The sequence below is a fragment of the Halichoerus grypus genome, chromosome 10 (genome assembly GCF_964656455.1).
Source record: "Halichoerus grypus chromosome 10, mHalGry1.hap1.1, whole genome shotgun sequence".
NCBI classification, from domain to species: domain Eukaryota; kingdom Metazoa; phylum Chordata; class Mammalia; order Carnivora; family Phocidae; genus Halichoerus; species Halichoerus grypus.
In genome coordinates this window covers 90,190,835-90,256,137 of record NC_135721.1, presented here as the reverse complement: position 1 = coordinate 90,256,137, position 65,303 = coordinate 90,190,835, and the positions used below count along the sequence as shown (strand labels likewise).

Genomic DNA, 65,303 nt, shown 5'->3' with positions numbered 1-65,303 from the left:
AACTAACCAGTTATTAAATTTGTCCATAACATTCTCCCTCTGTATCTCAGCTTCCTCATCTATAAAATAAGACAGACTTTTACTATTCTTTTGACAGCCAACATAGCAATTACACACTGCACACCTGTCCAGGGAGGAGCACAATTCCAGACTTTTCCCCGTGGTTCCATAACTGAGAGCCAGTTGAAAGACCAAAAAGCACATTTTTTTCACCTTGGGAAAAATAAGGGTAACAGGAATGAGACTTTGTTTTTCTTTAAGCCCCAAAGAGTTTGAGTTATCATCTAATGACCTCAGGTTGCTTCTAATATCCCCCACAATATTTGTGCCCAGAGAATCAGTCAGAAACCTGAGATTGGATCCTCCCCTCCCTTCATCTGCATCCCATTCCTGTGAGTCACAAACACCTGTCATTTCTACTTGCCAAATATGTGTCCTCCCACCTCACTTCCTCCCTGCTGCCACCCCTGCCTAATGTCTGCCTTTCTCATTTATCAGATCCTAATTCCTCACATCCCTGCTTCCTGTCCCTCTACCCTCTCTATATGCCAGATTGCATTATCACAGCACCAAGTAAACCTTCTAAAAAAGCCCTCACCACTACAAGCCTACCTCTTAAATATCCCTTTTAAACTCCAGGATCCTTGGCTTCTCATCCAAGACCTTTGTGATTAGTTGCTTCCCCACCCACAGGCTCACTGCATCCCCTTCTCTTCACTCAGTCATTTCACCATACATAAATGGACGGAGCTTCCTACAGTCTCCTGGAGAGAGTGGGCCCTGACCAACCTCTCTGTCTCAGCAGCTCTCCCACCATTGCACTCACTCAACAGAATTTTAACACAAGTGTGAAACTTCCCTCACATATTTTTAAGGTCCCATCTAACTTTTTCACACAAATATATAATTTCTTATATACTATAAATACTGGTGCTTCAAAATAAAACTCTTAAGTCTTTCTTTAGAATTTATGCAATAGAACAACAACAAAAACCTACTAGGGCAAGTTAAAACCCACCATTATCCATTTTTTAAAATACATGAACAATAACAAAAATAACATGAGTAATATCCACTTTAGCAGTCAGAAATCTTACTACTTCTTTTTTTCTTCTTGAGCATAGTTTCACTCCACTTCCCTCATAGAATTTTATTCTAATGTCATAAAATTTTATGCTTGAAAGTGCTTTATTATCATCCTCATAAAATTCTGCAACAAAAACATGTATATGAATTGAAATTATTTTATTTCTTATGAACTAAAGGCTCTAGGTGTTTAAAACTTTTTTTCTAGACTGAATTATCATTACAATTATTCTTGACACATAATTGATCGAGCTAATAGAATAGAGATGTTAGTAAATTATTATATGTAAAAAGTGAAATCATATTGGGAGTGCTTCTCTTAAGGAGATGATTTTGGAGTTGTTCTGTATCCTGAGGATCTGTCCCCTGTATCTCTCCCCTAGATCAGGAAAGAAAAGGGAAGGACAGCATGAGTTGTCCCACCTATCCAGAGGTCATTGGAGCCCCTCTTCCTATGTTTCATACAAAAACAAATTCACCTTGCTGGGGTCCTATAATTTGTCTTTTCAATGGGGACCTGGTCATGGATGAACTTTGCCTATTTCTAGAACTCAGCAAGACAGATTTAGCATCAATTATATTGTCTCCTCTTGTTTTTTGTGTTTTTGTTTTATACCTGTAAACACAGAGAAAATTTGTTCACATCTGAGAGAAGGTGAGGATTTTGTTACACCAAGTGTTACTCGGTTCATAGGACTCCTTCTAAGTTATAGCAAGTAGATCTCCTTTTGATCTTGTTGAAAGCCAATAATTAGAAACCACCTGCCTTCAAAAGGTTTCTGTTACCAAGTTGTGCAGATCATCACTACTCAGTGTCTGGGACATCCACACAAAGGCCCCCATTACACGACTTGCAGAGGACCATCAGACAGGCCTGTCTGCTTTCATTCAGAGGCACTGGGTTCAACCTATGAAGAGAAAGAATTAGATTTTATTTTATCATATGCTTTAAATATATTTTCATCAAGACCTTGAGGCTGAGGCTTAGCCAGCTGAAATGATGGAGAGCCACTGATGGTGCGCTTAGAAAGCTCAGCATGGAAGCTTTGACTGGCTCAAGTCAACTGCCAGATGGGACTTCCTGCGAGTTTGAAGGCATATGCCATTTCTCAGCTCAAACAAATTGTGGCTGTGTGTTTCAAGAAACAGTATCAAAATCACTGACAAATAAATTGTGATATGTATCTTGTAAGAAATATTACTAAAAGCAATCAAGATTAAAATTATGACACTCTTAATCTAATAAAGGATATAATCCCTTAATCTAATAAAAGATCAATATCCAAAATATAAAGAGAACTAAAACTCAGCAATAACAACCACAAAGATAGCCCAATTCAAAAATGGTAAATAGACATTGAATAGACATTTCTCCAAAGAAGACATACAAATAGCCAATAAGCACATGAAAAGATGCTCAACATCCCTGATCATCAGGGAAATTCAAATCAAAACTACAATCAGAAGTACTACCATACACCCATTAGAATGGCTACTTTCAAAAAAAAACCCCAAAAACCAAAAAACAGAAAACAAGTGTTGGCCAGGATGTGGAGAAATGGGAATTAACGCTGCTGGTCAGAATGCCCAATGGACAGCCACTGTCAAAAACCAGTTTAGAGAGTCCTCAAAAAATTGAAAATAGAATTACCATATGATCCAGAAACTCCCCTTCTAGATATATCCCCCCCAAACTAAAAGCAGACTCTCTAAGAGATATCTGTATGCCCCTGTTCCTATCCACATTATTCACAATAGCTGAAATGTGGAAGCAACCCAAGAGTCCACCAATGGATGAATAGGTAAGCCCACTGTGGCGTATCCACACAATGGACGAATGGGTAAGCCCACTGTGGCGTATCCACACAATGGACGAATGGGTAAGCCCACTGTGGCGTATCCACACAATGGACGAATGGGTAAGCCCACTGTGGCATATTCATACAATAGAATACGATTCAGCCTTCAAAAGGAAGCAAACTCTGTGATATGCTACAACATTAATAAGGACATACCAGGGAGTGAAATAAATCCATTACAAAAAGATTGATACTGTGAGATTCTTCTATGAGGTACTTGGAGTAGTCAAATTCACAGGGACAGAAAGTAAAAGGATGGTTTCCAGAGGCTGGGAGGAGGGGGAATAGGGAGTTATTGTTTGCCAGAGTTTCAGTTTTATAAGATGAAAAGAGTTAGGGGATGGACAGTGATGGTAGCTGCACAATAGTGTAAATGGATTTAATACCACTGAACTGTACACTTTAAAAATGTTTAAGATGGGGGCACCTGGGTGGCTCAGTTGGTTAAGTGTCTGCCTTCGGCTCAGGTCATGATCTCAGGGTCCTGGGATTGAGCCCCATGTTGGGCTCCCTGCTCAGTGGGGAGTCAGCTTCTCCCTCTCCCTCTGCCCCTCCCCCTACTCATGCTCTCTCTCTCTCTCTCTCGCTCTCTCTGAAAATAAATAAAATCTTTTAAAAAAATGTTTAAGATGGTACATTTTGTGTTATGTGTACCTTACCACAATAAAAAATTCATGCATATTTTTAAAGTATAATGTATAATACTTTAAAGTACATTAAAAAACAAAGAATGGTGATGGGTATTAAGGAGGGCACATACTGCATGGAGCACTGGGTGTTATACGCAAATAATGAATCATGGAACACTACATCGAAAACTAATGATGTAATGTATGGTGATTAACATAACATAATAATAAAAAAAAAAAGAAAAAAACAAAGAATGCTTAAAATTGATATAGTTAATTCCATTTTTATGCTATAACATTGTAAAAATAAGTCTAAATGCTGTTTCTCATTATTGAACTTGTTATAATAGCATATGTAGGAAAGATCATTTATAAAATAAAATATATGATAAAGGCTTTCAGAAGAATTAAGAATTTACTATTAAAATCCTAAATGGCCTCATCAGCTTTATGAGACATAATGACCAAATTTTGTCTTATATTTAAGAAAAAAGAAGGTAAGGGGCGCCTGGGTGGCTCAGTCATTAAGCGTCTGCCTTCGGCTCAGGTCATGATCCCAGGGTCCTGGGTAGAGCCCTGCATAGGTCTCCCTGCTCAGTGGGAAGCCTGATTCTCCCTCTCCCACTCCCCCTGCTTGTGTTCCCTCTCTCACTGTGTCTCTCTCTGTCAAATAAATAAATAAAATCTTTTAAAAAAAGAAGGTAAAAGTGCTAAAAACCTAAGGGTATGGTGGTTGCATATAATTTTTTATTAATGAAAATAAGAAAGTAGTAAATATTTATTTGATAAAGATAAGGATTTACCGTAATTTGAATGAAGATTTCACTCTCCGATTTGATGAAATGGGTTTTAACTTCCTTTGGAATAAGGCACAAAAAATTCTAATCAACAAATTTTAGCTTGTATATCTTGAAAACAAAAATTGGTGAGAAAAAAAAAGAAAAAAATTGGTGATTCCTCCTAAAATTCAAATTACATTTAAAACGGATCTGGCTGTTCAAATGTACTTTTCTTTCTGGTAAAATGACATACCCAGATGATAAGCATGGCCAAGATTAGGGAGGAAGCTGTTACTTTTAAATTCATGAAAAGAAATTTGATTTCAATGTTTCTTATTGATGTTCTCTCTGCTTTGTTTCCACAGGACTCCCTATCAAGAGCATTGTAGTCTTTGGCTACAGTCCAGGCATGGAAAGGGCATAGCCATTAAATCAACGTTAAATGAAAAGTTTACCAATCTTTCTGCTGCATCTATGACATTTCTGGATTCAGAGCATTCCAACACTTCACCTTAAGAGTGAAGGTTTGATGTGGGAAAAGGCTCTGCTGGGCTTGGATCCCACATTCACCTGCAGTCTTCCAATGGTCCTGCTTTCCAAGAATAGGAGACATGAGGGATCTGTGGGCATCGTTACTGGGCAATGGCAGAGGGAATCTGCATGTGTCCTGATCTAACTTAGGGAAGAGAGCACATGGACTCTGGGGATCTGGAACTCTCCTGCTGCCAAGAACCGAGAAGTTTGTGCTCCCCAGGGCTCAAGTGCCCAGGTGAAAAATCACATCACCTGCATATTTTCAAATTAACGTGGAGTCCACATTTCTCTCTAGGACATGACCATCCAAATATCATACCCACGACCTAGCCAACATTCAAGACCTGCGTTGGGTTGATATGTGTTAAACAGGTTGCCACTTGCTAAGAAGCCAAAGCAGCCCCACCCAGACATGGGCAGAGATTTGGGCTGGGGGCTGGAAGTCACTTCAGCTCTAAGGAAGAAAGGTAGACATACCCTCCCTGGCAGAACAAGCTCTGAGCCCACAAACAGAATCTGGTCTCCGGGGAGGCGGGGCACCATCCCTGGCTCCTTCCTGAAAGCCACTCGGCACCCTGGAAGTCCTCTTTCTTACCATCAAGCAGCAGGTGCCAGGCTTGTTAAACTGGACTTTTCTGGTAAATCATTCACAAGCTTGCATCTCCACTGGTATTTGCTCTTCCTTAATTGAATAATTAGGCATGATTAATAACCTCATGCATTAGCATAATCCTAACATTATAGGTGTCAGGAGGATATAAGTTAATTAGAGGTTAACATTTTTGGCTCTGAATCAGATGCTTAAATTGTACATTATGCTCCCATCAGCTGGGGAAGCATGAACTGTGCCCCTCCGACTAATTTTATTATGTCTCTAGGGTCTGGAAAAGCAGATAAGGAAATGCACTGATGTCTTGGGATTTGGTGATTTAAGAGCAATTCCCAAATAATCACATTGATGTTTGTGTGTCAGCATTTACTGAAGACCTACCTTCTGTGGGACTACATGCTAGCCACTGTGGGGGACATGAGAATGGGTCAGATGCAGACCCCAACTTTATGTCTACAGCCAGGACAGTAAAATAAGGCATATACACAATTTCCCATGACAGTCACTCCTGCCTGCTCCTGGCCTGCCTGTGCATACCCAGGGAGAGAGAAAGCAGTTTCAGGCAGACAGGCCAGAGGCCATTGGCTTTTAAAACAACAATGTGCGGGTCACTTCCTGAGGGCACTGGGGGGACACTAGCAAGGTGTCACCAGCATTCGGATCCATGGGAAAAGACTGAAAAGTAGGGCGGGTACACGGAGGGTTAGCCAGCCGTCCTAGCGGTGCTGTCGGGGTAAAGTCTGCTCCTGGTCGCTAGGGGTGCTGACATCATTCATGCTGGGCCATCGGGTCCACCTTCAGATAGAGCCTCGAGGTACAGAGAGACAGCAAAGCTTGTTCACATTACCTGCTGTTCTTGCGGGAGGGAGGCCTCAGGCACTTGCCCTGGAACCTCTCCCTGCCCAGTTCATAGTCAGGCTCAAGTGTGCATGTGAAAGAACCTGTGTGCCAAGTAGAACATGTCACTGGGCATGAAGTCCTGTTTGTTCATATGATACCCTTGAGGAGACTTGAGGCTGCTCAGAAATCATTTCTGCTGTGATGTTTTAAAGAACTTTATGCAGTCTCAACTTCGGAACATCCACCTATGCCAAGCTGAGAGGCACTATTTCTACGCTGTGGTTCAGGGTGGCCAGGGGACATGGGGGTTGACTGCCCTCTCCCCGAGGCTTCCAAGGAGTTCTGTTTATGCTGCTAGTGAGGTTTGGGCCCTGTGGCTGGAGCCAGAGCACCCAGGGGGCCAATAAAGACACCCATGGATACCCTCTCCCCAGGATGCTTCCTGGGCCTGCGCTGGGCTGCAGGGAATACCAAGCACAGCTAGTGGCCGAGCATCCAGAAGCGTCTGAGAAACAGAATTCTAGCAGCAGGCAGACACGCCAGGTGGCTCTGACCATAAAAGCTGGCCTCAAAGCTCTTTCAAGGACCAGCCAGAGCCAAGGCTCTGCCTGTCCTGTGGGGCTAGAATTACAGGCCTGCTGGCTGGAGCTATACCAACCCCATTAAATCATGTTTCTGTCAGTCAGGAAGATTCAGCTGACAGCACCTTATCTGGAACAACAAGAAAAGAGTGAAAATAGAATATGAAGAAAGAGAGAAAAAACAACATGGCGAAAATCTCATCAGTAACTTGGCCAGTTGCCCTGCTTCTGCAGGAGAATTGAAACATCCCTCGTTGCCCTGACTCCGTGATGCTGTCGGACACAGCGGCCTGGGGGACCTCATCCACAGGAGCTTCAGGTGGCTGGAGACATTCTGCATCTTGACCTAAATGCTTCTTACAAGGTGAGTTCAGCTTGTAAAAATTTTCCGAGCTGTTCATTTATGATTTGGATTTCATAAAACTTCAGTTTAAAGTTTTTAAGTTCAATTTTTGGTTTTGTTTCTGTTTTTAAAGCAGAGCAGGACACATGATACATATTATCTCCAGAGGCGAACATTTAACAATGGATAGGAAGAAAGGGGAGAAGTATGCCCAATGAAAACCATCATTGCTTCTTTTGTGTCAAGATTTTTGGTGTCTTGTCTCCTACTTTTGATGCTTTCTAAATGCTCTATGGTGTTTACCATAACTTGGTAATTTAAAAAATAATTTAAGTACATTAGAAACCAGATAAAGGCCTCTAGTGGCTGAGCCCCATCAGCTGGCCTAGAAGACCCTTGTCCTCGTAGGGCCTATGCTGTTGTGTGGAAGACCAGCTACTCAAATGTCATTAAAATCTCAGCAGCTGGGGCCCCTGGGTGGCTCAGTCGTTAAGCGTCTGCCTTAGGCTCAGGTCATGATCCCAGGGTCCTGGGATCGAGCCCCACATCGGGCTCCCTGTTCGGCAGGAAGCTTGCTTCTCCCTCTCCCACTCCCCCTGCTTGTGTTCCCTCTCTCGCTGTGTCTCTCTCTGTCAAATAAATAAAATATTTAAAAAAAAAAAAATCTCAGCAGCCATCTCCAGAAGGTGAGAAGACCAAGAACAAAGATAGAGAAACTGGAGGGAAAATTACATCTAATCTAGAATCCCACCTCATGGAAACCACTAAAAATTATCAAAGAAGAGTAAAAATGCATGTGACATGCAAAGGCTCAAAACACCAGCTTCCTAGATTATGTTTCTAAGGAAGTTACTAGAACATAGCCTCCAGGAAAATGAGTGTGTGAACCAAGACAGAGGAAGTATTGAGAGGCAGGAAACAAGCCATGGAAACAGAGGGTGAAGAGGAAGCCAAGGGTATGTCCTGGGTCCTGAGCTCTCCTAACTATGGAAGTAAAAGAAGAGGAGAACAAGCAGAGATGATTTACTCAGAATTCGCTATGTAGCACTGACGATGTTGCCCTTTACCTGATCCCAGTGCTCCTGGAAAACAGGGCAGGTAAGAAATCCCCCACCCTTTGTGGAAAGGGCTTACTACAGAGGACTACTTCCCTACACAACTTAGATAAGACTCAAAATGTCTGTTTACCTGGGGCCACCAGACCCCCATTGAATTGTGTTGTACCTACTAACCAATCTGAACAAAATCTTCCTCAGTCAAACTCAGGTTAGCAGGCCCTGAACTTTGCCCACTCCCAGCCTGAGCCAGCACACAGCCCTCCGTGCAGCCCCTCCTGAGAACAGGCGGATGTTGGGATGATACACCACGCCACCTCCACCCGTTCACCCCACTGCACCGCTGGTTCTTCCCAGCCTTGTCCAATCCTCCCTATGAAAGGAAGATCCTTAGTGTCTAACCCTGAACACGCTGCAGACCTCAGGTCACAGCACTCTCCCTATGGCAATCCTCCTTTGCCCCCTATTACCATGGTCCTTCTCCTCCTATGACAATAGTTCCCTTGAAATAATCACTTCAAATAAGATCTCTCCTTTCTAATGTCAGGAGTTTGGCATTACTTGCATTTGGCAGAGACTCAAGGGCAGGCAGCGGGGCTGGGGGGAGGGTGGTAGTGGGCAAGAAAGCTTTATGGTGGGAAAAAGGGGAAGATTTCAGGCATCAGGGAGGGCTGGATGCTGGCCAATTAGAAATGGGGTATCTTTGTGGTTTATTTGGGTATCATGTTTGGCTTTCTCTGGTTGGTCATGAGTCAGAAGCAGAGACAAGATGCAGGGAAGCTAGCATTTGTTTACTAAGTTCAGAACACTCAGGCTGATTGCTGCCCCAGGTTGTGTCCTGGCTTCCCAGATGGTTGCTGCAGAGCATGAGTCAGGTTCCATTGTCATGTATGGTCCGGCAATTGTCCATTTGTATAATTGGTTCCTCAGTCCCCTCCTTGGGCAATTTGCTCACTTGCAAGTGGTTGACCAATTCTGGGAGGCTGGAGATCCAGAGCTGTGTTGCTCAGACATGTCCAACCATCTCCATAGTAAATCATATTTCAAGACCTTCTCGACCTTTTGGTTGCTGTATTATAATGGCCATCATCTAATAAGAACCGGACTGTGCAGAAGCACTTAATACTCTGAGTAGAACACAGTGAGTCAGCACTGTGACCACTAAAACAAAACCAAGGACAATTAATAGTCCCTGTAAAATGCTTAAGAACCAGGTGTTTTAAAATACTCTATTTTAGGTATGGCAAGGCCATAGACCAGGATATGACTGCTATTGAAAAGGTAGTTCATTATACTTAGTTCCCAATACAGGAAGTACACATCACACCACAAGGGGCCACATATGGAATCACCAAGCATCAGGCCACAGAGCCAGAAGGCCAGAGAGAGAGGATGTGTGGGCCCAAGCCTTTACTATGGTTTCTGCAGGTAGCATAGGAAAGGAGAAATGACCTTTATTAGTTGTTGGGGCAGGGGGGGAGTTGTAGACTCTGGGTTGATTGGTTTGTATTTGAAAAGTGCATCCCTGAGAGGAGAATGCTCAGGGAGTGGGGGTGGGGAGCAACCAGGAGGCCAAGACAAGGTGACCAAGGTATATCATGTGGTTGTTCAGAGCAAGGAGTATCCGGTATATGTAAGCAGGGAAGATGTTAAAGCATCAAGTTTACAGGTGCTGAAAATCTGGTCAATACACCAGGAACCCCAACTGCCCAACTCAGGCCAAGAGAACAAATCCCATAGGCCATGACGTTCAACCTTACAGAGCCAGGTGGTTTTTTTTTTTTTTTTTTTTAAGCAATATAGCTTGTTCCATCATGCTTGTTTATTGATTCAAGAACAGAAAGAAGTATTAGCAGTAGTAATAACCACATTACAGCCAACAAGAATCTAGAACAAAGTGATTGTGATTGCTACCACTGTGCATGCCTACACGTTGAGACTGTCTGTATTCCATGTAGGGCAGAGGTGGCACCATTTATAACTCCCAGAGTTAGTTATTTCGTCTTTTCTATTTGTATAATCCCCACTGTTGGGAACTTTGCTCTGATTTTTTGCATAAACAATGAGTAGAGTGCCTGAATAATCAAGAAGACCTGATTTTGCAGCTTTCCTCTGAGTTAGAATTTTCAGGCTTGGGGATTTACAGAATGAAAGTCTCTGTGTATAGACAAGTATCAGGATGCTGTTCCTAAAATACATGAGGTGTTAGTCTGAGACAAACAGGACCAGGCATCCTGGCCAAAAAAGGAAACAGTATCTTTTAGTTCCAAAGAGGGGTCCACTGACATGACAGCTGGTTGCATATCTGGATTTCTAGAAGTCTTTTCCAAGTGACAAATATTTATTTGCCCATCACCCTGTGAAGGTTATTGAATTCAGCCTTAAGATTATCTAGGGTATGATCCATATATTGTAAGGGAGAGAGAGATCCCAGCAAAGTCACAGTTTATTTGGTTAAAGTCATTTGTCCAGACAGGTGCAAGTTGAAACACCATTGGTTGTAATTCCCTATAGTCTTATTTAATGAGGTCAGAATTGTCAAAGGTTTTCATCATGGGGTCTGTGATGGATGGAATATCCAACAACAGGTAGGATTGAGGGCTGGGCTACTGTTTGGGATAACCTAAGAATGGCATTAAAATGAGTATGTCCTGACCTAACATTCTAACAAGAAGGGAAGAAAACAGAAATAGGTCACTATGGATGGATGACAGCCAGGAATCTATAGAAAATGAGAATGATTATAAGCAAGAAAATTTTTAAAAAGCAGGAATTAGACAGAGGCCCTGGTCTGATGACTTGGGCAGAAGCCATCCATTATCTGAGGTCATCAGCTGGTTCTAAAGGTCTTGTGTCAGCTGCCTGCTTCCAAAAATCAATTGCTTCTGGGAAATCTCTAAGAATCTTTGGTTTGAGGTTCCATATCGGAGTAGTTTTCCAATTGTGTAGAATTTTTTATTACTTCTTTAGTTGTGAAACGTAAACCCAAGGATGGACTCCCTGGAATTTCTGGCCGTGTTTGTTGTCAACAGTACCTGAGAAGGTCTCTTCCAATGAGATTCAAGAATGGTTTTTCTCTGGTGTCTCTTCTGGTAGACAGAACCTCGTGGTTGAAGATCATGAAACCTGGTATACCCCCATAGAGCAACAGCTCCCAGCAGTATACACAGTGTTCCTCCAGGTAGAAACTCTCATGGAGGAAGAGTGTATAATGGTAAGAACTTCCCTTCTATCAGGGGGTTGGTGAGAATATTAAGCCACCTTTGGCATGGCTCAAACTCTCATTTTGATTAAATAGCATGCCTATTTGCAGCAGAAGAGCACCCTGTCCACCAGCCCACTGTCTCTAGAAATGCAGGCGCTACTAGACCCTATAGAGCATGTAGATCCTCCAAATACTTCTACCCCTGTTCCTATGGTGACCCCTATGGTCTGTAGGGAGGGAGAAGGGGGAAATTCTCACTGATGCCTGGTATACAGATGCCTAGAAACAGGAAGGAACCACAGCCACTAGTAGACTGAATTTGGGGAGGTTTGGTTGGTGACCGCTCATGAGCCCTGGCCGTCAAACCTTTGTTCTGACAGTTGGGATATCCTAAAGGGATTACCCCTATGGTTTAGACAATAAGAAGCTGAGGGAAAGATAATCATAAATAAATCCTCATGGGGTCAGGATACGTGGAAAGACATTTGGGTTCATCTGCAAAAACCTGTTTTCCACATAATTGTTCATAATGTGCTGACATCCCTTGGCAAACAGAAGCTGATGTCCAGTTCAGGTATAAGCCCTTATAACTGATCCATCAGTGGAAACAGCAGATTGATTGCCCAGGTGGGTGGCCTACTGATCCACCAGTGGAAACAGCAGATTGATTGCCCACGTGGGATGGCCTACTGACAAGGATGCTGGATTGCCCTAGAAATACAGTGAATCAGTGAACGCAGTAACAGCATGTCCTGTGTGTTTTAAACAATGCTCAAGGACTCTGCCAAAAAAATCTGGGGACATCCACTGGAGTTCCCAACCAGAAGGGATTGATAAATTGCTCATATTGGCCCCCTCTCTCCAAGTAAGGATTCTAAGTATGTCTTGGTTTGTGTGGACACAGCATTTGTCCTAAACCAAGCTTTTCCCTGTTCTCAAGCAAACCAGGCTCCACCATTAGGAGATTAGAGAAGCTGAGTACTGTGTACAGATAACCTCGTCAAATAGACAGTGAGTGGAGGTCACATATCAGAGGTCATGATGTGTGAGACTAGGCAAAAGAACATGACATTGAATGGAGGTCCCATCCCCCCTCTAATCCACAATCAGCAGGATTAGTAGAAAGGAAAAATGGAAGACTAAAGCAGCTGGTTAAATTACTAACAGGTAAAAGCACCTGGGCTGGGTGGACTACAGTACTGTCCCAGGATTTAACACATTTCAATGATCAACCAGTAGGGCCTGTTACCCCATATGCCAGATTGGGGACCCCTGCCGAAACACCCAATGCCACAAGGTATGGAAGTCATGAGAAACAGCCATTGCCCCAACTCTCATCGTGGGTCAACGTGCTAGGCTGCTGAGAACACCAAGCCCCATCACACCTGGGAAAAGAATTATCTACTAGAATTTTCAGTGGGACATCCCACCCAGACAGTAAGTTACTTTGCACCCTGATGGGGAACTACTCAATTTCCATGGAGATCCCATCAACCTGCTGCAAACCAGACCTGTTGAAATGCACTATTTTTGGAATGGAACTTGCATCACTGAAAGAGGCGAGACGGTGGGGGTCCTGGTCTGGCATATCCTGCTCCTACTCCATCTCCTCAGACTGACAGTGCTGCCTCCCCCAGCCAACATGCATGGTATTACAACCAGGTTAAATTGCTAAAAGCCACAACCTCACTCTCCTCGAAGCCAAATGGATACATTCTGTTTTCCACTGGTACAGTCATCTGACCACCATGTTTGTCTCCTCCATTGGCCTGAAGGACAGTATAAAACAAAGAGAAGCTCTTACTAAAGTCAGCCAGCAAGTCTTAAAGCCAATAAGCTGATAAAGCCTGTCTTAACCAAACACTAAAATGTCTCTAATGACATAAGCCATACTCCAGAATAGAATGGACTTGAAGATTATTACTGACTCTCAGAGAGGCACCTGTGCCATTATCAACCAAATGTGTGTTCATACCTGATGAATCTGATAATGGGTCATCTTTATGATATAATATGAGGACACATTTGAATACCCTGAGTGATCTGACAGCTAGGCTAGGGGACTTAAGAAATCACCAAGAGCCCTATGGTTCAGATTACGGGGCTCTTGGTGGAAAAAAAATTGCTACTTATTTTGGGATCATTACCTAAATCTTGGTTTCCTTTTACATGTACCTGTACTATTGCTGGGGTATATGGTACAGCCGGATAGCTGCCAAAGGAGCCACTTCCATCACATAAAATCCTTTGCTGACCACTCCAGGCCCAGTGTGGAAGAGGGGGTCATATAAAATTGTAAGGCCACAAGGGGTGGAATATTGAAGGGAGTCATCAAGAGGCCATGACTGCCAGTTTACCTGAGAGTTGACGCCAGCACCCCTTCCTCTGTCCTTGGAATGTATGTTCTGCCATCCGTTCCCTTCACATATTTCACACATCCCCCTACCCACCTACCCTTTGATAACAATCAGTTTGTTCTCTATAGTTAAGAGTCTGTTTTTGGTTTGTTTTGTTTCTTAAATTCTACATATAAATGAAATCATGTGGTATTTGTCTTTGATTGACTTATTTCTAGCATTATACCTTCTAGATGATCCATCCATGTTGTTGCAAATGGCAAGATTTCATTCTTTTTATGATTAATATTCCATTATGCATATATATATGTGTATATATATATATATATATATATATATATATATATATATATATCCATTCACATATCAGTGGACACGGGCTGCTTCCATATCTTGGCTATTATAAATAATACTGCAGTAAACATAGGAGTGCATGTATACTTTTGAATTAGTGTTTTTTAATTATTTGGGTAAATACCCAGTAGCGAAATTACTGGATCATAGGGTAATTCTATTTTTAATTTGTTGAAGAACTTCCATACTGTTTTCCAGAGTGGCTGCACCAGTTTGCATTCCACAATGGGAGCTGTTTAAAGGATACAGCCTTGAGATAGTGATGTGGTGTTGAGACCATCTGGAGAGTATATATAACTAAACCCAGTTAAGTTTTTAATATAAACTTTCAAGATTATGGCAGGCAGGTGCAGAGATCTAATCTTGCTACCACCCAAGACAAGCCTCTTATGTAAGTTACCTTGCTTATTAGACCAGCCGCCTACCAACACGGAGTGCCTGCCTCTTCCGTCCACCTCTCCCTGCCCTCTGTGTAAGGGGGGCCAGTTTCAGATTCCATTTAGGAAGCTCACAAGGTTGCCAGCCCACAAGGGGGTTGTCCATATCGCTCATGCACAAAGAGATGAAATGGCTTTTGGTAGTTAAGAATACCTGGGGAAGGAGGCTGTTGAGAAGCCCCCTTGAGGTTCCAGAGCCTGTTCATGTTTAGGGTCCCTGAGCAGAGGGTCTCTCATGGGAGACTTAGTCAATTGATAAAGAGGTGTCACAATCTCAGAAAAATTTGTCTCGCATTGTCTACAATGTCCAGTTAAACTAGAAATCCTCCCAACTGCCATTTCGTGACAGGCCTAAGATAAGCTTGGCTAGCCTTTTGTCTATCACAGAGTGTTTTTCCCTCTTGATATAGGTCATGCCCTAAATAATGGACTGCGTTCTGGCAAAATTGTAGTTTATCTTTTGGAACTTTATGTCCCTTTTCTGTCATGGCTAGAGCAAGTAAATGGAATCTTTTATAGGCTTCTCTTCTTTTCCTTTCTCTGAACAAAACAGGATATCATCCACATATTGTATCAGAACTAAATTACAAAGAAAATTTAGATCTTTTAATGTCTTGATTGAGGACCTGAAAGAAGTAGGGAGGGGCTTCAGTGAGTCTCTGGGGCATGGCTGTCAGGGGCACTGCTGTCCTCCCCAGCTCCCAGCTCTGAAGCAACTAAAAGAGGCAGAGCAAAGATCCACTTCAGTGAAACAAGTGGCTTCTGGAGGAATTGATGGCAAGATGGCATTTGGGTTAGGTACCACAGGGAAGCTCTGTTGATGGGCCTGAGATCTTAAACAAACTGATATCTTCATCCATTTGGTTTATTTACTGGAGGACAGGAGCGTTAAGGGCTAGTGCAGGGTATGAGAATACTTTCTATATAAGGCTTTCAACCATAGGTTTGAGCCTTTCCTTTGTTTATTGCTTCATGTGACATCGGGTAAATTTGGATAACCATTCTATAAAATATATCTGAATTTTGATAGGTTCTACTCAAATTAATTTATCTCTGTCAGTGGAACTTATAGCCCATGGAGTATCATGAACAGTGACAAGATCTTTATCAGGATCATGCATCAAACATGATAGAGGAGGCAAAGGTGTATCCAGAGAATACACTTGACTATGAATAAAGGGGGACCTCAAGAAATAGTCCTCAAGAAATAGTCCCTCTGGTGTGGATTTAATATTACAATTCCACAGCAGAGCAAGTCTCTCCCTGTTAAGTTGCTAGGAATCGCAGAGCAGGAAGAAACATTTGTTAGTCAGATGCCCAAGGGTTACAGTTAAAGACTGGGAAATGGGGAAGATCTGTGACCACCAGAGATAGTGACCAAAGCACATTAGCCCAGACACAGACCCCAAGTATGAATGGATATAAAGCTCACTGTGGGGCCACACACACTGGCCCTGCAGCTTCAATCATGGTGCCCCCATGTTCTCTAAGCCTAGCCTGTCCCATCACACAAGGACCCATTAAGCACACTTCCTCATAATCCTTGTCCTGGTACCATTCCTCAATCCCGTCCCTCCACTCCCACCCTCTCATCCCCCCAAAGAAGGATTTTCTTTCTTCACTGAACTCTCAAAATGTTATTGGGCTATAGATCATTCACACACATGTCTATCTTCCCCAGACAGTGATAGGCCTTGAGAACTGTGTATGTCTCTAAATTATTCTTCTATCAACAACAGTCTCAATCCCTGAGCCTTAATATAGTAGGCATTCGATGAACTGTCTGCTCACATCTGTAGCAGATAAATGGACACCCCCCTAAAACCTGGCCACCCTGCTCCTAAGTGTGTGCCCATAAGAAATGAGGGTCTTTGCCAAAAGCCATGGACATGAATTTCCATAGAAGTTGTAGTTGTAAGCACTACAAACTGGAACCAACTCAAATGTCCAACTACAGGGGAATGGGCAAATACATTATGGGATATTTATAGAATGGAATACTATCCAGCAATAAAAAAGAAGAAACCACTCTACACACTGCAACATGATGAATCTCACCGATACTTGTAGAGCAAACTAGTTGTACAATAAAGAGAACATATTGTATTATTCTATTTACATGAAGATCAAAGCCAGAAAACCTACACTATGGTGAGAAACGTCAGAACAGCATTTACCTTGTAGGTGGTGTATGCTGGGAAGGGGCATGAGGGATCCTCTTGGGACCTGCAAACATTCTACATCTTGAGCTGGGTGGTGGTCACATGGGGGTACACAGTTCTGCACACTTCATGTTTGTCATGCCCTGTGGAGTGCTGGCAAATGTTTAATAACCAGCTGTCTGGGCAGAAAAGCTTTGCTCTGCAGTATTTGCCAAATTCTGTGGTATAAAATATTCCCAACTAAGGTCACTTTCAAGCTTCTGATGGGTTGTTCACAAACACAGAGTTAGGAGGAGTGGTAGATACAACAGATGTAAATACCCTCAAGAGCACAGATATCATGAAAAGTAGTAAAACAAATAGGAAGTGACAAGTTTTGATTGTTTATTACCATTGTTTTTAATATAAAATTTAATTGTAAATTTTATATAATTTCCCCCTTAGGACCACCTTTGCAGTATCCCATAGGTTTTGGACCGATGTGTTTTCGTTCTCATTGGTTTCCATGAATTGTTTAAGTTCTTCTTTGATTTCCTGGTGACCCAAACATTCTTGAGCAAAGTGGTCTTTAGCTTCCAAGTGTTTGAATTTCTGCCAAATTTTTTCTTGTGATTGAGTTCTAGTTCTAAAACACTGTGGTCTGAGAATATGCAGGGAATAATCTCAATCTTTTGGTATCAATTGAGACCTGATTTGTGACCCAGTATGTGGTCTATTCTGGAGGAAGTTCCATGTGCGCTCGAGAAGAATGGGTATTCTGTTGTTTTAGGGTGGAATGTTCTGTATATATCTATGAGGTCCATCTGGTCCAGTGTGTCATTCAAAGCTCTTGTTTCTTTGTTGATTTTCTGCTTAGATGATCTGTCTATCGCTGAGAGTGGAGTATTGAGGTCTCCTACAATTAACGTATTGTTATCAATATGACTCTTTATTTTGGTTAACAGTTGGCTTATGTAGATGGCTGCTCCCATGTTGGAGGCATAGATATTTATAAGCCCAGATATGGACCCTCAACTCTATGGTCAAATAATCTTTGACAAAGCAGGAAAAAAATATGCAATGGAATAAAGACAGTCTCTTCAATAAATGGTGCGGAAAATTGGACAGCCACATGCAGAAGAATGAAACTCGACCATTCTCTAACACCATACACAAAGATAAACTCAAAATGGATGAAAGATCTCGATGTGAGACAGGAATCCATCAAAATCCTAGAGGAGAACATAGGCAGTAACCTCTTTGACATCGGCCACAGCAACTTCTTTCAAGATACATCTCCAAAAGCTAGTGAAACAAAAGCAAAAATGAACTTTTGGGACTTCATCAAGATAAAAAGCTTCTGCACAGCAAAGGAAACAGTCAACAAAACAAAGAAGCAACCCACAGAATGGGAGAAGATATTTGCAAATGACACTACAGACAAAGGGCTAATATCCAAGATCTATAAAGAATTTCTCAAACTCAACACCCAAAAAACAAATAATCAAGTCAAAAAATGGGCAGAAGACATGAAAAGACAAACTTCTCTGAAGAAGACATACAAATGGCTAACAGACACATGAAAAAATGTTCATCATCATTAGCTATCAGGGAAATTCAAATCAAAACCACATTGAGATACCACCTTACACCAGTTAGAATGGCAAAAAATGGACAGGGAAAGAAACAACAAATGTTGGAGAGGTTGTGGAGAAAGGGGAACCCTCTTACACCGTTGGTGGGAATGCAAGTTGGTACAGCCACTTTGGAAAACAGTGTGGAGGTTCCTCAAAAAATTAAAAATAGAGCTACTCTATGACCCAGCAATTGCACTACTGGGTATTTACACCGAAGACACAGATGTAGTGAAAAGAAGGGCCATATGCACCCCAATGTTCATAGCAGCAATGTCTGCGATAGCCAAACTGCGGAAAGAGCCGAGATGCCCTTCAAGAGATGAATGGATAAAGAAGATGTGGTCCATATATACAATGGAATATTACTCAGCCATCAGAAAGGATGAATACCCACCATTTGCATCAACATGGATGGGACTGGAGGAGATTATGCTAAGAGAAATAAGTCAAGCAGAGAAAGTCAATTATCATATGGTTTCACTTATTTGTGGAACATAAGGAATAGCATGGAGGACATTAGGAGAAGGAAGGGAAAAATGAAGGGGGGGGAAATCGGAGGGGGAGATGAACCATGAGAGACTATGGACTTTGAGAAAGAAACAGGGTTTTACAGGGGAGGGGGATGGGGGGATCGGTTAGCCTGATGATGGGTATTAAGGAGGGCACGTACTGCATGGAGCACTGGGTGTTATACAAAAACAATGACTCGTGGATCACCACATCAAAAACTAATGATGTATTGTATGGTGACTAGCATAACATAATAAAAAAATTTTATATAATTTTATTTTTAATAATGGCTATGTTAACAACCAGTCCCAAGATTCCTGAAAATTTAACAATCAAGCCTCAGGAGCTGATACAAACTGGCTCTGGCATCCAGTGGTTATTTTTCAACTAAATTATTTACAAAAGCAAAACAAAACAAAGCTCTGTTTGTTCTAGAACTGAAAGAACAAAGGGAAAACCAGAGATAAAGAAGTTAGTAGGCGGTTAGCTCTTGCAAGGGAAGGGGAGGCATACAATGAAGTGAATAAGAGTCAGGAATAAGAGCCAGAGACTTGCTTTAAATTTTTTTTAAGTAGGCTCCACACCCAGTATGGGACTTGAACTCACGAACCTGAGATCAAGAGTTGTGTGCTCCACCAACTGAGCCAGCTGGGCGCCCCCAGAAACCTGGTTTAAATTCCAGGTTGTCCTCTTCCATCTGGTCAAACTTGAATGGTGGCTTGACATCTCTGAGCCTCGGCCTCACCATCCATGCAGAGGGAGTAACATGCCTACCTCACAGAGCTGCCTGGTGAAGTCAGATAAGGTCACCTCAGCCAGTTATGTGACCCAAGATGGCCCATGTGTGCCTCATAAGGGTTGGCTATTCACTTGACCAATTATTTGTAGCAACTAAGATGACAGGGATCGTGCATCTAGAGCAGCAATCAGCTCAGACTTTTAAAAACATGCAGCATGTCAAATATTCCCTTCTGCTGTCCCAGAAATTTTAACCCAATATTTTGAGATCCAAATATTATCTTTCAGACAGGCCTGTGAACTGTCTTGAAACAACATAAAAGCCCTCTGTAAGACATGTGCCAATGTTTGCATGAGGAGCACAGAAGGTGGTGGAAGGTGGAACCTTGCATTCCTCAAGGTGGTTGGTGCTGCAAAGTGACTGTTGCTAATGGCAGTGGCCACAGTCCTACAATGGCCAGAGCAGGCCTGGCTGTGCGCTGAGCAGGTGAGGACATAGCACAGCCAGCATGGATGACCCTGACAATGAGGGTGCTGAAACCCAAGTCATTGACGCTGCAAGGCAAGCCACGGGCCTGGGCCTGAGTGTCTTTGTCCTTTAATGAAGCACGCTGACTTCCCTGAGTTGCTGCGCAGCTGTTCCCTCTTGCCTGCACCTGCCCACGCTGCCCCATCATCCCTCATCTCGCAAATGTAGTGAGGATAATGCTGCCTTTCTGCTGCTAATCTTCCTGAAAGAGACTGTCCTCACTGCAAAATGGCAATTTAACGACTGTATCTAAAGTAGAGAAGTAGCCGTCACAGCTGGGAGAGGACAGGTCACTGGGAGAGTTCTGGGCATTTCAGGCAGAATTCTATCCAGCTCTGCTGCCAGATCATGTCACAATGACATTCAGGCTGGAGGGGCTGGGGTGCAATGAAACACAGGGATTTTCCTGTCCCGGAAAGGAAAGATGCCTGATAAAATAGCTTTGGCTGTACATGGAAGCAAGTGCCCTTTTATTCATATTAACATACTAAAAATTAAAGACTCGTGACAGCAAAATAAAGCCCTCATGTACTCTGTACTGGCCATCCTCATACAGTGAACCTCCAAAGGCAGGCAGCCTGCTACTCAGAAAGGCAGCAGATAAGCAGGCAAACAGCACGTTTAGGCATCATCAAGAAAGATAATTGGACATTTGCTTAATGGCTTCAATTTCTATTTCTGGCTCCTGGATGCTTTTCTATTTTTTTTTTTTTTTCTCAGCAGAGAAACCAACAAGGGCTCCCCCTGAGTGACAGTAGGGCAGGCACATGATGACATTCCCACACCAACACCAGGCAACTGGAAGCAGCTGCCTGGAGCACCGTTGGGAAAGATTCTGAGGCAGGCTGTGTGGCAAGAGGAAATAGAGTGATAAAGTAGCAATCCTCAGGCTGCGAGTTGGGTGAGGTGCCTGCATGAGGGTGTCTGCTAGCCTGGGTCCAAAGGGCAAGATCAGTGCTTTTATCCTAGAATTCAAAGGCCTCCACAACTGCGGCCTCATTCAACCCTCAGACTTCCTTTCCCAGTGCGGCCCCACTGGCTGCCCCTCTCAGACTGTTTGAGGAACACTTGAGGTTACTGCAAAGATGAAGATGGTGGGACATGTCCAAGACAAGCTCAGTCAGAATGTCTGGGCAGTGTGGCCCAGACACCTACATGGGAACAAACCCTGGATAGATCTGAAGTTGACCACCACTGGGCACCCACTACAATGCAAGCATCATGACAAGAGGGACTTTGCTTTGTTCAATGCTGTCTCTTTAGCACTCAATAGATGTCTGTTGAATATTTCTGAAAGGAAGAAAGGCATCTCTCCAGGTGAGAATTCCCTAATTTTTACTATGAAGTGTTTGTGATCAGGTTAGAGCTACCAATTATGTTACACCCATCTTTTCATCCCCACCCACCTCCTGCTCAGGGCAGACATCACTAATCAGTCACAACACTCATTGCACCAACCGCCCAAACAACACAACCTAGCATTCCAGGCCACCACAGAAAACCTGAGAGATATTTTCCAACGAGGATGCAGTGATTTTCCAGGTCCCTTCCTGTTCCAAAACCACTGGAAGTTTGAATGATGCTCTGAAATGAACCCAGCCATAAGGAGACATCACCAAGTGAGAACCTTCACACAATTCATGCATGAAGTACTTGGGGCTTCAATGTGAAAATGATGCTTCTTGGTTGTTACAACAGAACGCAGACAGTGAGGTACATGGTTTCAGAGAAAAGTATTTGACCCCAGAGAGCCACTCCACCTGGCTTGGGTCGTGTCCCCCAGTATAGATAAGTTTACATCATGGAGAATCTTTGGCCAAGAGTTCAAGGCAAGTGAGCACAAATGCTGATCACAGACATTTGCTCAACATCACTTGATAGCCCTGGACTGTAATGTGCTGGGGATACTGTGGTGAGCATGACAGAAAGCTCGTGGCCTACAGAGGAATAAACAGGAGTGCTAACTGATTCCCTGAGATGCAACAACCTAAGTGGGAAGCCTGCAAAGAGGTGATCAGTCAGCACACTGGCCATCAAACCTTTATGGGTCATTTACCATTTGCTTCCTTAGACTGTTAACTTTATTCTTTTTTTTTTTTTAAAGATTTTATTTATTTATTTGAGAGAGAGAGAATGAGAGAGAGCAAATACATGAGACGGGGGAGGGTCAGAGGGAGAAGCAGACTCTCTGCTGAGCAGGGAGCCCGATGCGGGACTCGATCCAGGGACTCCAGGATCATGACCTGAGCCGAAGGCAGTCGCTTAACCAACTGAGCCACCCAGACGCCCTGTTAACTTTATTCTTAATAGCAACTTACATGAGGAGGAAAGGACTCTACTTTTGGGTAAGACTGGTTCTCCCTTCAACCTTCCCTGTGAGAACTGGCCTCTTTTCTCACCTGTTTTCTCTCCAGAGAATAAGAATGAGAATATCTGCCTCCTGGGGAACTGAGGAAATCCATGCACATAACTAGTAGAAAACATTATATCCTTCACTATCCTTCCCAAAAGACTGAGGTCGCTTAAAACTAATGTGGTATCAATGAGATAGTCAGTAAAGCAGAGCTAAAATATAGAAAATCAAGATTTGGGGAAGAAAGGCAGAAACACAAATGGACATTAAGAGGTCAAGCAGGAAACCTGCTGAGGTAGCAGTGCCCTGGTCTTAATCCTCTCGTGTCCCTGACATTGGGGAGAGGGCATGATATGACCAAAGTGTACATCAAATGAAAGGCATCCAAATATGAAGAAGAGAGAGATTTTGACAACATGTCCAGACCAGGGAAGGTCTTCTCCTTCCAAGAGAAAGTGATTTCATAGAGCTCATGGAGGGTACCTTTGCCTCCACAGGTGTCTGCATTTGCACAGCACCCCACAGTGGCAAATGGGAATGCGAATATCTAGAACTCTGCAGATTGCTGCAGAAGGCTCAGCGTTTTACAGTCTGAACCAGGAACAGTGGTGGAAAGGGGATTCTTGGTTTGTCAGAACTGACCCAGTGCAGCGACCAGTCCCAAGTAAGCAGCCGTGATGCTACAGGGGAACAGATTGTCACGACAACCATTGGAGCAAATTCTGTTTAAGAATTGCTTAGAAGAAGAGGAATGGAGTCTGAGTCAAGAAGAATGTGAAGGGATGGACTTTGTGCAGGGCCAGAAGCCAGGAGGCAGAGACAATCAACAGGGCTCCTGTGTCCTAGCTGTGCTTTCTCCACAGTCCCACCTCCCACTGGATACAACCTTCCAGATATTGACTGTGGTTCTAGAACTGTGAGGGTGAGCAATTAGTAAACAATCCCTAACTCTTACATGCATAGCCTGTTAGCATAGAGTCTCCTGGTGGGCTCTGCACCCATCGGGCTGTCCCTCCTGATTTGCTGGGCTTCCAGGGTGTCCCTGACTTGCATGTGATCTAAACATATGGAACATTGTTCAAATAACTGTCCTGTTCTCCCCAGAAATGTCAAGGTGATGAAAGACAAAGACTTGAGAAACAGCTCTAGAGGAAAGGAGATAGCAATATGACAAGTGAACACAACACGCCCCTCATGCTTGGATCTAGATGGAGAAGAAAGGCTGACAGTGAGCATTGTCTGAGACATTGACACTTACTAGATAACAGTATTAAATTTTCTAATTTTTCCATTGATCTATGTGTCTATTTTGTGCTGGTAAACCCATGCATATATGGCCAATTAATCTATGGCAAAGGAGGCAAGAATATACAAGGGGGAAAAAAGTATCCTCAACAGATATTGCTGGAAAAACTGGACAGTTACATATAAAAGAATGAAACTGGACTACTTTCTTACACCAGACACAAAAATAAACCCAAAATTGATTAAAAACCTAAATGTGAGACAGGAAACCATAAAATTCCTACAAGAAAACATAGGCAGTAATTTCTTTGACATTGGCAGGAGAAACATTTTTCTAGATATGTCTCCTCAGGCAAGGGAAACAAAAGCAAAATTAAACTATGGGGACTACACCAAAATAAAAAGCTTTTGCACAGAGAAGGGAACCATCAATAAAACAAGAAAAGGCAACCTACTGAATGGGAGAAGATATTTGCAAATGATACATTCAATATAAGAGGTTAATATCCAAAAATTATTTAAAAACTTATACAACTCACACCAAAAAACCCCACAAATAATCCTATTAAAAATGGGCAGAAGAAAAAAAAATGGACAGAGGATTTGAATAGACATTTTTCCAAAGAAGACCTAGAGATGGTCAGCAGACACATGAAAAGATGCTCAACATCACTCAACATCAGGGAAATGCAAATGAAAACAATAATGAGACATCACCTCACACCTGTCAGAATGGCTATTATCAAAAAGACAAAAAATATCAAGTGTTGGCAAGGATGTGGAGAAAAGGGAATCCTCTTACACTGTTGGTGGGAGTGCAAACTTGTGTGGCCACTGCAGAAAACAGTATGAAGGTTCCTCAAAAAATTATAAGTTAAAATTAGAATTACCGTACTACTGGTTATTTTCTCAGAGAAAACAAAAATACTAATTCCAAAAGATATATGCACCGCTATGTTTATTGTAGCATCGTTACAATAGCCAAGATATGTAAGCGACTCATGTGTCCACTGACAAATGAATGGATAAAGAAGATGTGGTATATATAAATACTACGGAATATTATTCAGCCATAAAAAGGAAGAGCTTTTGTCATTTGCAACAACATGGAGGAACCTACAGGCTACAATGCTAAGTGAAATAAGTCAGTCAGAGAAAGACAAATAGCACATGATTTCACTCGTATGTGGAATTTAAGAAACAAAACAAACAAACAAAAAAAGAGATGAATAATAAAACAGACTCTTAAATACAGAGAACAAATTGGTAGCTGCCAAAAGGGAGGTGGGTGGGAGGATGGGTAAAATACAGGGAATTTTTTTCTTCATTTTTATTTTTATTTTTATTTTTCTTCCAGCTACAATGCCTCAGTGTTTTCTCTTTGTTCTTCCTCACTTTGTTCACTGAAATCCTGGCTGGCATTTCTATCAACAGAACTTCCAGCGATTGCCACATTCATCGCATAAGACAAAGGTAGTCATGGGCTCATCAGCCCTCCATGACTGCCCCTGGTTATAGGTACAGTTTTCTTGCATTTGTTGCACTGGAAGAAGTCAGTGGTGGTGCTATCTGGTGCTCACAGGTAACCTCCTGGGTCATGGCATTCCTCAATTCCCTCAGCTCATCACTGGCCATTTCTTCTGCCATCATCTTGCCAATGAGCCCAGCAGAGATGGCCCCACTGAGCACATTCCTCCTCAGGCTGGGGTTCTTATGTCCTTGAGGTTGCTGATTCAGCTGTGTACCCAGTTCCAGTACTTCATGTCCATGCCCTTGAGCTCCTGGTAGATATGATCTTCTATTTCTGAAGCCATCTTGTCACAGTTGAATCTATAGTAATCATCATCGGCCTTCGAGGCTGCTAAGAGCATCTCCACACACTTGTCCCACACAGAGTCCCCTGTAAGATAGCAGGGCACCAGGAGGAACACGGAGGGGCCAAAAGTGGGGGTTGAGGGGCTGCTGGGTGTTTTGGGAGTCTCTGCTTTTGATTTTCTGCTGTTTGATCTTTCTATCAATGGCCTTTGTGGAAAGAAGGTGGCTGAAGACTTGGAGTCCACAGAGTCTCTCCTGTCTTTGGACTCTTCCCCTTAATTTTTCCTTGGTGGAGTAAGGCCTATCTCTGGCTTTCAGTCAGAACATTCAAGCTCTTTTTCCTTTTCTTTCCTCTCCTTTTTCTCCTTTGGGGGGGTCCAGGTGAGTTCAGCAGCTACTTCCAGTTTTTGATAAGGACTTTAGCCAAGGACACCACCTTTCTGTCTGAGCAGCACTTGCAGACCCCACTAATGGTGACTCCAATCCTGGTTGTCTGGAGTAGCTGCATGGACATCTGACAGCTGTTCAGCTTCTTCAGAAGGTCAAGGGTCCCTTCCATGTTCTCCCTGGCCACCATCTTCTCCAGCTTTCCGGCAAGCCTCAGCAGCTCCTCTTCCTGGCCCATGTTAGTGCACAAAACCCGGCGAGGTGAGCTAAAATAAAGGGAATTAAGAATACACTTATCTTGATGAGCACTGAGTAATGTATAGAATTGTTGAATCACTATATTGTATACCTGAGACTAATAAAACACTGTATATTAATTATACTTCAATAAAATTTTTTTAATTACTGATTTTTGGTAATTATACTGTGAGTAAAAATGTGTATGCTCTTGCTCTTGGAACATATACAGAAATATTTAGGGGTAGAGGGCACAATGATTCCAACTCTCTCTCAAGTGGGTCAGAAAAAAATAACATTAATATGCACACAGAAAATGCTGTGGTAAATATCAAGAATTGGTGAATGAGGGTAAAGGGTTTTATACGAGTTCATTATCCTAAACCTGCAACTTTTCTGCAAACTTGAAATTATGTCAAGATTAAAATCTACAAAAGAAAAAAGAATTGGTCTGTCCAGATCTGGCAAGACCTTATTACGAATGGAGAATCACCTGCAGCTTATGTGCCCTCTGGGGATGCCAGGTCCAAGGAAAGTTACATGGAGACACATGGCACTGCACCCTCTAGCCCACGGCTGCCTTACCTCTGATGAAATGTTGTTCTTTGGCTAATTAAATAAGGAATTCAACCTAACACTCCTGTGTGAGTGTGTATGAGTGTGTGTGAGTGTAAGTGAGAATGTGGGAGTGTATGTGCATGTGTAGATTGTGTGTTCTCGTTCCCAGAACTCATCACTCATCTCAAATGCAGTGGAAATAGACCCTGTGAGGTGTTGCAGCCCATGGACTTCCTGGAAACAGCCATGAAAGGACCACATTGAACACTTCAAATATATACAATTATATTTTTCAATTATTATTTAATAAGTTGGGGGAAAACGAAAAAAATAAAAATAAAAGGGCCACAGTGAAGACACTTCCCTTACCTGCCCCACACTCACAGTTCTGGTATCTCCATGTTCAGGGATTGGTCAAGTTCACACTAGAACCATATTAACTAGATCTGCATGATGCTTTTTTTGCCATGTCCATTAATGATTGATTTTTAGTAGTTTATTCCATTGTGTGGGTTGAGTACTTCCCAACTAGTCTTCAGTGTTGTCTTTACAAAGCCTTGTGTCAAAACAACACTGAGCCAGACCATCCCCCTCCAGACCCAGTCTCAGGAACTGGCCCCAGCCTGTGGAACCCCTGGGTCTAGAGCTGGGTCCCTGCTGCCATAGCTGCTGCAGGCTGCAGCAATGGCCACTGTCCCTTCCTTGCCTGGGAACACAAAAGGGCAGCATCCCACCTCCACCCACACCTTGCCCTTCCACACTCACCCCAGGATATCCCAGCTGTTGATGAAGCATTAGGCCATCTGATTCATACATGGCTCTTTGAAAATTTGGAATGACAATGCATAGGAGGGTCAGGGCTGGGCACGGGGACTTTGACCCATGGATGATGGGAGGTACAGGTACATTCCTGTCCTGTCCCTCTCCAGAGTCAACAGTGCAGAGGCACAGAGACTTCTTAAGGCCTCTCTGAACATGCCAGTTGCACCCAGAAATCAGCTGGCATACCTCCTATTCACTCCCCCACCTTTCCTGCCTCACCACCCACCAATTCCCTCACTTCCTTAGGATCGCACTCACAATAAAAGGTGAGCACGTACTCTGTATATCTCAGCTCTGTTTTCTGGGGAGCCCAGGCTAGGCTAAATTCCATCGAGAGCTGAGCAGAAGCAATATCAGAAGCGGGAGGATGAATTCACACTGAAGGTCACCATCATGGGACAGAGGAAATGAGCAATAGGATACCTAACTAAGCATTTCTCCCTGGGTAGTGCATTTCCCTTAAAGCATACAGCAGAGGCTTGACTGCCCAGCAAACACGTCCCTGGCCTCCTGCTTTCTTTGATGTTATAAAAATGACAGGTGCTGTACAGATGCAAGTGCCATTATGAGGATAACCCATGAGCCTCCAGTCTTCCAAAACGTGTGGCTTCCCACCATGAATTCTGGCCCATGCAAATTCAGGGCTTAGCAAAGAAGCCATCCAAAACCCCTGGTTAAAGGGGACAGGTTTAAATTGGATTTTATGAAAAGGAATTTAGATCAGTCATTTGAATGTTAAATCATAAAATTAGAGAGAACTCAGGTTATTTTTATCATACCTTGGGAGCTGAATATTTTGACATATTAATCAGTTCTCCAAAATGACATTTACATCAAAATTTTGGTTGCTTTTGATGAAACTCTGTCCCTGTTGTTACAGTATAATCTCAGGTGAGCTGGGTGAGGCAAGGATGCCACTGGTGACTTAGGTCTCGTGCACCATCTACCAGCTTGCTGGGGGCCGCTCCATCCACCTTGAATGGGAAAAATCATCCATTCGGTAAGGCCCTTCTCTCCCTGCAGGCCTGTGGAACAGAGGTTCCTGCGGCTGCTGGAGGGGCAGAGCCTGGTCTTCGGATCGTGGTCCCAGGAGCCTTGGCCTTGGCAGAGCTGGACATACTGCTGCTAGTTTCTGTCTCCGTGCACATTGCCAGTGGAAACAAAGGTCGCAGCTGCTGGACTGGCATCATCTGCTCTGCTCTGTTCTCCAGTCACAGGCTGGCCTGTCTCAGAAGCCAGCCAAGCCAGTACCACATGCCATTAGCCACAACAAAAGCTGGACAAGAAGCCATAGCTCTCATGGGTTGTTTTGAGGGGGATCTGTAGATCATGTCCCTCTGTTTCATACTCAAGTTCAGAACCCAATAGAGACATGCGAATTACAATTTCAAAGCCAATTGAGATCTATCAAATGCCAATTGAGACATACCAGCCTATCCAAGTCATCAGAAACCAAATGTCTGCTTTATAAGTGATGCAGCTGATCGTAAACAGTGTAGCCAAGGTGCATGGAAACAGGGGCTTCCCAATTCTGTGCCCTAGCAGAGGTAGACTTCAGGGTCCAGAGGTGGCCCCTACCTAACGGTGCATTAACAGTCAGGCTGTGAGCACTGCGGTGGTCAGGGGAGGGGTTCTGGGTGGCAACCTGCATATCTGCAGCAGTCACCTTATGCTTCTTTGCACCCATTCTACTGGGAAAGCTAGACACTGTCACAATTACCTCCCGGGCAAAGCTGCTACTTTCTACCACCCACATAGTGGCCAAGGGCAGGACCTTCATCCATCCTATCTTTCTCTTTCATCCTCCTTTTACCAGCCTCCCAGAACCCCTCCTTCTATAGAAAGCCACTGTCTTCTTCCCTAAAAACTCAGCTGCTTATCTTCTCATACCCACGACCATTATGATAATGTGGGACAGAGCCATTAATTAACACTTGAAGCCATGTAGGTATCTATCTGCATTTTTTGTTGCTTTGCCTGGAATGCTTTTCCTCTAGATGACTTCACTGTTCCCTCCTCCAACTCTCCCTCCTCCATCATCACTTCCTACCCCCTTCCTTATTTATTCTCAACACCTAATATCCTGTACATTTTACTGATTTGTCTTGTCTACAGACTTCCCCTTTTTCACTGGAATGAAACCCTTCATGACAGGGATTATTGTCCATTTATCTCCCACTTTGTCCCCAAGTTCCTAGCACATAGGAGCTAGCCAATATATATTTATTAAATAAAAGGATAAATTATATATAAATTAAAAAGGCAGCTTAATGTACACATTATCAAAGGCCAACTCTTTAGCCCAAAGGAGATTTTAGGTACTGTCTCAATGCCAGTCCCAGCCCAGTGAGCGGTGTGTCAAGCATGAGTCCAACATTACCTAGCCAGGGGACTCTCAGGTGTGCTGGAAGAACAATCACTTCACCATCTGAGCCCCAGCTTCCACTTTCATCAACTGGGAAGTTAGGCAGAGCCATGGTTCTACAAACCGTTTTCCAAGTGCCCTGGGGTTTTATGGTGCTTCCACTGCAGGCAGGTGGAGGGGGCAAACAGAGTCTGCACTCAAGCCCTCACATGTTAAAAAGAAAACAAAGGAGGAGGAATGTGACTGGCATCTATTAAATATCCTGTGAACATTAAAGTATTTTATATATATCTCATTAGTCCCCACAACAACCCTGTGGCTCAGGGACAATTATTACCTCCATTTGTTCATGAGAACTGAGGCCTCAAGAGTCTTGTTTACCAAATGCAGGGAGACCTGGCTTTGTACACACTCTTCTTGATCACCAGGGATGATGACTATGACCATCAGAAACCTGCATGTCTTACAGGGCATGTGGGGCCAGCCCTACCAGGGACTCTGCTCTGGGGTCAGTTCCTACCCTGCCTCAGACAGATTGCAGCATCTGGGACCCCTGCCTAGGGAAATGAATGGGTATCTCCCTTCACCTCTGCTTATGTGAGGAGAGCAGTGTGCACCCATCCAGCTCTAAGCAAGACACCTGTAGGGCATCCCAGCCATGCAGGTTGGCCAGGCACATACCATAAGATTATTGTTTCTCCAGTCAACTACTGCTGGACAAAATCCTTGCTTTAAGACACCAGAGAGGCCATCAGAATCAGATGCATAACTTCCATTTCAATAAAGGGAAAGATGTGAGAAAAAGTAATTTGTGTGTCACTTTTGGTTTTGAACCCAAGGAATTATATTGCTTCAGGGGTTACACCAAACCACAGGGTCCTTGGATACAGCTGTTTATGTTAGCATTCTTGTAATAAATAATGTAGCTCAGCCACACAGGCTAGCTTGGTGCTGCAACTCCCATCCGTCATTGCAAAAAAATATCTGGAAAGGTCTAGATTCTTTGGGGTGACTGCTGAGCCCTAGCCCAGCCTGGTTGTAGGCTGTGTTTTCTACTGTGACACTTCTTACCCAGGGACCTTTGCTCTGTCCCCATGTTTCCCTGGTCTTGCTACCCTGTGACTGCTCATTCCAGGCCCTCCACCAGGGCTGTTCTGCTTGATCCCGGGTCTCACCTCACATGTTCCAGTTACTAGTGCAGCACAGTAAACCATCCCAGAATTAATGGTGTGAAGCACCATTTCATTATGCTCACAGACTCCGTGGGTCAGGACTTCAGAAAAGGCATAACAAGGACAGTTGCGTCTGGGGCTCCAAGTTCAGGAGTCAGAGGAGTGCAGGTGTTGGCATGTATGAGTCTGGCTGGCATGCACTAAAGAGGTAAGGGCAGGCCACTGGCATTGTATGTCATGATGTGGTCCTCAAAACTACATTATAGGCAATGTGCATTACATTAACAAGATATGAAAAGTCTGGGAAAGAATGTCATAGCCACAAATCCTAAGGCAGTTGTCTGTGGTAAAGTTTTATCAGTTGGAAGGTTGTGGTTATAAGCAAGAGAAATCCATTTTGCCTTAAGAGAATTCACTGGGGGGTGGTTCAAAATGGTGGGTAGAAATATCTTGAAATTACCTCCTCTCATGAACACAACAAATTTGCAACCATATATGGAATAATTTCCTCTGAAAACTGGATGTTCCACAACAAAGGATAAAAGAACAACTTGAAACAAATAGGAGAGGCAGAGACACAATGCTTGTTTAAAAAAACACCCACCTCAGGGGCACCTGGGTGGCTCAGTCGGTTAAGCAGCTGACTCTTGGTTTCAGCTCAGGTCATGATCTCAGGGTTGTGAGATCGAGCCCCACGTTGGGCTCTGTGCTCAGTGGGGGGTCTGCTGGAGATTCTCTCTCTCTTTCCATCTCCCTCTACCCCTCCCCACCCCACTCTCTCTATCTCTCAAACAAATAAATAAATCTTTAAAAAAAAAAACAAACCCACCCCAGATGCAGTAATCCACAATCAGGGACATCTCCAAAATATAGAACTCTTCCCTGAGAAGCAAGGAGTCTGTGCTCCACATCAGTCACGCCAACCCCTAGATCCTGCATAGGAGAGACAAGACCCCAGAATGCCTGGCTTTGGAAACCAACAGGGATTACATCCAGGATAACCATAGAACTATAGGGAATGGAGAGCCTGTCTTTAAAGGGTTCATGCACAGACTTATCTGCTCCAGGACCCAGCACAAAAACACCTAGACCATATGTGAAGGCGACTTACTAATCTTATGGCATCTGCCAGGAAGGCAGGAACTTGTAGTGACCCTCTCCAGAGACACAGATACTGGCTGGCACCATTTTTGTGACCTCATTCTAACTTGCTAACACAGGTGCTGGTGAGTGCCATTTTGAAACTCTCCCTCAAACCTGTTAGCACTAGAGGGCGCACCCCACTGAGACCCTAACTCACACCCATTCCACAGCCATGCAGCACAACCAGGCTGGGTGAGACTCCTACCCACCCTGTGCTGCTGCCACAGCCCCACCACAGCAGGCAGGCTTGTGCAGTCACACCAGGGATGCCCCTTGAGTGCCTGGCTCTGGTCTCCAGGGACAATAGTGCTCCTGAACCCCGTGGGACATCTCCTACACAAAGCAACTCCTTCAAGACTGGAAAAGGTAACTGATTTCCTAAATACATAGGAACAAACACAGAGTCAGGCAAAATGAAGAGACAGAGGAATATGTTCCAAACAAAAGAATAAGACAAAACCTCAGGAAAAGACCTTACACAGAGATAAGTAATGGTCATAAAAATACTCGCAAGACTCAGGAAAAGAATGAATGAACACAATGAGAACTTCAATAAAAAAATAGAAAATATAAGAAAGTACCAAACAGAAGTTAGCTAACGAATACAATAACTGAACTGAAAAAAAAATACACTGAAGGTATTCAACAGTAGAATAGATAAAACAAAAGAATGGACCAGAGGACTGGAAAACAAAAAAAATAGAACTCACCCAGATAGAGCAGCAAAACCAAAAAAACAATTTTAAAAAGTGAAGATACCTAAGGGACAACATCAAGCAGAATAATATTCACATTATTGGGGTCCCAGAAGGAGAAGAGAGAGAATGAACCAGAAAACATATTAGGAGAAATAATGGCTGAAAACTTCCCTAATCTGGAGAAGCAAACAGACATCAAGGTCCAGGAAGCCCAAGAGTTCCAAATAAGATGAACCCACATCTATTCAACATGGTACTGGAAGTTCTAGTCAAGAAATAAGGCAAGAAAAAGAAATAAAGTCATCCAAATCAGAAAAAAAGAGGTAAAACTGTCACTATTTGCAGATGACATGATACTACTATAGAAAATCCTATAGTCTCCACCAAAAACTCTGTTATAACTAATAAATTCAGTAAACTTGCAGAATAGAAAATCAATATACATAAATCTGTGGTGTTTCTATTATGCTAATAACTAACTATAAGAAAGAGAAAGCAAGAAAGCAATTTATAATTTCATCAAAAAGAATAAAAGACCTAGGAATAAATCTAACCAAGGAGGTGAAAGACTTAAAACTATAAGATATTAAGTGGCACCAGATGGCTCAGTTAGTTGAACGTCTGCCTTTGGCTCAGGTCTTGATTCTGGGGTCCTGGGATCAAGCCTGGTGTCAGGCTCCCTGCTCAGGAGGGAGCCTGCTTCTCCCTCTGCCTCTGACCCTCCCCCACACTTGTGCTCTCTCTTTTGCTCGCTCTCTCTCTCTCAAATAAATAAATAAAATCTTTTTAAAAATTAAAAATTAGGGTGCCTGGGTGGCTCAGTCAGTTAAAAGTCTGCCTTCAGCTCAGGTCATGATCCCTGGGGTCCTGGGATTGAGCCTTGCATCGGTCTCCCTGCTCAGTGGGGAGCCTGCTTCTCCCTCTCCCTCTGATGCTCCCCCCTGCTTGTGCGCGCGCTCTCTCTCTCTCTGTCAAATAAATAAATAAAATCTTTAAAAAAAAAAGAAAAAATCTTTTAATCAACACTTGTGAAACCACATACTTGCTGGTTGAGGCCAAAGGTCCACTTGACTACACTGTTCTGGGGGGAGGGGAGCTCAGTGCAGCTCTGTCAGTCAGTCCCAGGGATTGTAACAAGCCCCTCACATGCATTAAGTTCTTACATGCACAAAGATGAAGGCTTTGGTACTGAAATCAGAGACCTCATGTACTCAAGAATCTTCACAGCTTATATTGGACAGATTTTCTTTGTAGGAATGAAGGAAAATTCTCCCATTTTTTGAGCCATTCTTTTATGTCAATTCTACAAAATTGCATATAACTTTATAAATATTTTTAAAAGATATAGTTTTGTAAATATCTAATATTCTGCTAATTTGATTTTGAATTATAAATGTTAAGTATTGTTTTTGAAGTTTTTATGTTTTATTATACTTTGTTAAAAAGGAAAAATTGTACATTTTTGAATATTTTTATGAGTAAATTTACTGTACTGAAAATGAAAATTTTTTAAAGCTGTAAAAAATTAAAAATTATAAAAATAAAATTAAAAAAACTATAAGACATTGATGAAAGAAACTGAAGAAGACACAAATAAATAGAGAGATAGTCTATGATCATGGATTGGAAGAACTAATATTATTAAAATGTCCATACTACCTGAAACAATTTACAGATTCAATGCAATCCTTATCAAAATTCTAATGGCATTTTTCATAGAACTAGAACAAATAATTCTAAAATTTGTATGAAACCACAAAAGATCTTGAATTGCCAAAGCAATCTGAGGAAAGAAGAACAAAGCTGGAGGTATCATGCTCCCAGATCTCAAACTACACTACACAGCTATAGTTATCAAAACACTATGGTGTTGGCATAAAAACAGACATACAGATCAATAGAACAGAATAGAGTCCAGAAATAAACCCACACATATATGGGCAATTAATTTCTGACAAAGGAGCCAAGAACACACAATGGAGAAAGGACAGTCTCTTCAATAAGTGGTGTTGGGAAAACTGGACAGCAACACGCAAAAGAATGAAACTGGACCATTACACCACACACAAAAATTAACCCAATATGGACTAAAGACTTGAATGCAAGATCAGAAACCATAACAGTCCTAGAAGATAACATAGGTGGCAAATTCCTTGACACTGCTCTTAGTGATCTGTTTGTGGATCTAACACCAAAAGCAAAGGAAACAAAAGCAAAAATAAACAAATGGGAATACATCAAACTAAAAAGCTCTGTGCAAGGAAGAAAACCATCATCAAAATGAAAAGGCAACCCATTAAATGGGAGAAGATATTTGTAAATCATATATCTGACAAGGTGTTAATAACCAAAATATATAAAGAACTCATACAACTCAACCATTAAAAAAACAAAAACAACCCATTTGAAAAATAGGAAGGGGATCTGAATAGACAGTTTTCTGAGGAAAACTTACAGATGGCCAGCCGGCACATGAAAAGATGTCCAACATCATTAGTTCTTAGGAAAATGCAAATCAAAACCACCATGAGATATCATCTCACGCCTGTTAAAATGGCAATTATCAAAAAGAAAAGAAATAAGTGTTAGAGAGGATGTGGAGAAAAAGGAACCCTCCTGCAAACTGATGAGAATATAAGTTGCTGCAGCCACTGTGAAAAACACTATGGGGATTCCTCAAACACTTAAGAACAGGGGCGCCTGGGTGGCTCAGTTGGTTAGGCATCTAACTCTCGATTTCGGCTCAGATCATGATCTCAGGGTCGTGAGATCAGGTCCCATGATCAGCTCTGCACCCAGCAAGGAGTCTGCTTGAGATTCTCTCTCCCTTGCCCTGTGCCCCTCCCCCCACTTGCGCTCGCTCTCTAAATAAATAAATACATACATACATAAGTAAATAAATTCCGGGGGGCGGGAAATAGATCTACCATATGACCCTACTATTGCACTTCTGGGTATTTATCCAAAGAATATGAAAACACTAGTTCTAAAAGATATATACACCCCCATGCTCTCTGCAACATTACTTACAATAGCCAAGATAGGGAAAAAAACCTATGTGTCTGCTGGTGCATGAATGAATGAATGAAGAAGATGTGGTATACATACACAATAGAATACTACTCAGCCATAAAGAAGAATGAAATCTTGCCTTTTGAGACAACTTGGATGGACCTTGAGGGCATTATGATAAATGAAATAAGTCAGACCTAGAAAGACAAATATTGCATGATTTCACTCATATTTGGAATCTAAAAAACAAAACAAATGAAAAAGCAAAACAATACAAAAACAAACTCAGAGATATGGAGAACAGATTGATGATTACCAGAGGGGAAGGGAGTCAGAGGTGGGCAGTGGATGAAGTAGGTCAATCGAAGGGTGACGCATGATAACTAGACTTCTGATGGTGATCACTTTGTAGTGTATACAGATGCCAAACGATAATCTTATACACCTGAAACTTATGTAATGTTATATACCAATTTTCCCTCAACAAAAAAAAGTTGGAAAAAAATGAAAACGAGAATTCAAAGGAAGGATATCAGAAGCCCGTACATTCAAATGGCATGGCTGGACTCAACAGACTGGAAGCAGGCCCCCCCATAGACCACCAAAAAGAACTTGAAAAGAGAGAATCATAATAAACAGTCTCTCCAGGCTACCATCCCTGGGCTGAACGAATCCAACCACTGTTGACTCGGTCACTTTCCTTGAGATGCAGACACACAGATGCATTGGCCTGAGTCAGCCCCATGCCTGCCCCTTGGTATGGAGACAGCCTGGTCCCATCAAACCAAACCCAAAGGAGAAAGTATCATTCCCTAAAAGGAAATCCAGGTGTGGGCAGGACCGGAAGATAGTTGCTGGCTAACAATAGCAAATGCACAGAATGGTGAGAGGGGGAAGAATTATCTTTGATTGCAAATCCTCTTATTTTCTACCAGGTACACGGCCACCTCACACATGCCAGCCCCAGAACTGCCTCCCAGTGTGGAGATTGGGTTCATCTCCCCAGTGATGCAATGCCACTGTATATAAAATCTTGTCACCAAACAGTGCCGAGTGTGGGGTGTTCTCTCCTCTGACATGAATAAAGAAGTCCCTGCAATTTTTGTGCTTAAAAAGTGCAACGCAGTCTTTGTTTACCAAGGTCTTTAAAGATTGCTAATTTTCTCCCAGCTCCTAATAGCACCAATTCTTTTATTGCTTTAAATACAGAGTTTATAATGTATTATTTTAGATTTTCAGCAACCACATGTATTTAGCAATTAAAGATAATAGTGCTGCCAAGTGACTTTGCAAGATGCTGGCCTGTGCTGGTTCTGTTAAACAGAAATCCAGATCACAGGGGCTGTATGCCTTCCTCTCTAGTCCCCAAGCCATCCAATTAGCTGGAAGCACAGATAATACAGTTTTGTTCTCATTTAAATAGATTCTGCTCCACATTAATTCTGAAAGGTTTTATATTAGCTACCATATTCCCAAATATTTCAATAAAAAATGGTGGGCAGAGTCAATACGTGGGTGACCTGTCCATAAAACCCCAGTTCATGGTTCCCTACCCGCCAATACCTCCCTGCAGGCCCTGAAGACTCTGCCCAAGGGCTTTCCCTGGCATGGTGGGGTCAGGCCACAAGGGACAGAGAGTTAATGCCCCAGAAGCAGCCCTTAGCTGATTAGAAATGGGGGCCGGAGAGAGAGAGCCTAGCTTCACAGCGTCTTGGTCAGAACAACTCTGGGGTCACTACACACCGTCACCCAGAGGGCCCCAGTGGGCTGAGCCCTAGGCCCACAGCTTTGCACAAGCTAGTTCTTCCCCCATCTCACTCCTCTTCCCCTCCCGGAGCCCCTAAGTGCGCTTCCCAGATAAACTACCACATTCAAACCCATATCCCTCCTTGTCTGCTTCTGGGGGAACTCACCCAAGCCAACCACCAATTCCCCACCAAAACTGCCTGTTCTTCATGCAGGCAGTAGGAGAAGTGGCCACTTGTGAAGGAGGCTTCTGGAGGGGATGGGGGGCTGCGGGCAAGGGGAGAGCACAACTGTTTTAACCCTTCATGTGTAGAAGCAAATCCTTCCAGCCAAGAAAGGAGGCAGCTACTGCTATGCACAGAGGATGGGGACTCCCTCAGATGCCCCTGGTTATAGGAGAGCCCTGCCCCTTGTGCAGGAGTTACCTGCCAAATCAGAAGCCCTGAAATCGAATCCCCTTCTTATCTGCCCTTCTTTGCAGACATTCAGTAGATAGGAACAGGGCCAAAGGGCAGCTCTCTCTGAGCACTTGTCTCTGGCCTTGCACAAAGGCCCCGTGGCCTGAGGGGTAATTAGCTACAGGCCCAATCTGCTTGCTGCACCACCACCAGCAGCAGGTGCCTGTCACCCAGATGGCCGGCTCAGAAGCCCCTGTGCAACCCCCGGTCTGCACTGAGTCTCTGGGTATCACTGTCAAGCTAAGAAGGCCAGAAAGAAGATGGTCACCTGGCAACTGGGGTAAGGGCCTATCCTCAGAAGCAGGCCCTGACACAGGGATCTGGTTTATTTGGAAGGCAATTCTGGGAGGCAGCAAGAAGGGGTGGGGAAGTGGGACGAGCAGGATAGAGCATCGGTAACGTGGAGGCCAACGGGGGCTCTGATCCCCTGGGAACTCTGGGGACTTCAAGGCATGTACCTGGAGGATGCTCCCCCAAAAAGCTAGGAGGATGGGCTGGTACCCACCCTCCTTGGCTTTCCAGCACTTGGGAGAGACCCTGAGGTGGAGCATGCAGTGGAAGCCATGGGCACGCCCCAGAACAGTGGTGCCAGGGGGTGTGGGTGGAGCCCAGGGCTTGGGTTGGGGTGTCTGTGGCATTACATGGCCTCCCGGGCCCCAGGAATAGGACCCTCCATGAAACCCTCCTCCTGCCAGCACATACAAACTTCTGTCACAACTTTCCACTGCTCAGGATCTGTGGGATAATCTAATTCATTCATCCGTCAGTGAAACTGAGTATCAATTCTGTGCCAAGAAACCTGCTCTGGAGCAATTCAGAAAAAGGCCCAGCTTTCTGACTCAGGCAACTGACTCGGGCAGTGGCTCTCAAAGTGGGGCCCAGGACCAGCAGCACCAGCGTCTCCTGGAAACTTCTTGGAGATGACACTCTTGGCCTACCTCCAGATCTCCCAAGTCAGAAACTCTGAGGAGGGGCCACAATGTCGGCACACAGGCCCTCCAGGGGTCGGAGGTGGGGGGTTGGAGTTGGAGAAGCACTGAACAGGGGAATCGGGGGAGCATCTGTTCACTGTGGAAGGAGGAAAGCTCCAACTTGAGAGCTCAGCCAACTTGGGAAAAACAGGCTGGACCCAACAGTTAACAGGGCAAAAAGCAGAAGGGATGTCAGACTGCGCACCACCCAGCCCTGGATTGAAGCCTTGTTCACACCTGGCGATGAGGAAGGAAGAAAATTCAAAGGCAAAAGTAAGACATAAAGAAAATGTAAAAGAACTGAAAGTTCCCAAAAGGCTTAATTATTTATGTGTTATTCTATTTTTATACCCTTTTTACTATTCCCTCAATAGTATGTCTTGGAAATATTCCCCTATTAGCATAAACAGAGTCACTTCATTCTGTTGCTTCACCTTTTACTGAGGTGCACACGTAAAGGAAAGTGTTTTTCATTATACTATTACAATCTGTACAGCTGTCAGAATCTCATTAGTTGATTTCTTTTTTTATATAATTTTTTTATTATGTTATGTTAGTCACAATACATCATTAGTTTTTGATGTAGTGTTTCATGATTCATTGTTTGCATGTAACACCCAGTGCTCCATGCAGTACGCGCCCTCCTCAATACCCATCACCGGGCTAACCCATCCCCCCCCAAAACCCTCAGTTTGTTTCTCAGAGTCCATAGTCTCTCATGGTTCATCTCCCCCTCCGATTTCACCCCCTTCATTCTTCCCTTCCTTCTCCTAATGTCCTCCATGCTATTCCTTATGTTCCACAAATAAGTGAAACCAGGGCGCCTGGGTGGCTCAGTTGGTTAAGCGACTGCCTTCGGCTCAGGTCATGATCCTGGAGTCCCTGGATCGAGTCCCGCATCGGGCTCCCTGCTCGGCAGGGAGTCTGCTTCTCCCTCTGACCCTCCCCCCTCTCATGTACTCGCTCTCTCTCATTCTCTCTCTCTCAAATAAATAAATAAAATCTTTAATAAAAAAAATAAGTGAAACCATATGATAGTTGACTTTCTCTGCTTGACTTATTTCACTTAGCATAATCTCCTCCAGTCCCATCCATGTTGATGTAAAAGTTGGGTATTCATCCTTTCTGATGGCTGAGTCATATTCCATTGTATATATGGCAATGGGAGACAGGAATCCATCAAAATCCTAGAGGAGAACATAGGCAGTAACCTCTTCATTAACTGATTTCTTAATGATACACAGCTTAATTTTTTTTCTGGTTTTCATTATCACGATATTTCCACCCGTTCCCTGGCTGACTTGTGCGGGTCCAGGCACCAGGTCAGTTCCTGGCGGGGGCACCGTCAAAGGTGAGCGGCGCTACTTACTGCGATGGACAGCGCCAAGAGTCCCCAGAGAAGCCTTGCCCAGTGTGTGGACAGCAGTTCAGAAGCCTGCTCTTTCTGCTGCACCCACACCATCAACGAGTATCACCCCACCTCTAGCTTTCGCTACTTTGCGGAGAAGTTACAGCTCTTTGTTCTTTTTATTTGTATTTCTTTAATTCTGAGTGAAATTGAGCAAGCCTCTCCTTTATATGCTTATTGACCCATTTCATTTGTATTTCTGTGAGCCTCCCATTTTTCAGTTGAGTTTGTAAACATTTTTCTTATTGATTGATGAGAACGCTTTGTAAAATGCGTTGCTCAAAGAAGCGTGTAAGCCCTATGCCATTTGGGCTGCAAATGTTTTCTTCGGTTTGTTTACTTTTCCATCATTGGTGATTTTTTTAAATATTTCTAGTCAAGTAGTCAACATTACCCATCAAAGCTTCCAGATACATATCCTGCTTAGAAAAACATTTCCCATTCACAATTAAAAACAAATTCATCTTTTTTCCTTCAGAATGTTTTAGTTTTAGTTTTAGTTTATTGGCAATTCCTTTTGGAGCAGTACAGCACCGGATCAGAATTCAGCTTTTTTTTTTTTTTTTTTTTTACAAATGTCCAATTGTTTCTAAACCATCTACTGAATAATCTCTTTTATCTCTGATTTGAAAGGCTGTCTACCACATGGACTAAATTTGAATATTTGTTTGTATATAGTTTGGAACCCTCTGTTAATCCATAAAAACCTTCAGTATGAACCTGGCTTCGTTACTGAACCATTGTGATTCATTTTATACTGAACAGGGCTCTTCCCTCCTCATTATTCTTCTTTTCCCTCAGTTTCCCTGTTCCTTTCCCCATGTCAACTTTCCCCCCTTGTATCATGTCAGTATCTGCACTGGAATTTGACTGATTTTATGAGTAATTCAGGGTTAGTGGTCAACTTTACAATATTGAGCCATTCTAGTGGGTAGCGATTTCCCTCTTCCCATCTGCTTAGACCTAGATTTCATCTCTTAAGCAGAATTGTAAAGTTTTCCTTCTGTAGGCCTTATGGTTTCCCTTTTAAAGTTATATGTTAGGAAACCTGGGTGGCCCAGTCAGTTAAGTGGCTGCCTTTGGCTCAGGTCATGATCCCAAGGTCCTGGGATCGAGCCCCGCATTGGGCTCCCTGCTCAGCAGGGAGCCTGCTTCTCCCTCTGCCTGCCGCTCCCCCTGCTTGTGTTCTCTCTCTCTCTCTCTCTGACAAATAAATAAATAAAATCTTTTTCAAAAAATGTATATCTTGTTAATGTCTCACCTAATTGCTATCTTTTTTAAAAGATTTTATTTACTTATCTGAAGGAGAGAGAAAGAGACAGAGACAGAGAGAGAGAATGAGCAGGGGGGAGGAGGCAGAGGGAGAGGGAGAAGCAGACTCCCTGCTGAGCCTGATGGGAGGCTCGATCCCAGGACCCTGGGATCATGACCTGAGCCGAAGGCAGATGCTTAACTGACTGAGCCACCCCAGGTGCCCCTCACCTAATTACTATCTTAAGTGAAATATTATTTCATAATATTTTAACTAGTTATTTATACATGGAAAAGTTATTGAAGGAGTATAATAATTTTCCTACCCGAGTTTTTACCTTCAGTGGGTGCTCAGCCAATTCTCCCGACTTTCCTAAGCATACAATCATACGATCCCTGAACGGTGACAATTTTGCCTTGATTTCCCAATATCTTACTCTTACTTCTGACTCTTGCCTGACTGTAATGTCTAGTCTTCCAGAACCAGGCTACAGTAGACAGGGTGCATGTCCTTGTTTGTTCCTGCCTCCAATGATAAAGCTTCTCATTTTCCATAATGTAAGCATAATGCGAAGGGAAGTTTTTTTTATAAACGTCATAACAAGTTAATTTTATTTTTCATGACGACAACTGGCCACACTATGAAAGGTGGATACAAGGGGGTGAAATGAAAAGAGAAACCTACCAGGGGCCGTGGAGCTGGTGTGTGTGAGCATGAGGACATGCAGTCTCCCTACATGGGGCTCTCGGAGGCCCGTCCTGGGAGCTGCAGGATGGCCACATGGATGCCTTCCTGCAACAGAATGATGAGCCCTGGGACTGCACAGTGGGCCTGGGCACCATGGGCAGACTCCAGAGTCATTCTGAAAGCAGAAGTCATGGTATTTGCAGTCCAGATGAGAAGAGAAGGGATAAAAAGGAAGCTGGGGACCAGGCTGGGGAGTCTGCTATAGAGGCAGGATGTGAGTGAGAAGGGCCAGATGTGGCCAAGAGTAATGTAAGGTGTAGGTGAGGTCCCCGTGGGAGATTGCAGAGGAAAGTCCAACAGGGTCTGAGGGCAAGGTGAAAGAAGTCAGCAAAGGGATTTGCAACAGCAGTCAGAGTGGAGGCCCTAATCATTGTGTAAGAGTGGGTGACTCTTACTATGGTGGCCAGCATGGTGCTCAGGATTCACTTGGTGGCCTCATGTTACCCCTGTTAGGACGGCCCACGACCTACTTGTCCTGGGGATCCTGGGCACCTGGAAATGACAACACCAGTTCATGGTGACCAGGGAAATTTCCTTGGCCCTAGAAGGCTAGAATATCTGTAGGGAGCCATGCACCATCTCTAGCTCCTCTACCTGCTGAAGCTGGGGTGGTCCATTCTCCAAGCTCCTCTGTCCAGCATAAAGCAAGGGAAGGCTTTACAGCCATGATGGCACCAGGGCTATGTCTGATCATCTCTGGGAAGTCCTGGCAGTGGTCCAACACTGTGCTCCCCCCATTCCCAACCACCAACTCCTGCACTCCATGTGCTATCACACTTTCCCTCTGACTCACTCACTCCAGCCTCACTTGCCTCCTTGCTGCTCCTCAATGTGCCTTTGACCTCAGGGCCTTTGCATAGACTGTGCCCTTTCCTTGGAAGGCTCTTCCCTTAGATACCACATGACTACCTCCTTTACCTCCTTCAAATCTTTGTTCCAATGTCACCTTCCTAATGTGTTAGGAGTTAGTTGGACAGTTAGGTAGTCAGGGCCAGGGTTCCCAACAGGAAGATATGGAGTCGGGACAGCTAAGACAAAACAGCACTAACATCCTGTTTTGAAGCTTAGACAGGACTGCACTAGCATTCTGTTTTGCAGCTTTTGCAGAAATGACTTCCATAAAACATCCTAAAATAAGATGATTAACCACAAAACATTTGTCAACATCACTGGCAAGGTGCAGTTAAGACCTAAGCCCCGAGATGTCAGACAAAAAAGACCATCAGCACATAGACATTAACCTAATAAGTAGACAGATATGTGACCAAAGCCCCAATTGGCGTGACTCAGCACACCCTGATTGCTTATGATAGTTCCTCAAAAGAGCTCATAAAAACCCCTAAACTTAGAAACTCTAGTGGCAACCCTCTCAGGTCCCTTCCTCTCTGGGAGCTTTGTACTATTGCTCAATAAACTCTGCTTTGCTGCCCACCATTCTTCGTCTGGTCCACCTCTTCATTCTTTGAAGCAGCATGACCAAGAACTGCAGACACTAAAGGCTGAGAAATCCTGCAACACTACCACAACCACCTCATTCAAAATGGTGACCTCGGGTACCCTGGCTGCTCAGCCAGTGGAGCGTGTGACTCTTGATCTCGGGGCTTGTGAGTTCGAGCCCCACATTGGGTGTAGAGATTGCTTTAAAAAAATAAAATCTTTTAAAAAATGGCAACCTAGCCCATACTCGCACCCATCCTGGCCCTGAGTTCCTGCTCCTTTTTATCTGTCTCCATCTTCCTTTTTACCTACAGCACTGACCCCCTCTAACTGACTCTGTCATGCCATAGTGTTTACTACTCACTGCTGTGAACAAATGCACTTCCTGACGGCAGGGTCACCAGCCACTCTGCTCACTGTTGTACCCCAAGTGCCCCGGACAGGGCCTGGCCCACCAGGTGCTCTCAGCATTTGCCAAGTGGAGGGACTTGAGACATCGGGAGGCCGGAATTGACATCTTCCACAGAATATCCACCCGCGAGAGGTAAACCCAGGTCTGCCAGGGCCGTGGGAGCTGGAAGCAGGAAGGATGTGGGGATGGGCAGGAACACTGTGGAAAGAAACTGTGCTCAAGGAAGGAGAGAGGGTCCGCATGAAGCCGGCTGGCCTCCAGGCTCTTCCACCCGAACTGAAGGCGGGAGGGAGTCCCAAAGTGTCCTTACTTGCCTCTACCACTCACCACTGTCCCACCTGGCTTAATATCAAACCTCTAAGCTGAGTGCACATCAGCAGCCTCAGCTGACATCCCACAGGCAAAGTTCCATTCTTACTCCATTCTGCAGTTGAGGAAGGAGACACCGCCCCCTGGGGATCCCTGGAGACCTCGAAGAGAGCAGCCTCATCCACCTGGAAACGCAGCCTGTCTCTCAGGACCCCAGACAGGGGCCCGAGGGCCTGCAGCACTCGAGAGCCCTTGACTGCTGGGCTGGTTTTAGGGGCCCTGGCACCCCGAGAGGGACAGAAAAGGCATTTGGAGGAAGCATGTAATAGAGCTGGAAGAATTACAGATTCAGGATGGAGGCATTTCAGCCAACTGGAAATGGCTTCTTGTTTCCCTGAAAATCATCCTCACTGGAAAACTGAAAGTAGAAATATCCGAGACAGGAAGGAGGGGAGTGGGAGAAGTGGTCCCCAAAGATATTCCCATCCTAACCCCGGGAATCTGAGAATTTTTTCGAATTTTATGCATCAGAAAAGGATTTTGTGGGTGTGGTTAGGTCAAGGGTCTTGAGGTGGGGAGATGGTCCTGGATTTTCTGGTGGGCCCTAAATGCTGTCACATGAGTCCTCCTTACTAGAGGGAGACCCTACCCAGAGGAGGCGGCGGGGGTGGGGGGCATGTGAAGACAGAGGCGGAGAGGACAAGGACGCCCACACAAGCCAAGAAGCGCTACAACAGCCTTAAGAGGCAGGACCAGGCTCTCGCCTAGAGCCTCTGGAGGGGCACCCTGCTGACCCTTGGTTAGGGCCAGTGATGCCGACTTCATCTGTCACTGTGTGAGCCCCGAAATCTATGGCAATTTATTACAGCAGCTCCAGGAACACAACACAGCAGGAGGTATGTAACTCACCATGTGGAAAATTGCCTTCACGTAGGAAATGTAAATGCTGCCAACATTTATGCTCTGTCTCCCTTCCAGCTGGCTCTGCGGTCTCCCCCACCCTTGAAGAGGACAGAGTCCCTCCTGAACAGTGCTCCTTGCCTCCTCCCTCCCCCAGGGCAGCAGTCCCTGACATCCTCACTCAAATGCGCATGCGGGTAGATAGGGTCCGGCCATTGGACCTTCCCTGGGGCTCCCTGCAGGGAGGAGGTGCCTGTTTGCTTTTTCAGGCCAAGTACATTTCTCTTCTGCTTCCCATTCAGGAGACTGCAGCCCACTCTGCCTCAGCAGCCTTGATGCAGATCCGTGAGGAGGGTAGTGCTGCCCAGCTCACCTAAGTCAGGGTGCACGGTGCGGAAAAGGTGCCAGGAAGCCGCAGATCCTCCTACCCTCCCCTGCCCCTGACAGGGGGCCCGGCATGCAGGTGTGGGAAGTCCTCCCGCCTCAATCCCAGGGGCAAGCCCAGCAGCCACAATTTCCGTGTGCTGCTTTTCTCTGGAGGAGGACAGGAGGGGCTGAGACCCAGGGATGTGGGCTTTTCCACTACTGAGGCCCTGTGAAGTCTGAAGTTGGGAGACACAATGCGCTTAAAAACAAAGCATGGATTCTTAATGGATTCAGGAGGGTGTGTAGGGCAGAGGTCAGGACTGGACTGGCCAGGAGGATCCTTCCTAATTTGCAGGAATTTGGATTCATTTCTAGAAGCAGCTAGGTGTAGGGCCTGGGTGCAGAGAGGCCTTGAGGAAAGGGGCCAGCCCACCAGGCACAACGACAGAAGAGCAGAGGCAGGAGGAGGACAGAGAGAGTCTGCCCGCTCTCGGGCCCACGAGCCCCTGCAGGGAGGCTATAAAGGGGCTTGTGGCTCTGCTCAGCTACCCCAGGAGGCCTAGAGCCTTCCCTTGCCCCGAGTCACTCAGACAGGCCTCCCAGCAAGTGCTTTCCCCCAGCCCCATACCCTTTCACTTTATCGAAACCACTGCCCTGTAAGTCACCCCTTCATTTGCAAACAAAAGCAGCAATCTCATCCAGAACCACTGTCTATTTGGGTCACCACCTCCCTGAATCACTTTGCAGCTTTTCCAAAAACCAACTTCACCTCCCAACCAGCACACACAGGAGGACCAGAGGGAATGTAGCTCGTGGCTCGGGACTGGAGTTACTTCCCAACACAGACCTCCAAGCCCATGTGGGACACGGGACAGGAGCAGGGCCTGCCCACCCCCGTGGACAGACAGCGGAAGGGGGCACAGCCCACACTACAGTGGATTCTACCTTGACTGTGTAGGAAATAGTCCCGTATTCAGCCTTGCTTTCTTATCACGTTGTGCATGTCCCAGTTCCCATCCTGGAAGCTTTTCTAGACCTGGACAATTCTGTCACAATCCTGATTTCTATTCTCAGCTGGTCACATTTCCAGTTATTTACATATATCCTTTTTCTCTTCAGTACAGACCCTTTATCGGGTCCATCCAATGCCTAAGCACAGTTTAAGCCTCCAGTTTGTATTCACGGAAATCATTCTCTTGAGTTTGAGAACCTTCTTTTTATCAGTTCTTGCTTCTCTATGTGGGCCCAGAAATAGGTCACTCTGGCTTTGAGAGAGCAGATTCTAGAGCCAAGGAAAGGTGCCTGGGCATGTAGGGTTGGGGGGCATGCAGGGGTGGGGGGCACATAAGGGTGGGGGGCACGTGGGGAGGGGTGGGGGGTATGCTAGGGGGGCAGATATGTGGGGCAGGGGCGAGCTGGCCCAGCCCACAGGCAGAGCACTTAGCTGAAGGAGCCAGCCCCAACCCGGTGGGGACCAGCCGGGCAGTAGGGCACAGCCACTCCGCCGAGGACAAGCCCGAGCATCCCACCCTCCACTGGCTTTGCCTCCATTTTGCCCCAGCCCCAGCCCCAAGCTTCTCCCTGCCTGAGAAGAACAGAGAAACAATAACATTTAATTCACAATAATAATAGAGAATGACCTTCATCTGCAGAGGACCGAGAGCTAGAGATCACAGTCTGGGCTTGCTGAAGAGACCTCCCAGCCTTAGGTCCCCAGGAAGAAAGATGCTGAGAGTCCCTATCTTCTTTGGATGGAGGTCAGTAACCAAAGTCCCCTCAGATGGAGTCCATCCCTGCTAACCCTTCCCCTGCTGCAGTTTCCTGGGACAGCTCTGCTCCAGACACAACGGGGCTGAGTGCCCTTGGCAGGGGCTTTAAGTACCCACCTAGGCGCCCCGGCCTTCTCCCCAGCCAGGGGCCACCTCCACACCCACACTCTCAGGCCTGACTAGGACGCAGGACTCTTTTGGCCATTCTCATCAGACATTTTCCAAGCAGAAAGTGTATTTTTGTTTTCTGTCAATCCTTTTATCAAAGGGGTGCTTCAAAGGCAGGACACTCTGTTCCCTGCAATGGGGTCATTTATCTGTCCCACTTCCCAGTTCTGTGGGGAGGCTGGCTGGATGCTGATCTCAAGATGCCTTGAATTGTCTACTGTTCCTTCTTAATTTTTTAAAGTCACCTGGGCCTGAGTGCTAGGCCTGCTTGTGAGGGCTGTGGAGGGCTCTGCCCACCGCGGCCTCCGACCTGTCACCCACAGCCTGTAGCTCACACAGAACACTGCGTGGAGAACAGTCTTCAAAGAAGGCACTTTGGAGGTTGCAATCCTCCGCTCCTAAGAACTTTAAAGCATTCTGCTCACCCCCTTGAAAAGACACAGATGGTTACATGGGGATCAAGTGACACTTGACATCCTATCTTGAAATTATTGCCTCCCATTCATCTATAACCTGTGCTGCAGTCTAGGGGTTACAATAACAAGACCTCAAAATATAACAGCCCATCCCACAGCCCTGCCCACCAGTTCAGCATCAAAGGGAGGGCTGTGCATGCCATGGTGGTGTTAGGGACACAGGCCCTACTTCTATTGTTGAGACACTGGTCTTGACCCAAGTTCCTTCCTTAGGGTGAATTGTTTCTGGAAGATTCCTCTGTCTTTCATGCACACAGGCTCCTGGCAGGACCACCTCCAAATCCTCCATATGATCTGGAGTCCCAGGATAACTCAGTTGAGCAGCAAAATGTTATTCTGTGATGAGTTTCGCGCCTACCCCACAGGCACGGGTCCAGGTGCTCAGGGAGCAAGCAAGGGAGAAACACTCCACCAGTAAAGGTCCAGAGCCCTGCAATCAGCGTGCTGCATTTTAGAATCATCCACGGAACCTTTAAAACCCAGAATGCTCTCCATTCCAATCAAATTAAAATGAGGATGGGGGAGGCTTAAGTACTTTAAATGCCCCCAGTGATTGCAATGAGCAACCAAGCCTGAGAACCGAGGCTTTTGCACATTGTGTGTATTTTAAATTTTTATTTATTTTTAAAACAGTGCCTTTGAAACTCTAATGTGCCTATGAATCTCCCAGGGATCTCATTCAGGGCAGGCCTGACGCAGCAGGTCTGGAGCAGGGCCCGGTATCCTGCAGGGCTAACAAACCCACGCGGTGCCAAGGCCACCAGCTGCAAACCCTGCTTTGGGCCACGTGGCTCCGAACTCTAGTGTCTCATTTGGTTTCAGTAGCAACTTTCTCTGGCAGCTCTTCCAAGGTTGGCACGTTCCAGGACCAGATGTTGAGGCCACATGGTGGGGGTTTTAAACCTTTGATGCTCTGTAAAATAGCAGGGTGGACAAAGGAACTATACTGTAAATAACAACAATGAAGCAGGTGTGTCTGCATCTCAGTTTGATTTGTGTGCTCGAACCCAGCCCTGTGGGTTCCTGAAACATTTCAGATGCTTCAGGGAAAGAGCCGCTCCCGAGGAACGCCTGTTTACCTGCCTGTGTCCTGGAGCAGACGGTGACTCCACACAGGCCCATAGAGCCTCTGATGTGCTTTCCGAAACCCCGAAGACTTGGTGTCCCCTTCCTATGCCCAGATTGCACGGTCCGTACCCATTTCTCACACTGCTACCCCATGGAGCTTGAGTTCCCGGAGATCCTAGTAGAAAAGCTGAGAAGCTGAGAAGACAGTGCCCCGTGGTCAAACTAGATACAGAAAACACTAGGTTCAGCTATATTAGGCAAGCTTCTTCATTCTGGAATTTCCAGAGCCTTTAAAATGCTAAAGCCCAAGAAGAAGATGCAACGCAGAACTTTTCCAGACTTTTTTCAGGGAATTCTTAGTAACATCTCCCAGAAGACTCTTCCCTAGGATGTAGCTTGGAAAGACTGCTTTGGCCAGAGTTAAGCTTCTGATGAAACCTTTGATGAAAGTCACAATTCCACCCAGGGACCCACTGGCCCTGCAGGCCACTCACCTGGGTTCAGGCTGGTGCCAGGCTGTCGGAAGCTCCAGCTCTGGCCAGAGGAAAACAGCATTTGCATAGTGCTTCCCAGATTAGAGAAAATTACAGATCTTAAATGTGCGTGCTGGGGCCCACACCAGAAACCTTGGGTCTCAGTCCTAACAAACACCAGTCCAGAATTATAATGAGAGGAGTCTAATACCTAGTGTGGATGGGTTTCAGGCAAGAAGTTTTGTTTTTGTTGTTGTTGTTTTAAGTAGGCTCCATGCCCAGCTTGAAGCCCAACGCAGGGCTTGAATTCATGACCCTGAGATCAAGAGTCTGATGCTTAACTAACTGAGCCACCCAAGTGCCCCCTGCCAAGAAGTTTTCTGATTGCACTGTCTTCTCACTGGCTTTCTGAGAAGAGCTGTTTTATCTTGACCAGCATTCTCAAGGTGTGGTCTGTGGAGCCAAGCACGGACATCACCTGGGAACTCATTGGAAATGCAGAATCTCGGGCCCCTCCCCAAGGCAGTGAGTCAGAATCCTAGAATCTCTGGTTGAGGACCAGCGGTCTGCGTTAACAAGCCCTCCAGGGGATTACTGTGCACACTGATGTTTGACAATTGCCACTTGACCAAAGTGCCCCAAGTCACAGTATCCATCAAACCATATCCATCAGCCATATCCACTTCGGGTTCCTTGTTAGTCTTATTTTTCTTTGCAAGTTTATTTTACTTTGACTTTCCATTGCCTGCTCCCCATCACACAGAAATTGATGCAGAGCCAAGTGTATGTGTTGTAGAAAAACCACACAGCACAAACCCTTCAGGGGCCTTTAGGTAGGACATATACAGGATGTCCTGAAACAGAAGAATCTGCTCCATTTTTAAAGCCTCTTAATCATGTTTGGGACCATACTTCTTCCAGTTTCTAACTGTGTTCTTGGTAGGAGAAGCAATTGTTTTATGCCTTAAATCCCCAACGAGGGTGCTTTGACCCCATTTTCAGTTCCCATTTGCTAGCTCTGTACCCACTGAGGAAGATGCCTTCCCTTCGGGGCAGGGGAGCCACACTGAGTGCACAGGCAGCTCACCTGCGGGATGCAGCCAGAGCATCACATCAGCACTTTCAGGGAAGGGGACTGAGTACTGAACACTTTTAAAAGCTCCTCAATTTTCTAATGTGCAGCCAGGCTTGAGAACCTAGCATTAGGATTTGAAGGCTGAGAAAAACAAAACAAAATGCTTTGGAAACTGCCAAGGGCCAAACTGATCATGGCCGAGAAAAATATAAATGAAACAAGGAAGGTGGGTGCCGTGGTGGGACAGGGAATGAAACCTGTCGAGGGGGCTTTCCGCAACCTGACCACGGCTACTGGTTCTTGCACAGCAGGGTCAGGGTTCACTGTCATTCAGGCGCCAGCACCGCCTGGGTCGATGCTGTCTCTGTCTTCACTACACCAGCCCCAACTCCTGGGCCAGGGCCAGGTGCAGAGAGGAGCCTGGGTCTAGGCCATGATGCTGTGTGTGCTCTCTCAGATGTGCCCACAGGCAATCCCTGGCAGGCCTCGTGGGCCAACTGCCCTCCCCACAGCAGACTTCTGCAGAACCAGGGTACTGGTGGACATCTACATTCTTAGCCCAGGCGCCTCCTCTCTGCACCCCTTACCTGGGGCTTTGGCTAAGGCACTTCTCCTGACTCAATATACTTTCACTCCTGCACACCCCGGGCCCCCAGGGGCCATAAAAAGACAGGAGCCTTTTGTCCAGGGCTGCTTGGCAGGAAGATGACCCCTGCCCCTACCCCCACCCCAGCCTACACTGTGTGGGGTCTGACCCTCACCCAGTGATGTTGCCCACCCCCCAGCCTGCACTGTATGGGGTCTGACCCTCACCCAGTGATGTTGCCCACCCCCCAGCCTGCACTGTGTGTGGTCTGACCCTCACCCAGTGATGTTGCCCACCCTCCAGCCTGCACTGTGTGGGGTCTGACCCTCACCCAGTGATGTTGCCCACCCCCCAGCCTGCACTGTATGGGGTCTGACCCTCACCCAGCAATGTTCCGTGGGGAAAGGAGTGGCTGGAGGGCCAGTGCTTTCTTCATTGCCCCTTGCCCGCCCAGTCCCAGTGAGTGAATGGAGCCTTCTTGATTGTTACATTCAGTTTGGTTCATTGTCCTAATTGGCAGCTTGGACACCTGGCAGCTTGACAGACAGGTGCTCAGTAGGTCTTGGCTGAATGAGGAAGCGAATGCGTGAGGCAGGGCCTCCATCCTGTGGTCCAGAGTCAGGTCTCTGAGGGCGGGGGCCGAGGTCCTGCCACCTTTGCCAGAGCTCAGTGTGTCATCTCTGAACTTTGGCTAAAAGCGCTCTGACTCAGTTCCTAACATAGCCACAGTTCACACCCCTTTCTTTTTTAACAAAGTAATATAAAATGAACTGGAAGTCAGATTATCCTGATTTAAGGGTTTCTTTTATGAAATCAGATATGAGTTTTGCACAGATTGAGATGTGAAGGCAATGAAGCTCTTACCCAGTGAAGCCCAGAAGAGAGCTGTTTGAATGAATGAGCAAATACTTGAATGATGGGCACAAACACAGCAAAGACAAGTGTCCTGGGAGAGACCAATTCCTGTTGTCACATCTGCGCAGCCAGTGTTTTTACCCCTCAGCTGCCTCCCCATGATCTGCTTCGGACAGATCTCCACTCTCTTTGGCAAACTGCTTCTCTAAAATGTCCCCAAAGCACTCAGCACAGCCACAGCCTCGTTCTCAGTTGGATGGCAGAAAACAGCGACCCTCCTAATTTTCTAGGTTCTGGCCAACTCCCACTGTCACGTCTGATTGCAGAGAAAGGGAACAAAGAGGTGGGCCTGATTTTGCTCCGTGGGTTAAATGCTACCTGTGAGGTCCCTTTTATATAAGGCAGTGCACACATTTAGCCTTCCCCAGGTAAGGAACGGAGGAACCAAGACAGGTCTGAGAGGGCACCTGGTCAGTCCCTTGTGAGGCCTTCATGCCAGTTGCTCAAAGGCACAGTGCCAGGTCTAGGCAGAGGCTGGACGTGAACCCACTCCGCTATGCTGTTTCCTGCACATTTACTCAATAGTTGTTTACTGGGCCCGTTTTACAGGCCGGGCACTACTACAGGCCGGGTACTGCCGCTGTGGGGGCGGGGGCAGCGGGGTGGGCGGGGCAGTGTGGCTGTGGGGGCGGGGGCAGCGGGCTGGGCGGGGCAGTGTGGCTGTGGGGGCGGGGGCAGCGGGGTGGGCGGGGCAGTGTGGCTGTGGGGGCGGGGGCAGCGGGCTGGGCGGGGCAGTATGGGTGTGTGGGCGGGACAGCGCGGTGGGAGGGGCACTACTGCCACCTGCCATGGGGTTTTCTTGCTGGCGTGGCAGACAGCCCCTTAGATGTGTCAGCTGGAGGGGTGGGCATTACAAATAGAGCCACATGCCGGGAATGGGTTGGGGGCTGCTTCTCGGGCTCACACAGTCATGAGAAACATCAACCAACCATGAAAGGGAAACCCTGGGAAGATGAGGCAGCAGGGGAAGAGGGTCTAGTCTCTCCAAATCCCAACACAAAAAGAGTTTTATGGGCTGAATTGTGTCCCCTAAAATCCATGTTGGAGCCCTGACCCCCAGTACCTCAGAATGTAACTGTCTTTGGAGGTGGGGCCTTTGAAGGGGTGACTGAGTTGAAAGGAGGCCAGTAGGGTGGGTCCTGACCCAGTATGGCCGGTGACCTTATCAGAAGAGATCTGGACACACAGAGATACCAGAGGAAAGGCTGTGTGAGGGCACAGCAAGAAGACGGCTGTCTACAAGCCCAGGAGATATGGGATCTTGACCTTTTAGGCTCAGAACTGTGAGAAATAAATATCGGTGCGTAAGCCCCCCAGCGGCGCTACTCTGTCACGGCCGCCCCCGCCCCCGCGCATGCACACTCACACAATGGGCAACTAGGCAGAGGGACAAAACACTGTGCACAACACTTACAACAGAGCTAGATGGCAAGCTGCCCCCACACCCAACAAAAAGTTGGGGACAAACACCCACAGCCACCAGCCCTGAACCTGTGGGAGGAAAGTGGGAGGAAGCAGACTGCTGGGCCTGAGAAGAGAACCACATAGTTATCAGCATGCACCAACTCAGGAAATAACGTTCCCTGGGACTTTTCTACATAATCTCCTGAGGGGGCTTCAGACAACCAGGATGACTGCAGGGTCACGCACCTAAGACATGCTGGTGAACATGGAATGCACAGTTACCCACAGGACCAAAGCTAAGGGGGGGCCACCGGAGCCTGGAGCTAAGCCAGTGCAGGTCCCGGGCCATCACAGAGAGTGGGAGAACACAGAGTACACAGGGAAGACAATTCGACCTGGGCTAGCAATCATACTGGGAGCAGCAATAGTCAGTCCTGTTGTTATTCTTATTTTGTTGACTTATAATGTGGAATAAAACAGTAATTATGGCGGGGCGCCTGGCTGGCTCAGTCGTTGGGCGTCTGCCTTCGGCTCGTGTCATGATCCCAGGATCCTGGAATCGAGCCCCGTATCGGGCTCTCTGCTCCGTGGGAGGCCTGCTTCTCTCTCTCCCACTCCCCCTGCTTGTGTTCCCTCTCTCGCTCTGTCTCTCTCTGTCAAGTAAATAAATGGAATCTTAAAAAAAAAAAAAAAAAACAGTAATTATGGCATACTCTAATTCTATCAACCCCTGTAGCCTTGAGAATCAGGATTTTTGCTGTGGGAGAAATGAGATACAGCTGGAATGGAAAAGAGGGAAGTGAAACTCTGTAAGTCCTAAATTTGGATTGACAATGGCAGTATTGGCTCATTTGGTATTTTACCTTTAAGATAAATGATAGCTAGATAGATGATAGATAGATAGATAGATAGATAGATAGATAGATAGATAGATGATAGACAATAGATAGATGATAAATAGATGATATAGAGAGAGAAACAATAAGCAACCAGTAGCAATGAATATATTTAGCTTCAAGAAAAAGGTCTTGAATGTTTAAGGTGAGCCGTAGCAGACAGCAAGGACACTCTGAAGGACCACTGGGTCACATCCAAAGGACTCCAGAGCCAACAGGAAGAGGCTCCCATTATAAGATAAATTGAGCCTCAAAGCAGAGAATAATTGCAGTATATTGAAACACATAAAATATAAATTCATGAATTCATAATGATTTTGTAAATTTATCAGTCACTTTTTGAAGATACATGAAATCAATGCAGTGTCTTCAAATAAAGGGAAAGCATCAAACATTTACCCTCCTTTTCTTATACAAACCATACCTCTGCATAATCCATAGTAGATGAGTAAAAGTGTCTCTTTATAAAACTATCACAGCTAATAAATGAAAAACAATAGATCATCATTTTGCAAGCCCAAATGAGTTAATAGTCCCAAGCACTAAGCATCAGCAGCCACTGACCTTATGAAAAGAGAAACTTTTTGAGGGTTGCCCCTCATTCCTCCTGTTGAAAGAACACACCTGTCTGGTCTGGACAGTGAGATGACACATGTGTCTGATCAGGCCCTGGACCCAGCTGCAGAAACCAAGCACAGCAGAACCATTACGCCACACTTATGTCCTGCCTGCAAAACCCTACAAGGGAAACTCAGGCCAATTAAGCCACATCCATCAACAGAAAAGAAAGAGGTACGGAGAGGGGACTGGAATTAAGAGACACGTCACATTTTTTTTTAGATTCCATTCTTAAACAATTTCTACACCCAGCGTGTGGCTTGAACCCACTACCCCCAGACCAAGAGTCACATGCTCCACCGACCGAGCAAGCTGGGTGCCCCAAGACACATCACATTTTTTTTTAAAGATTTTATTTATTCATTTGAAACACAGAGATACAGAGAGAGAGAGAGCACGAGCAGGGGAGAGGCAGAGGGAGAGGGAGAAGCAGGCTCCCCGCTGAGCAGGGAGCCCGATATGGGGCTCGATCCCAGGACCCTGGGATCATGACCCGAGCTGAAGGCAGATGCTTAACCCACTGAGCCACCCAGGCACCCCGACACATCACATTTTAAATAGAGGAAGAGGAGACTATAGTGTTCAGGGGGTGCACATGGACGACAGACTAAAACATTGCAGTGAGGTGATGCCACGTGAGCACCCAGGGGCTTCTCAGGCGCTGGCAGATCCGTTTCATCACCTGCATGGTACTTATGAGGGTGTCTGCCTAAAATCATTTACTCCGCCATACATTCAATGGAGTTTTCTCTACCTGTGTTTTATTTTATGACAGAAAAAGCTACGATACTGAGCTCCCAAGCATCGCCACTGCTCCGGTCTGCAGACCACACTCCAAGTAACAGAGGAGAGAGAGAGCAAGCAGGTTGTCTACTAATGTATGGATGGTATTTAATAACAATAATAATATAGTGTGTGGCCACTCTGCATGGATTCCAGCTCTAACTACCTCATTTTGCTTCCTTCTCGCAAATGCCCTGAAGTTGATATATGCCTTTGAAACATGCAGTCACAGAAGCTGGGAGGACAGAGTGATGTGTGCAAGGACACCAGCCAGGGAAATTGTTCCAGGAGTCACACCAGGTATGTCCAACTCCAGAGCCTATGTCCCCAAGTCCTTCACCATGTGTCTCCCTTTGGATAGGAGCCATGATTTGACACTGAAAGGAAAATGTAGGAATGTCAAGCTGGTTCCATTCTTGAAGCATCTTCAGATTTTGGGAGTTAACTCATGTTTGCCAAACCCCAGGAACAAAGAAGGCTTGAGGTCCTGGCTCACTGAGCACCGACTCCCACATACCTGGTAAGCTGTTGCACAGCGACGTTTCAGTTAGCTGTGCTGTGTGACAAAACACCAAGACTTAGTGGCTTAAAGCAACAACAGTTTGTTATTTCTCATGATTACATGGGTTGGGTAGGCTCCTGCAGGGGCTCGCTCCTAGGCACTTAGCTGGGACCGGAAGGCACAAGATGGCCTCACTCCCATGCCTGGGGTCCAGGTGCTGGCTGTCAGCTGGGCCCCTCTCTCATCATTTCATGGTCTAACTAGGCTTCCCAATGGGATGAGGGGAACATTCCAAACCCTGATTCACAAGACCTATCAAGCTTCTGCAGATGTCCCATTGGCCAAGTCCAGTCAGTGTGGGGAGGACTGCACAAGGTCGTGGATCCTAGGAAGCATTGCTTACAAGTGGCCCCTAATGAGATGCTCTACCACTCGAAACACTGCCCAGGTGGACACTCCTGGGGCCTGCTACCCTCCCTGGCCCATGCAGCAACAATGAGGGCAGCACTGCCAGACCACAATATAGTTGGTGCAAAGTTGTTCAAGATGGCTTCAGGGCCACAGCCTCCAACTACAGCTACAGAAAATGATGGCTAGGAGGGATTAAGGCAGCTGGCCCCACAGGGTCTGAACTTTGGCTGTGCACAGATCCACTGGGCATCAGAAGGAATGCACAGCACCACCCTCCGGTGCAATCACCAGCATCCATCTGAATCTGACCTGGGCCTGAAATGACCCCTGGTTTGCAGGGAAGATGAAGCAGGATCATGCCAGCACCTCGGCAATCTTCCTTGGAGTAGCCTCCTCCTCAAGTGTGGTCTGAGGACCGGCAGCCCCACATCGCCCCAGAGCTGGCTAGATACACTGAATTCCGGCTCTGTCTCAGGCCTGCTGAATCAGAATCTGTATTTTAACAAAATCTGCTGGTGACTCGTGTGATAAGAAAAATTTAAGAAGCTCTAGAGACCATGGACTTAGTTCCTTTAACAAGTAAATTTCAAAAGAAACAGAGAGAGAGAGAGAGAAATCTATGGATTAAAAGAGATGTTTGAAACATGCCAATAAAATGCAGTAGGCAGACTTCCTGGGGATCCTGATCTGTATCAGCCAACTGTAAATACCTGAACGCTGACAGGGTATTGGATGCTGAGGAATTATTATTGATTCTTGGGTGTGATAATGCTGCAGGGGTTATGTTAAAAACCCTCCTCTCCTAGAGGCACCGAAATGTTTACTGAGAAGATAGTAGGATGCCTGGAATAGACTTCACAGGGATCCAGTGTGCGGTGTATTGCGTGGGGCTGGATCACAAAGATTCCTTGCATTGAGCAGCTAGCAGTGAGTATGTAGGGGCCCAAAAAACTATTATCTCCACTGCTGTCTGGATTAGAAAGCTCTCACAATGAAATGGTCTTTGAATCTCACCACTGTTTTTATAAAAAGATACAGATTCCTCGGTTTCAGTCCTCTTGAATCTCTGCAAATTAGGAAAAGGTCTTGGTTGTTGTTGTTTGTTTGTTTGTTTTTATTTTTCCAGACATCCCTTCCTGGTGCATTTGGTGCCAGGGCTGAGGTCTGGGAGTCACTGACTGAATTCAAGTGTTGTATCTAGAATCAATCCTCACGAGCTCAGCACTGTATCAACAGGGCAGCCAAGAGAGGCAGAAGTCAGAAAAAGGGGGGAAATCACCACGATAATCCAAAGACAGAAATAAGTCAGCTTCCTTCTGAACAGCAGAGCCAGAATAGCCTGCTCCTTGGCCCCAAGTGCCCTATTTATCAGGTCCTACCCCCTAGGAAGTGTGATGGAGAGGAAATAGGACGCCAGCCCTGGGTGCTCTGCAGCCAGCATTTGTGCAGCATGCCAAGCAGTGCCCAGGACCACACAGTTTAACACAGGAGGGACAGTCTGACCTGAGATACTCCAGGCAGGATAACCAAGCTGAAAATCTCAGCTCCTACCACATTCCCTAAAATTTAGCCTTAGAGAGTCATTCTTTTTGAGTTAACAAGCATTCTCATTTAAAATGCGTATGCTTCTGGGAGAGGTAGCACAGATATTGTACTCTGAACAATCTTTTTTATAAGATCTTGCAGGACTTTGGCAAATTCAAATGCTCACAGGGTAACAAACCAGTTACATAAATGTGCAAATCTGGCCAAGAAAGAGACCATAGAGTTGGCAGGGGCAGAAGAATTAGGACTGGATGTCCTACTTTAAAGCCTTCAAATTCATAACAATGATAGTGCATGGTGCTTAACAGTGACAGAACGGACACATCTGCCGGCCAATTTTCCACCCCTAAAATGCAAGGGGGCCTGGGTTAATGCTAGTGGTGTAACCTTGAGCAAGTCAAAAAACCCTTCTGAGCCTCAGTTTCTCCCTTCTGAAAATGGACCCAAAAAATCCTCACATGGAAGGAAGGATGATTGAGAGACTCAGATGTTGTAAAAATACAATATGCCATGCCAATGTAAGAGTACAATTCTGTCTTTTCTCTCCCAATTCAACTGGGTTTTTAAATTTTTTAAGTTCTATTATCATCTTGAACATTAATCAACCCAAGTCCTTTAAGAAGTTCACCTCTACTTCTGATATCTGGTTCTGCATATAAAGAGTTTAGTAGTCATTACTTCATCCTAATGATAAGTAAAAAGATGGAAAAAAAAACAATTCTACTTAGATCCATCAGAGAAGTGCAGTTCAAGGGCAAACCCCTAAACTAGAGAGACAGATACACAGATTCAGAGATTCACAGCTTAGAGGAACAGAAACCTCCATGAGGGTCAGCACTCAGGTATGGGAAACTGAACTGTAATTGATGAATTGCTGGAGGCTGAGTATGAACAAACCTGAGAGTGAAAAACTCCAGGGGGATCCAGTTGTGTGTGTGTTGGGGGCAGGGGCCATATTGTGGTTTACTTCCAGGAGTTCCACCAGGTGATCACAGTGAATGTCTGAGAAAAGTTTCCTTGTGTTTCTCACAAGGGCGATGCCAAGAAGGAACCATTTTGAATTATACCAGGGCATTCTGTCCTTAACAAGGTCTGCCCCAAGAGAAGCTATTTCACCAGAGCCTAAACCATTGGGTTTTTATCAAATCCTAACGGACCTGGGGGAAGGGAAATACCCAACTCCAACTCACTCTAACCATCCTTTCCCACCTTGGGGCAGGACTGAGAAGCATGAAGTACTGGTGAAGTTCACTGTCCAGAGGCACAGGCTCACTGAAAGGCTGAGATTTAACCCTAGGTCTACAGAACGTTTCCCCTCCCCCAAACCTCACCACCATATCACTAAAGGCCTATTTACCACAGTTCATTTTGCCCAGTACATCACATCTGGCTATCAAGAAAAAAAGTACAAGGCATATTAAAAGGCAAAAAAAGAAAAAAAAAAGAAAATACAATTAGAAGAGGCAGAGCAAGCACCAGGATCAGACATGGCAAGGATGTTGGAATTATCAGACCAGGAATTAAAAACATCTATGAATATGTACTAAGGGCTCTAATGATAAAGTAGACAGCATCCAAGAACGAATGGAGAATAAAAGTAGAGAGATGGGAATTCTAAGAAAGATATTCAAAAAGAAATGCATCAGACTTGATTATAGCAAGGTTGCGGGTTATAAGGTTAATATACAAAAGTGAATTGCTTTCTTATATACCGGCAATAAACAAGTGGAATTTGAAATTGAAAACACAATACTCTTTATGTTAGCACCCAAAACTGAAACACTTAGATAGAACTCTAACAAAATATGTGTAAGATTATATGAAGAAAACTATAAAACTCTGATGAAAGAAACCAAAGAAGAACTAAATAAGTGGGGAGATAGTCTACGTTCATAGATAGGAAGACTCAGTATTGTCAAGATGTCAGTTTTTCCCAACTTGATCTTCAAATGCATTCCCAGCTAAAATCTCAGCAAGTTATTTGGTATATATCAACAAATTAATTCTAAATTTTATATAGAGAAGCAAAAGACCTGGAATAACCAACACAATATTGTAGGAGAAGAACAGTCAAAGCACTGACACTCCCAACTTCAGGACTTACTGTAAAGCTACAGTAATCAAGACAAAAGGACACTGGTGAAAAAATAGACAGATCAGTGGAACAAAATAGAGAGCCGAGAAAGAGACCCACATAAATAAAGTCATCTAATCTTGGACAAAGGAGTAAAGGCAATAAAATAATGCAAAGATACTATTTTTAACAAATAATGCTGAACAACTGGACATCCACATACCAAAACAAAAAAAAATCTAGAGATAAACTTACATCCTTTACAAAAATTAACTCAAAATTGATTACAGACCTAAGTTTAAAAAAAAATACTATAAAACTCCTTGAAGATAACATCGGAGAAAATCTAGATGACCTTGGGTATGGTGATGACTTTTTAGACACCAAAGGCACAGTCCATGAAAGAAATAATTAATAAGGTGAAGTGCATTAAGAGTAAGAATTTCTGCTCTATGAAAGACAATGTCAAGAGAATGAGATAACAAACCACAGACTAGGAGAAAATATTTGCAAAAGATATATCTGATAAAGGACTGTTATCCAAAATATACAAGAACTCCTAAAATTCAACAATAAGAAAACAAGCAATCCAATTTAAAAATGGGAAAGAGACTTGCACACCATGGTAAATTAGCATTTGTAAAGATGCTCGACACCATATGTCATTAGGAAATTTCAAATTAAAACAACAATGAGATACTACTACACTCCTATTAAAATGGCCAAAATCCAGAACACTGACAACATCAAATGCTGGTGATAACATGGAGCAACAGGAATGCGGTATGGTACAGCCATTGGAAGACTACTTGTCAGTTTCTGACAAAGCAAAACACATTCTTGCCATATGATCCAGTAATTACACTCCTTGGTATTTACCCTCTCAGAGTTGAAAACTTATGTCCACACAAAAACCTGCACATGGATGTTTATAACAGCTTTACTGATAATTGTCAAAACTTGTAATGAACCAAGGTATCCTTTAGTAGGTGAACAGATAAGGAAACTGTGGTACATGCTGACAAGAAAATAGTATTCAGTGCTAAAAAGAAATGAGTTATGAAGCCATGAAAAAACATGGAGGGACCTAAAATTCATGTTAGTAAGTGAAAGAAACCAATCTGAAAAGCTACATACTGTATGATTCCAACTATATGACATTATGGACAAGGAAAAACTATGGAGACAGTGAAAAAATCACTGGTTGCCAGGGTTTGGAGAGGAGAGAGGGATAAATAAAGGAACTTTAAGGCAGTGGAACTACTCTGTATGATACTATAATGGTAGATACATGTCACTATACATTTGTCCAAACCCACAGAATATACAGCCAAGAGTGAACTTTAACATAAACTATAGCCTGGTGATAATGACACAAAAGCAAAAGTTCATTTATTATAACAAATTTAATACGCTGGTAAGGATTTTGATAGCTGGAAAGGCTGTGTGTGTTGGGAGCAAGGATATATGGGAAACTTCTGTACCCTCTGATCATTTTGCTATAAACCTAAAACTGCTCTAAAACATAAAATCTGTTAAAAAAATAAATTTAAGAAAGTGCACCTCTGGATCAATTCAGCATCAAACTAGCATGAGTTCATGATAGCAAGCCACTGGGCAAACCTGCTGGTTATTATTCCCAGCTAAACCAACCTGAATGGGTGGGCTGTTAAAGTGCCTACACTGGTATTCAGTGACTTAGAGCTCTCTGTGCACACTGCTTTCCAAAGCACTTCCCCAGTTAGTCTGTCCTGTGACCCACAGCAGCCCTACTAAGAAAGGAACAGGTAAGTCAGGTGAAGGGCAATCCCAGGCCAGCCCTGACCATCAAGTTTCACTTCCCATTCAGCTACCAGCCCCAAGCTCTTTGACCCTTTATGAAGTCTCTGCCTCCTCTGAGTGTCTTCACTTAATCCTCCTCCTGAGATGGTCAGCTGCATGAAGGCAGGGACAGTCTGTCTGATTGAGTTGCTTCTCCAGTGCCTAGCATGGCAGAGACTCCTGCATGTGGCCCGCTCAAGGAGAGCTTAGGAAGACATCCCCCAGGGTGGGAGGTAAGTTCCTGGTCAGGACTTCCTCCAGGGGCTTGGAGAGAAGCGTCCAATTACTATCTCTGAAACAATTTCCACCAGTGTTCTCACTCACACACTTGCACTCTCTCACATAAATTTATCTTTCCTCCTGGACCCCTAGATCAAGATGACATCTGCCAGGGCCCCAAATGAAGGCGTTCTGAAAGGATGTGCCACAGAAACCCATGCCTGCATTCAGCAGGTGCTTGCTAAGTGCAGGTTAAGTTCAAAGGAAATGTGGTCTTTTCAACCCATCAGACCAGGACATAATCAAACATTCTCTGTGCATATGCATATACACACTCATATTTAATATAACATGTAATGTGTGTTTGCATTGAGTGTAAGAGTGAAATAAATGTGTATTTTCATTTGAAGTAGGTGCATAGTATGTCTAGATAGATAAATAGATATAGATAAAATGAAAACTTAGCCATTGAGAGAAGGCAAGAGAGAGAGAAATGGGAGGGAGTCATGCTGACTACAGACCCCATACTCAACAAAATGGAGACACACACGTAATTCCACATTTATTTCAAGGACTTGCAGCTCTGCTGTGTATTCCAGGAAGGCCCAATTTACCACCTCACTCAAAATTAGAAGCTGCTCTCCATGAGAAATTAGATCTTCCCCAGTTCCTCCATTTACCCCCACTGTCTGGGCCTGACAAAGCCCCTTTCCCAGGGGCCCTCCTCTGCTGTAGGACCCCTGGTCTTACCGGAAACTCCCTGGAGCCCCCTTGTGTCAGGAGATACCCTGCTGCTCCACAGAGACACAATGGGTGGAGTGGCAGGTGCTGACCAGCTTGAGAAACTAGCAGGGCTCCTGTGGAGTGTCTGGGATGACACAAGGCTGGAGTTCCCACCCCGAAGCCCTCCCTGTCAATAAGAGGAACAGCTTCTGAACCACAGGAGAAAACAGGGAGCTACTTGATCATCACTGGTCAGGATTTTCCAGAGAAACTGAACCAATAGGAGATATGTGTGTACCTATAGATGCAGATGTAGACGTAGAGAAGGGGGGGGGGGTTATTATAAAGAAGTTGCTATAATATATAAATATAAATTATAACATATAAGGGAATTATATTTTTATTACAGATAAAAGAGATTTTTTTTATATATAAGTAATTAGCTCATGTGATTGTGGAGGCTGAGAAGTCAAGATCCAGGAGGACTGATGGGGTAAGTTCCAGTCCTGGCCCAAGGGCAGGAGAAGAAGGATGTCCCAGCTTGAACAGTCAAGCACAGAGACTGAATTTGCCCTGCCTCCATTTTTTGTTCCATCCAGCCCTCAATGGATTGGATGAGGCTCACCCACATCAGGGAGGGCAATCTGCTTTACTCAGCCTACTGATTCAAATGCTAATACCAGGTGGAAACACCCTCACAGACACACCCAGAAATGTTTGACCAAATATCTGGGTGTCCTGGGTCCTAGTCAAGTTGACACAAAATTAACCCTCACACAACCCTAACATGGGTACCAAATACTTTGAATCGTTTCCCCAAATCTAATCTGACACCCAGATGAGATAGTCAGTTCTCTTAGTGTGGCTACCCCCACCCCTCCCTGCCACCAACCATGAATACAATCCAAAGCAAGAAGCAATGCTGGCAGGCATGCCCTGACACCAGACAGAGGAGGGGAGGGGTGAGGAGGGAGAGGGGTCAGCACAGGGGGTGTGTGAACAAGGAGTGACCCATCAAGCCCTGGGGCCTCCATGACCCAGGGTAAGGTCACCGGGTCACCTGTCCACCTCCCATTAGCACTGGCTGAGGGCATTAAACCCACCCACTGCTGCCCGCCCCAAGCCAGGAAGAGCAGGCAGTCTCAGGTCCTGGCAGCTGGAACTCGGATGGCCCAACACGTCACAGGTTCCACAGGCAGAAGGTCTCCAGAATGTTCTAAGCAACAGCAGAAAGTCTATGGTTCCCGTGACCCCACAACTGTTTCTCACATGGAGTCTCTGTCCCGCACACAGAGCAAAAGCAACAATAAGGGAAAGAAAACACCTCCAAAAGCACTTTATCTTTCCACTGAAAGGCTCTCCCATTGTCATGTGCTGCTGATGGTTGAAGTTTCCTCGGGCAGGGGCTGGGGGGGTGGCCCTTTGGGCAACACTGTGTTCCCACAGCAGCAGCTTCCCCGGCAGCATTCAGAACCAAGTTCACGGCCGCTGAAAACCGCTGGCTTGGCCGGTTGCCTCCTCTCTGCACTCAGATGCGCCTGGGCTCTTGGCGCCTAGGGAGCAAGCAGAGCCATCCAGAACACCATGCCTGAGGAATTTTTCTGAAGAGACAATGTCAGACATCAAATGTCTGTCTAGGTTCTCACGCGAAAAACATGCCAAAGAGAAGTCCAGGGGTGTTCTACTTCTTAACTATTGTCCTTCTTTATTATGAGAGTCACACAGCATCTGCTAGCACTG

At 45.0% G+C, this 65,303-nt stretch overlaps 1 pseudogene across 1 annotated transcript; it reads right to left on the bottom strand.

The window, feature by feature from the left end:
• Positions 1-24,769: 24,769 nt before the first annotated feature.
• On the bottom strand, positions 24,770-45,814 carry LOC118546926 (transcription elongation factor A protein 3 pseudogene; annotated as a pseudogene). Its single transcript, XR_013442205.1, has 2 exons — positions 45,681-45,814; positions 24,770-26,290 (listed from the first exon to the last, which is right to left on the bottom strand). The product of XR_013442205.1 is annotated as a transcription elongation factor A protein 3 pseudogene (transcript).
• Between the last annotated feature and the right edge of the window lie 19,489 nt (positions 45,815-65,303).